The 71,590-nt window shown below is 38.6% G+C and overlaps 5 protein-coding genes across 10 annotated transcripts in view; 2 read left to right on the top strand and 3 right to left on the bottom strand.

The window, feature by feature from the left end:
• Nucleotides 1–16,964: 16,964 nt before the first annotated feature.
• On the bottom strand, nt 16,965–22,673 carry LOC147861728 (uncharacterized). The gene is made up of 9 exons (XM_087322991.1): nt 22,426–22,673; nt 21,476–21,700; nt 19,987–20,079; nt 19,747–19,899; nt 18,442–18,546; nt 18,254–18,362; nt 17,829–17,914; nt 17,644–17,727; nt 16,965–17,393 (listed from the first exon to the last, which is right to left on the bottom strand). The coding sequence occupies exons 1-9, from the start codon at nt 22,642–22,644 to the stop codon at nt 17,295–17,297; spliced, it is 1,173 nt and encodes a 390-aa protein (XP_087179117.1). The 5' UTR covers nt 22,645–22,673; the 3' UTR covers nt 16,965–17,294.
• An 8,322-nt stretch (nt 22,674–30,995) lies between these two features.
• On the top strand, nt 30,996–35,075 carry LOC147861727 (uncharacterized). Its single transcript, XM_087322251.1, has 8 exons — nt 30,996–31,307; nt 32,488–32,692; nt 32,816–32,906; nt 33,008–33,153; nt 33,252–33,495; nt 33,575–33,679; nt 33,773–34,160; nt 34,547–35,075. The coding sequence occupies exons 1-8, from the start codon at nt 31,106–31,108 to the stop codon at nt 35,035–35,037; spliced, it is 1,872 nt and encodes a 623-aa protein (XP_087178377.1). The 5' UTR covers nt 30,996–31,105; the 3' UTR covers nt 35,038–35,075.
• Nucleotides 35,076–38,095: 3,020 nt separating this feature from the next.
• On the top strand, nt 38,096–42,295 carry LOC147861726 (uncharacterized). The gene is made up of 6 exons (XM_087322259.1): nt 38,096–38,324; nt 40,150–40,336; nt 41,187–41,303; nt 41,464–41,613; nt 41,707–41,765; nt 41,945–42,295. Exons 1-6 carry the CDS (start codon nt 38,197–38,199, stop codon nt 42,078–42,080), a joined length of 777 nt encoding a protein of 258 aa, XP_087178385.1. The 5' UTR covers nt 38,096–38,196; the 3' UTR covers nt 42,081–42,295.
• Nucleotides 42,296–43,072: 777 nt separating this feature from the next.
• Nucleotides 43,073–47,073, bottom strand: LOC147861725 (uncharacterized). 6 transcript variants are annotated; one of them, XM_087322256.1, is made up of 4 exons: nt 46,792–47,072; nt 46,524–46,590; nt 44,533–44,588; nt 43,073–44,459 (listed from the first exon to the last, which is right to left on the bottom strand). In XM_087322256.1, the coding sequence occupies exons 2-4, from the start codon at nt 46,535–46,537 to the stop codon at nt 43,519–43,521; spliced, it is 1,011 nt and encodes a 336-aa protein (XP_087178382.1). In that variant the 5' UTR covers nt 46,538–46,590; nt 46,792–47,072; the 3' UTR covers nt 43,073–43,518. The 6 variants fall into 6 exon arrangements, with proteins under 6 accessions (XP_087178382.1, XP_087178383.1, XP_087178379.1 ...); XM_087322257.1 differs by having other exon boundaries at nt 44,533–44,582; XM_087322253.1 differs by having other exon boundaries at nt 43,073–44,582; nt 46,792–47,073.
• Nucleotides 47,074–59,821: 12,748 nt separating this feature from the next.
• LOC147861724 (ARM repeat superfamily protein) overlaps nt 59,822–71,590 on the bottom strand; it is a 16,742-nt gene continuing 4,973 nt past the window's right edge. The window contains exons 8-29 of the mRNA XM_087322131.1: nt 71,030–71,097; nt 70,856–70,942; nt 70,471–70,623; nt 70,297–70,392; nt 70,140–70,199; nt 69,944–70,065; nt 69,772–69,859; nt 69,586–69,690; nt 69,378–69,482; nt 69,248–69,300; nt 69,108–69,171; nt 66,828–66,962; nt 66,466–66,578; nt 66,289–66,382; nt 64,873–65,092; nt 64,596–64,726; nt 61,983–62,129; nt 61,779–61,907; nt 61,593–61,691; nt 61,394–61,432; nt 61,176–61,314; nt 59,822–60,835 (exon numbers count right to left, since the gene is read on the bottom strand). Of these exons, the coding sequence (XP_087178257.1) occupies nt 61,177–61,314; nt 61,394–61,432; nt 61,593–61,691; nt 61,779–61,907; nt 61,983–62,129; nt 64,596–64,726; nt 64,873–65,092; nt 66,289–66,382; nt 66,466–66,578; nt 66,828–66,962; nt 69,108–69,171; nt 69,248–69,300; nt 69,378–69,482; nt 69,586–69,690; nt 69,772–69,859; nt 69,944–70,065; nt 70,140–70,199; nt 70,297–70,392; nt 70,471–70,623; nt 70,856–70,942; nt 71,030–71,097 (2,246 nt within the window). The 3' untranslated portion in view covers nt 59,822–60,835; nt 61,176. The remainder of the gene's footprint in view (nt 60,836–61,175; nt 61,315–61,393; nt 61,433–61,592; nt 61,692–61,778; nt 61,908–61,982; nt 62,130–64,595; nt 64,727–64,872; nt 65,093–66,288; nt 66,383–66,465; nt 66,579–66,827; nt 66,963–69,107; nt 69,172–69,247; nt 69,301–69,377; nt 69,483–69,585; nt 69,691–69,771; nt 69,860–69,943; nt 70,066–70,139; nt 70,200–70,296; nt 70,393–70,470; nt 70,624–70,855; nt 70,943–71,029; nt 71,098–71,590) is intronic.

Raw genomic sequence — 71,590 nt, 5'->3', positions numbered from 1 at the left:
TAGGTTCGGCCGTCATCACCGACTGCACAGCATTCGGTTCTTCACTTCATCACGGCCTGCACAGTATTCGCGTCATTCGAAGAAAGAGAGAAGAAGAAGAAAAACCAGGTTTGCATCTCATCGCGTTAGATCATTCTTGCTTGGAGTAAGCCATCAGGTTGTACTCTGTTCCTTGTGATCGTAATCGCTCGAGGTGAAATCTCCTTGTGCAACTTTGACACGATCGTGCTCCATTCGGTTAAACGGCATCCGAAGAGGTCATCAAACGCTGCTCGCCGCTCATTGTAACCACTCGGTGCAGATCGGTCTCAAGACAACAACCCAAATTCGTGCTTCATCTGGCTGATCGACATTCGGGAGGATCAGTTGGATCCGTCTCTCTCGTCGCTGCAGTCAACCGAAGCAGAATCGGTCCAGATAATCGGTTTCAATAATCGGTATTCGAGCAAGTTCCGAAGCCGAACCGACTCGGGTTAAAATCCGACTACAACGATATCGGGTGAGCCAACCGGCTGCACTCCAACAAGGTTCGTGGTCAACTCCGAACCGAGCTTCGTCAACCAAAACCGAATTTGATGGCATCAACATCCGGCTCGTCAGAAATGAGTCTACGAAAGTTCGATGGATCGAACTTCAACTTCTGGAAGGAACAAATGCAGGACTATCTCATAGTCAAGGGGCAGATCGATCCCATCGAAAATGAAGAACCTCCAGAAGGATACAAACCAATTGAGTGGCAGAAGCTGGACAGAATTGTCCGCGCCACGATTCGGATGCACCTATCGGAATCGGTATACTTCACGGTGCAATCGTGTACGACAGCATTCGAACTGTGGAAAACACTGTCGGACACCTACGAAAAGAAGGTCGCTGCAACGAAGATGTTTCTGATCCGGCGCCTCTACAACTTGCGGATGAAAGAATCCGATTCGGTTCAAGCACACCTCAATGAGTACGAAAGCATAAGCTCCCAAATCTCGTCACAGGGGACGGCAATCGAGGATGAACTCAGAGCAATGATACTCATGAGCAGCCTTCCCTCATCATGGGAGACTTTTGTCACAACTGTGTGCAACGCGTCAACCACGGCTGTTAAATACTCCGAAGTCACGAGCGCAATCCTGACCGAAGCAGCTCGGAGAAAGTCTTTCGCCAAAGACTCAACAGACGACGCTTACGTAGTACAAGGTTCGACAGACCGATCGAACATACGAGGTAGAGATTCCTCACGGCCGCCGAACAATCAGCGAAGACGGAGCCAGTCACGGGATAACCGAATCTGCAACTATTGCAAGAAACCCGGACACATCAAAGCCGACTGCCGCGCACTCAAGAACAAGAACAACAAGAAGAGTGGCCGGCATGAGGAGATCAATTACGTCAGCTTCTCAGCTGATGTACTACCGGACGACCCGAATATACTATCAATCGAAAATCCAGTCGGATCAGAAGTTCTACTCACGACTGAAGAATCGAGCACATGGCTCTTAGATTCGGGCGCGTCATTTCACGTGACTCCTCATCGATCCCAATTTCGGCAATATACGATCCGTCACTCCGACTCAGTTCGAGTCGGCAACTCACAACACTGTGACATCATCGGAATCGGCACAGTAGAGCTCAACCTTGCAGGTGGCTCTACACTTGTACTCCACAATGTCCGACATGTACCCGAGCTCTCAAGGCCATTGATCTCAGTCGGACAACTAGATGAAGACGGCATTCGTGCCGGTTTTTCTTCGGGAGGGTGGACACTCCACAGGGGGAACCTCCTGCTTGCTAGAGGACCCAAGATACACTCACTGTATCCGTTACATGTTACGCTCAGAGAGGGTAACCTGTTTTTGGTGGATATTCCTGTGTCATCACTATGGCACAGAAGACTAGGACACCTCAGCAAGGCCGGCATTACGCACCTATCTAGAGCCGGATACATCCCTAAACTCTCCTTCTCGGACCATCAATTCTGCGAGCATTGCCAGTATGGCAAACAAGCAGCCGCCTCACACCCGACATCAGCACCAAGAGACACGAGACCTCTCGATTTAGTCCACTCGGACGTCTGTGGCCCAATGCCGCATCAGTCTCTCGGCGGTGCCTCTTACTTCGTCAGTTTTATTGACGATTCGACTCGAAAGGTGTGGGCTTATCCGATTCGCACCAAAGATCGGGTCTTCTCGATCTTCTCAGACTGGCTCGCTATGGTAGAAAATCAAACCGACCGAAAACTGAAATGCTTTCGGACAGACAATGGGGGAGAGTTCAAATCCGAAGAATTCGTCAAATTCTGCCGACAACGCGGCATCCGACGTGAATTTACGGCACCACACAGTCCGGAGCAAAACGGGATTGTAGAACGAATGAATAGGACAATCCAAGAAAGGATAGTTTCCATGCTCCAACACTCCGGACTGTCGGATGGCTTCTGGGCAGAGGCTCTACTCACGGCAGTACACATAATCAATATGTCGCCAAGTAGACCTCTAGGACTTCAAATTCCTCAGGAACTATGGATCGGCAGTAAGCCGAATTACGACAAGCTGAGGATCTTCGGATGCGAGGCGTACGCCCTTATTCCGAAAGATGATCGCCGAAAACTTGCACCTCGGTCCAGGAAATGCATTTTCCTTGGATATGGATCAGACGGCGAAATGGGATACCGACTCTGGGACCCCGAACGCAGACAAATCGTTCGAAGTTCGGACGTTGTGTTCAACGAGTCGGCTATGAATCCATCAGTCGAAAAACCGATTGAAGTCCGAAGGGTAACATTTTCCGATGTGCCGACCCTTCAAGAAGGCCCTGCTCTTAACACACGGTCAGCTTCACGGGTAGCTGAACCTTACACTCCCGACTCGGACAACTCCGACTCGGCACAGCCGAATGATTCGCTTTCGGACCATTCGACCTCGATACCCGATGCGACCAGTCCAGTCATACCCCGACGATCCGAGAGACTGTCGCAACCTCCGGAGAGGTATTCTCCTGGAATTTTCTTCACCGACGCCGGCGAACCGACGTCTTACGAGGAAGCATCGACATCTGTCGATTCAGCCACCTGGCATCTGGCGATGGAGTCGGAAATGCACTCCATTCGGGCAAACAAGACTTGGGATCTGGTCGAATTACCTAGGAACCGACGTGCTCTTCCTTGCAAATGGGTCTATCGACTAAAAGAGACGTCTGATTCGACCACCCCAAAGTACAAGGCCAGACTAGTTGCGAAGGGCTTCCGACAAGAATACGGCGTCGACTTCGACGAGATTTTTTCACCAGTGGTGAAAATGACAACCCTTCGTTTCCTACTCGGCGTAGTGGCAGCCGACAACTTGGAGCTGATTCAGCTAGATGTCAAAACAGCATTCCTCCATGGTGATCTTGACGAGGAAATTTATATGGAGCAGCCAAAAGGCTTCGTGGCAACTGGCCAAGAACATCTAGTCTGCCGACTCAGGAAGAGTCTATACGGCCTCAAACAGGCACCGCGACAATGGTACAAGAAGTTCGACGACTTCATCCAATCGATCGGCTTCTCAAAAAGCGATGAGGACCATTGTCTTTTCACCAACACAGCTCAAGATGGATCACCCATCTTCCTCATCATCTACGTGGACGACATGCTACTTTCTGGACGCCACGCGGGCGAACTTGCCGATCTCATTCGGCAACTGCGGTTGAAGTTTGCCATGAAGGACCTCGGTCCGGCACGACACATACTTGGCATGAAGATTAGTCGGCATCGCGATAAACGACATCTTTTTTTGTCTCAGACCGACTATATCGGACGTGTCTTGGAACGCTTCAACATGCAATCAGCCAAATCTGCTTCAACCCCGCTCCCCATGAATCTTCGGCTCTCTCAGCGAGACTGCCCGACATCCGGTCCGGAGGGGGAATATATGAAGTCGGTACCGTATGCACCGGCAGTCGGCTCCCTTATGTACCTGATGGTCGCGACACGGCCTGATATTTCTCATGCCGTAGGAGTCGTTAGCAGATTTATGCACAACCCTGGCCGATCGCATTGGAACGCAGTCAAGCATGTGTTTAGATATCTAGCTGACACAAAAGACCACGGCATTCTTTTCGGTCCGAACCGAACCTCAGGCGTAGTCGGTTACACTGACTCGGACTTCGCCGGCTGTATAGACAGTCGGAAATCAACAACCGGATACTGCTTCAAATTCGGCAATGGAGCAATCTCGTGGAAGTCGAAACTTCAGGAGTGCACAGCGACCTCAACGACCGAAGCAGAATATGTAGCTGCGTCCGACGCAGCAAAAGAAGCTTTGTGGCTCGGTCGGCTGGCGCACACGTTTCGACAAGTCGACCATGACTCGGCTCCAGTTGTCTACAGCGACAGTCAAGGTGCTGTTGCCTTGTCGAAAAATCCGGTTCACCACAACGCCTCCAAACATATCGACGTTCGATATCACTTCGTTCGGGACTGCGTCATTTCAGGGAAAATCGGTCTAGAGAAAATATCCACAACCAACAATGTCGCAGATGGAATGACCAAGTGTCTTTCGGCAGACCGCTTTCGGTCTCTTCGGCATCAGATGGGCGTAACGACAAACCAGTCCGGTTAGAGCCGGACACAGAGCAGGATGGTTCCCGACAACCGACATCAGTTCCTTAATGATCGGCTTCAACTGTTCCGACCCGACCAGTTCGGTCTTCTGCCTTCGGACCCTGCCGACTCGAACAAAGCTGATATGTCCGAGAACCTAAGTCTATACCTGTAATCTTAGATAACCCATGTATACGCCCATTACGGGGGAGTGTCGAATACAAGTGTATAATGGACGTATTCACACTATCCCGTTCTGGCTATTTATGTAATTAGCATAAAGGGCAGTTGCCCTAAGTCGGTCCCTATATATAGTGACCTTGTAACCTCTTTGTGAGGTTAGGCTTGTTGTATTCTTGTTTATGAATAAAGAACTCTTTTGTGTCTCTCTCTCTCTCTCACTCTCTCTCTGTGCAACGACATAGAAACAGTCATACGCAGGTATTCAGAAGAATCGAATGCTTCTAGATCTTCCGCATTGACGACATTGTCTCCAACAGCATCTTCACCAGATGGATGTGAAGAATGTGTTTCTTTAGGGTGATCTTGAAGAAGAAGTCTTTATGACTCCGCCCCTCGGTTTTCAATCAGAGACGAACAAGTCGGTGGTATGCCGGCTGAAGAAGTCGGTGTACGGCCTGAAGCAAGCCCCTCGAGCTTGGAATGCGAAGATCACACACCAGTTGCGTAAGATGGGGTTTGCGGCCTCCAAGTCCGACTCTTCGTTGTTCATCCGGCAAGGCTCAGCCGATCTGGTATGTATCCTACTATATGTTGATGATTTAGTCATCACTGGACCGAGTCTTCCAGAAGTTAACCGCGTCAAGTCCCAGTTGTCGGACGCATTTGAGATGAAGGACCTGGGGGACCTTCATTATTTTCTTGGGATCGAGGTGATCCGAACCCCCCACAACATATTGGTCTCACAACGACATTACGTCTTGAATATGTTGTACAAATTCGGCATGACAGAATGTCGACCTGTCTCCACACCCTTGGACCGGAAGCAGAAGCTTCGTCCCAACTCCGGACCAGCCTGCAACGACAAACAGTTCTGACAAATTGTCGGAAGCCTTATTTACTTGACTATCATGCGCCCGACATCAGCTATCCGGTCGGAATGATAAGTCAGTTCGTGCAGAAACCGACTGTGGAGCACCTTCAGTGCACGTAGCAGATACTGCGATATGTAAGCGGCACGAAGGACCGGGGCATGTTATACCAGCGCGGTATACCCGAAGAGCTGGTCAGTTACACAGATGCCGACTGGGCCGACGATGCATCAGATCGTCGATCAACCTCCGGTTACATGTTTTCCTTAGGTAGCGCGGTTGTTGCGTGGAGCAGCAAAAAGCAGCCAACAGTTGCTCTGTCGAGCAATAAGGCTAAGTATCGGGGCGCTACCATTGCCACCTGTGAAGCCATTTGGCTTCGGCGACTGCTGCAAGACCTACAAATCGAGGTACCGACCCCGATTCTGGTCTACTGCGACAACATAAGCAGCATGCAACTCGCCAAGAACCCCATATTCCTTGCTCGCACAAAACACATAGAAGTGCACTATCACTTCGTGCATGAGTGTGTGCTGAGTGGTGAGGTCGAACTTCGGTATGTTCACACGGATCGGCAAGTTGCCGACATCTTCACCAAACCACTCGGATCGGACAAGTTGCAACACTTCACCGAAATGCTTGGTGTTCAGCATCTCGATGTGCCACACTTGAGGGGGAGAACGGGCAAAGACACCAGAACGGGCAAAGGCAAAGAGACTGCCGATTGCGCCGATGAGGGAAGAACCGACGAAGGGAGAGTCAAGAAGAAGAAAGGAGCCGAGTCGACAAGGGAAGTCGACACGTCCGAACAAGTTGGAACAAGCGGCAGCGGCGGCAGAATCAAGAAGGACAGAGCCGACCGAAGGAAGAAGGTCAAGACCCGGACATGGTCCGATGTAGTGAAGGGCTTGGAACCAGAAGACGAATCGGGAGCAACCGATTCGGACAAGAGCTGGAACAAATCGGAGACAGTGGATTCGGTTCAATAGACTGATTCAAAAGAATCGGATCAATTCAAGGCCAAGAGGACGAGAAGGCAACGAAAGTCGACGCCAACACGAAGGAATCGGCGAACCGGAACGCACCGAAGTCACAGCAGCAAGGGAACTGAATTGGGCCTATTGAGCAAACAAGCCGATTGAGGAGGTCGAGGTGCGCAGAACAAGAAGGGTCGCGGCAAACAGAACCGGACCGGACGAGGAGCGCGAGCAAGGCAGAGCGACGCCAGGAGAAGTCGGTTGGAAGAACCGATTGCCACAGAGGCTGACACTAGGATCCAACCTCAAGTTGAGCTTGAGGGGGAGTGTTGAGCGGCAAGCTCAACTGGAGCCGGATTAGCTGGATAAGCCTGAGCCGGTGAGCGAGATGGATTGGTAAGTCGGTGAGCAACTGAGCCGGCAAGCAACTGAGCTAGTGAGTTGGGGAGCCGGTTAGCCGGATCCAATCGGTAACCGGAAGCCTAGTATTAGTTTAGACTACTAGGCAGTTATAGTCTCGTAGTAAGTGTCAAATGCTCGTGTGAGCATTGAAGTACGCGGTACTTCTATCAGTCCCACGAGGACTTGTATAAATAGTGCTACTGAGCACATTTGTAAATACGGAGTGTTTATATTGTTTTGAATATAACTTTTAAGTTCTGCTCTCTCTGTCTCTCCCGTGTACTTTGTGTATTCTCTGCTTTCTCTGTTTTCTAACGCTTCCGCAAGTAATCGTTTTCTCTTCATATATATCTCTATTTCACTAAATGCCACTACACAGTGGAATGTAGGGGTTGAACCCATGACCACCTGGTCTCCATTGGGCAACCTTACCAACTGAGCTACATCCATCTGGTCTCTCTCTCTCTCTCTCTCTCTCTCTCTCTCTCTCTCTCTCGTGAGTTCTACACCTTTTTCTCTCTCTTAGTACTAATTTGCATCTTTTAGTACTAATTCCCTCTTTGTCTTAGTATTGTTCCTGACAAATAGCTCCAAAATGAAGGTTATGCTTATGTAGATTCGAAATAAGGATTAACCATACATTGTGTACTCCTTGGTATTAATGTTGATATCATTGGTGGGCAATGAAACGTACAATAATAATTAAGAACACACCCAACCTAATGAATGCACACTCTGGGGAACACCTTGTTAGATGCCACTAGGCAATCCCTTGTTAGCTAAGTCAAGGAAAGTCAAAGGGGAAGAGTGGGGGCTAGGCAAGAGGTGGATATTATTAAAGGTGGGGATGGGGTGGATGGCATTGTTGATGGGAGGGGAAGATTGAAAATTATTTGGAGGGGTAAAAACGGGTGAGTAGGGAGATTGCAAGCGTTGGAGGCGTTGAATTTTGAGGTGGGGCAACTAGATGTCTTGCATGAATGTGGTGATTCCTTCATGTTACCCATTTGAACCATTGATTGAGGATATGACAAATGAACATGGTGGGTTGCATTTGTAACTAGAGTATGGTAAGAAAACCCATGTATTGGCCACAGTTTTGAAGTCTCGTTGATGGATGTTTTTTTGCATTCGAAGATTAACCATTTGGAACCTAGTTGGGGATTCATTGAGGTCAAAAGCAAGGTCCCAACTAGGGTGGTCATAATAGTAGATGCTCAAATGGAGGTGAGGTGAGGAAAAACTGTAGTAGCATCAATAGATGAAATTGCAATGTATTTTTTTATGAAGTTCTTCATAACCTGGAGCATTGCAACTTGGGTGGGTTTATTACAACAATTACAGGGGAAAGCTGGCCACATCCGCCTAGTTGTAAGGTAATCTAGCCACAACCAATATAGTGGGAGAAAGAAAACAAGTTTGTTTATATGCTTGATGGGTGGCTCATGGACCACTACCAAAAGTGGTGACAAATGTGCAAATCATCAAACACATGGTGACACCAAGGTTGTTGGGAGCTAATGGGTTTGGTGAGCAGATTTGGCACATCATGGAACCAACCCTTGGACTTGAGGGTCATAGTGGTAGATCATGTCTACATCTTGTTGTTATATAATTCGGGTCGGGAACATTATGTATGCAAAAATGGATAGTGTGTTTAAGATGTCATCTTTTCAGCCTTCTCAAATTAGTCTATTTTGGTATGATATGTTTTCATCCTTACATGTCTTGTTGGGGGTCATGGGTTATAAAAACTCTCATAAATGTCTTTATTTCGATGTTTTTCCTCTGGACGGCTTCATTCTCTCTTTATGGAAGACAAAGTTGTAACTCAAGGTAGTATGTTGCCTATTCATATATTGAGGAAGAACAATAAAAAATAGATGTTGAATCCACATCCAAATGATAAAAAAAGTTTATCTGAATTGTGGTCCAATGAGAATAAGCCCATTGATCACCTTTTGTGGAATCCCGGTGAGCGGAAATGGCAAACCATATCTGCGCAAGGAATGTTAGGTAAGAAAATCTCATTTTTTCAGTACTTGGTAAAAATGGGTAGAAAATTGCTAAGGAGGGGTGTGATTGTTATGTCAACAACTTGTAAATTTTGGAGATTTGGTAATGTACAAGACTCTTGGTTGGATGCTTATTGGAAATGACTATGGGCCATGCAAATTCCTAAAACAGTTGTATTGTTTAGATGGTTGTTGGTACATTAATGCATTCCTATGAACTCATGGATGTTGGGGCATTGCCATGATTTAAAATGTGATAGTTGTGGTTTCCCTATTGAATTGGTTCACCATGTTTTATGGGTATGTCCTATTGCTAGAGCAGTTTGGAAAAGGATGTTGAGAATTTTGTATCCTATCTATGGCAAACATGTGTACACGTGGGGTTTTGTGAGATGGGGAAGGTTGGCTAAAGAAATAAAGAATTATTAAAAGGAGTATATTGATTTTTTCCTCCTCTTCGATGGAAGACATGCATTGGAGGTCTCTTATCCTTCAACAATCTGTTGTTTGGAAGAGGATAATGTTTGCTCTATGACATTTTCCTTAGTAGTTTGGGTATTGTGGAAGGCAAGATGTAAATGTGTATTTTAGAAAGTCAAACAGAATGTTGTTGCGTTAGACAAGGACATATGATTGATGCTCCTACATACTCTATGAGGTCGATATGAGACAGTAATTGGTAAGCCTAAGGTTGTGTTTCGTAAGTAACAACATTTTTGAGAAATTGGGAAAAAGGCAAAGGTCTTCACCTCTTTTGGGATGAGAATAAAGTGGAGATATTCTCCACCAAGTTGGTTTTTCCCACACTCCATCTTGGAAGGACCATGAATAAGGCCTTTTGCTACTCAACATGTTGGTTGATGTGGGTATGAGGGTTATATTTTACTAAATGAGTTCTTTGTAGCCTTTGGGCATCTTTCCATTAATACCAAAATGACTCTTTATTAAAAGAAAAAAACACCATTGAACCAAGTAAGGTGGAGGGGCATGTTAGAGAAGTCAAAATGCCAAGGGATCACGAGCATGATTTGGTCATCAAGCCAATTGGTCAGCTTCTAAGCCCACTCGATCAAGTTGATTTCATCATGGAGAACGTGTTTGAGCTAATGATAGTTCACAAATTCTACATAAAAACTAGTGTTAAATTGTTTGTAAATGGTTGTTGTAGGGGAATAAACTTGTGTGACCAAAATTGGAAACTTGTGGTGAAGCATGAGGTACGCTAAAGGGTGATTGGGAAGGAGCGCTTTAGAAGAGGATAGTGTTGAGAATGTGCATGCCTCACAATGCAATCATAATGTGGTGGACAATGTCGAAATCTCGGCAGGGAGGTGAAAGGTGATGCAATTGAGAAATGATGGTTGAGGTGTTCGTGGAGGAGGGGGAGGGGGAGGGGGAGGGGGACACAATAAGGGGTGGTGAGGTGTGAAGTAGTATGCCAAAGGAATTCCAATGGTGGGGTGGTAACGGTGGGAGATTCAAAATCAATTGATGTGTCCAATCGGCATTAAGATGGCCAATTGTTATCAATATGATGCTACTTTAGTGCTAACAAGTGTATTGAGTTAAGCATAGTCAAATGTTAATGTATGGTGGTGTTTGCTTCTTTTTTATTTCATAATTATTCCTATTTAGTGTTACTTACGTAACAAGCTTGACTTAAGTCTTGTGTAAGTTCCTCCACTTTGTATTAATTAAGAGAGTTAAAGAGGATGGTAAGTTGATAGTTAACTAAAGTGAGGTAATCACGCTCAAATATGTTTGACAATTGTCTCATCAACATTAAGGTAAAAACTATTTGATCCCTTAGCAACAAACCAATAAGAAGGTAAACATTAGAATAGTTAAGTAAGACAATACATAGTAGATAACCTACAAGAGTCTCCAACATTGCAATATAGATCAAAGACAAGTATCTCTCATGGTGCTACAATTATAGTAGGGTACCAAGGTCATCTTTATGTGCCAAAGACAGAGCATTGTATTAAGGTGTTACTCAAACTCACAAACTTGTTGATAGCAAAATATACATAGATGATGAGTCTTCTCACCTATGCTAAAAGCCTCACTCATAGAGAAACCTATCTTGATTTGAAGAAATTTCAAAGAAAAACCCTTTAGAATATTTTCAAACTTTTTCTAAATTGTCTTGGGGATGTTTTCACCTTATTTTTCAATCACATAAAGCAGTAATGTCACAAAAGTGTTGAAGAGTATTTTCCCTTGAGTAGCCAACACTAATTTCTCCTTGGTTATAAATGTTCTAAAATGCCAAAGACAGAGCATTGTATTAAGGAGTTACTCAAACTCACAAACTTGTTGATAGCAAAATATACATAGATGATGAGTCTTCTCACCTATGCTAAAAGCCTCACTCATAGAGAAACCTATCTTGATTTGAAGAAATTTCAAAGAAAAACCCTTTAGAATATTTTCAAACTCTTTCTAAATTGTCTTGGGGATGTTTTCACCTTATTTTTCAATCACATAAAGCAGTAATGTCACAAAAGTGTTGAAGAGTATTTTCCCTTGAGTAGCCAACACTAATTTCTCCTTGGTTATAAATGTTCTAAAATGCCAAAGACAAAGCATTGTATTAAGGTGTTACTCAAACTCACAAACTTGTTGATAGCAAAATATACATAGATGATGAGTCTTCTCACCTATGCTAAAAGCCTCACTCATAGAGAAACCTATCTTGATTTGAAGAAATTTCAAAGAAAAACCCTTCAGAATATTTTCAAACTCTTTCTAAATTGTCTTGGGGATGTTTTCACCTTATTTTTCAATCACATAAAGCAGTAATGTCACAAAAGTGTTGAAGAGTATTTTCCCTTGAGTAGCCAACACTAATTTCTCCTTGGTTATAAATGTTCTAAAATGCCAAAGACAGAGCATTGTATTAAGGTGTTACTCAAACTCACAAACTTGTTGATAGCAAAATATACATAGATGATGAGTCTTCTCACCTATGCTAAAAGCCTCACTCATAGAGAAACCTATCTTGATTTGAAGAAATTTCAAAGAAAAACCCTTTAGAATATTTTCAAACTCTTTCTAAATTGTCTTGGGGATGTTTTCACCTTATTTTTCAATCACATAAAGCAGTAATTTCACAAAAGTGTTGAAGAGTATTTTCCCTTGAGTAGCCAACACTAATTTCTCCTTGGTTATAAATGTTCTAAAATGCATAGTAAGCCCTTTTTCACACTTCCAAAGAAACAAGTAACACATTCATTCTCTCTATGACCGGCGCCTCAAGCCCAACGTATTTCACGTTTTCTATCTTTTCAAGTGGCCCATTATTCCATAGACTACACATTATTGCATAGACTACACGGCTTGTCCTTGAGTTGAATCTTCACAAGAGTACTCTTCATTTTCGCACCATTGATAGTAGATACTACTCACCATGCATGCAAAAGTTCACCAACACACTCATTAGTTTTTGGACATCTTCTCAAGTATTTGCTAAAAGCGCTACATTGTGTGCACATAACTACATTCCAATTATAACTTCTTCAATGCCTTCTTGCATTCCAAACTCTTTATCAATGTATAAACCAAATAGAGAGTAGTTGAGATTTGATTGTCCAATGGCACCTTGTGTTCATACTCTGATCATAATAAGTTGATGTTAATAGTGATTAATTCTAAAGTGTGATTGATAGTGTTAAGGGTGTGGATTCCATCCTATGTGATTGAACAACATCTCTTGGCTCCCTCTACAACCTTGCAAATGTTTCTCAAATGATGCTCTATTACTTTTTTATGGGTTTAGGTTTAGTGAAGATATATCAATGCATAACATAGGAAATAAAGCAAAATTTATACCAACATAAATCAGAGGCTAAAGATATGTGCTACAGCACAAACTTTTCAGCTTATATTTTACCCTACATTATAAGACTCTTGAAACAATTACGTACATAATATATTTAGTGGTGGAGAGAAATTTCTCATCATTCCTGTTATGCGCTCATCATTCCTCTTACACGCTCACAAAGTTCCCCCAGTTCCTAACCAACCCATTATCACTCATTTATAGAATCCTTTTGCTTTATATATATTCAGCCTTGAAAAACAATTGAAGGCATTGTGAAAACGTTTTCTTCAGTCCATTTGAATAGAGAGATTTGGAAACAAAAGAGTGTACAAAGACTCTTATCACCATAGATTTGCAGAATCCTTTTGTTTCATAAACTTTGCATCTTTTAGTATAATGCAGAAAGCAAAGTGGGCATATCTAAATGCAGCCAGATTCTAGTAGCACAAGTGACAAAACCATTTTGCTTCCTGTGTCCACCCTGAAGTTAACTTACATTATAAGACATCTTGATCCAAGCTCTTCTCTTCGGTCAATTATAATATGAAAAACATGGAGAGTGCATACAAAGAGTCTCTATAATAACCTAATCAACATAATCACTTGAAGGTATCTCATAAACTGCATTATAATATGGAAAACAAAGAACATAGCAAAATGCGGATGAAAATATACCAGCTTATGAATTAAGGCAATGCATATAGAATACTCTCTTCAATCCATTGTAATGCCAAAAACAAAGAGATTTGAAATGCTACAGAAGATTCTTATGGATGAAAACAATATGTATGAATAAAGGCAATGAAAGGAATCGTGTAAAATCATTGTTTGACTATCCCAAACAAAGCAAAAATTTGAAAACAAAAGTTTATTTCTAGGTCATCAAGATTGCCATTGAACATGATAAAATACCCACTTAAGAATTAATACAAATAGCTACTTCTATAAAAAAAAACGAACCATTTATAAATCATAAAGTTAACTATTGAATAGGATTAAGATATGAACTTATTAAAGATCAATCGTAAAAGCCGTGCACATTCACGTGAAAACCAGTTCGGTATCCAATAAAAATGCCAAGTTTTGCTAACTAAAAGAAGTTAATCTCTAAATCAAAACATTGCTGATTGAAGAAGGAAATTTAGAGCTCTAACCTGATATTTTCTTTCAAAAGCCAATACAATGCTTCTTTTATCTGTGCTCCAAACTGAGATAAAACTCATGCTGGAATACCCTTTTTTTAGCAGCAAAAAAAATTCTACAGAGAGAAAGGTTAAACTCTTTCTCATTTCTTCGACTTTCGAGCCAAGCGACGAAGTTTCCGATGCTTATGTTTGTTCATCTTCTTCTTCCTTTTCCGTTTCACACTATCAGCCTCCATTGAGATGTCATCTGATCCGAGCACACCCGGCATATACACAAACCTTTTCAACTTGGAGCTTCCAACATGGATCGTGTTCAAGAAATCATGTAGGGAAGTCTCAAAATTAAGTGATGAGGCTCTGAACCCTAAATTTGACCCAAATCTATCCAATTTATTGTCAGATAATGGAAAGATTTCGTGGTTAGGAAACCCCAACTTGAAAACTCCCACACGATTCTTATTCAAAAAATCGTGTAAAGAAGACTCTAGGGCAAGAGAAGAACCTCCAAACCCTAATTTCGACCCAAATCTATGCTCTAAAAACCCGTCTTCCGACTTTTCTGTTGCAGAAATTAACCGGTCTCTAGATTCTGATATTGATGATGAAGAGGGAGAAGATTTCCATAGATAGTGAACATTTTCTTCTTCTTGTTGATTTCCTTCTCCATGGTAAACAGAACTCTGCCGAAGGAGAAGAACGTCTTTCTTCTGATCCTGGGATGCTTGAGAACTCCTGAGAAATGGAATGTTGAAAGAAGAGCGTTTACATCGACAAATGAGGGCTCGCCATAATGAGGATGCAGAAGAAGAAGAAGAAGAAGAAGCCATCATCACGCGCGCCTCCGACTTTTCCTCTCTTCTGCTTTTCTTTCTTCCTTTCTTCTTCAGAATGAAGAAGAAGAAGAAGAAGAAGAAGAAGAAGGGGGGCTAAATATGTAAATTCATAAAACGTTTCGATACAAATCAATTCTTCCATGAAGAAGAAGAAGAAGAAGAAGAAGAAGAAGAAGGAGGAGTGTTTTTGTTGTTATGTGTGAGAGGCTCCAAGGGAAGCCGAACCGGAAGAAAACACACGTGACACGCACACACACACGAAGCTCGTTAAAACAGGAGTCAAATTTGACCCAATAGGGTTTCCTGTCGCTCCACACGCAAACTGGGGCTGAAAAATCACGCCCCCCGAACACCTTGAACATAACCCACGGCCATGTCATGGGCTCCCATTTGTTACAGAAAGTCAAGAGGTAACGACAAGAATTTTCACATTGAATACATGCACCTCAATTCCTCACCCATGCAACGTGTTCTCATTTATTGCAAGAAGACTTAAGGGCAGAAGCAATCACATTGAAAACCCTAGAAAGACTTCCATGTTGTTGTGGGTTTTGAATGATTGTAAGAAAACTTTTATCGAATTGGTAAGTACCAAACAATCAATGCGAACTGTAGTCTCGTTGATGGAAAGAGAGAGGCACACAACCATGGGCCAGAGACACCCGACGAACGATTGTAGGAAAAACACCACAATTTCAAAGTTGGTCCCTCATTTCCTCGGATTTGGGGATGCGTATGGTCATGTTGAGTGTTTCAAGCAAATAAGTCAAGCATATGAACCAATCACTAAAGTCACAAAGGTGGCAACATTTGGCCTCACACTCAATGACCAAGTTGACATATGGTTCTGTACCCTCCCCAAAGACATTGTGACTGATTTTGATTACATCATCAAGGATTTCTTAACAAACTTCACTCAATGAGGGAGCAAATGGAACCCAATTGACCAACTATTCTCCCCTAAGCAAGAAGCTAGGCCCAAAACACAAGTTCTTCCCTTGTCAACCAACAAACCAATGAAACATCCCCAATCAAAAAGATAGGTTGAGAAAACAAAAGTACACACGATGGCGAAATCCAACCCCAACAACACAAAGATAGTGATGCCTCACTCCACCCGACAAATCTATTTTCCACACTACAATACCTAGACAACAATGGATACCCACTTCCGTGTTGTAGACATGATCTAAGGATTGCCACACAACCGCACCTAATGAAGAAACGAGAAGAGACCCAACAACGATATTGTGTAAAACACGCAGTAGATGGGTACACAAAGCCTAGCTTGAAGGCCCTCATACAATGAACTCGGATCCAGGCTTCAGTGGACAAGCTTCGTTAGTTAACACAACACATACATTTGTACATACACCCACCATCCCTCACTATGTCCCCATAGCCCCCACCCACCCACCCACCCACCACAACCAAGCCAGAACCTCGCCAGACTCACTCCACCCCACCCCCTTTTACTCCAATGCACCCCTGACAAACATTCTTACTCCCCTCATTCATCGTCGCCTCACTTCATGCCTTCCCCACCTCTATAGTTACCTCTATCCATTCGTTACCCCCGACACATAACCATCCATCATGGGGACTAATGTTCAACTTAAATAAAGGACCAACCAGGCAGCAACTCGTTGGTCTGTGAACCCGTGTCAACATCCTCCCTACATCCTACACACGAGATTTTGAAACCATGCTTGACTTGTGGTTCATGCCCGCTTAAGTTAGTTTAAGTGGAACATCACCTTTTCCCTCTTCATCAAGTACATTAGCTCCATCTAGCTCATTGGAAAATTTAAGGAGTTCTTCACAAACAACCACAAACCAAATGCAAGATCTCTGACTCCCCCCATCAACATCCAACACCTCTGACCCTACCCCAAGAGTTTGTTATTGATAAAGATATACAATAGAGAAAACCCAAACTATTCGCTGCCCAGTTTTTCAGCCAAAAAATTACAATAAAGATAGAAGTGCTTTTTAAGTTATTGATAATAGATAAAACATGTGGTACTTGGTAATAATAATTAGTAAGTTATTGATAATAATTAATTACATCATGTGCACATCTGTTTGGATTCGATTGTTTCATTAAAATTAAGTCATTGACAATTCCTCACTCAACCAAGATATTAACACCAACACAATCATCAAGTATTCATCATATATGGTATTTTAAGCATTGGATGTCATCGGGAAAACCTTCAAGTTAAACTGCATACAATTCAATCATACTAGTTTAAAATTTCTTATCCAGACCTTCAGATGGGATTATACTTTGGTATAATCCAATGCTTCGAAATCAGGATATCTTCCCTGTGGTATGGATAGACCCAGATATGGGATGTGATTGGCTGACAAATAGGGCATGTGCTTAAACTGAAGGGCTAAAAAAAATCAAATAATTGGATTTGACTTTATACTCAAATATTTGAACAATCTTTGGGTCAAATACTGCTGATCTAATGTACATTTTCATGGATCAAGTCTCGTTCTTGGACAGCAAGCGTTACAAGTAGCAGACTGGTCTTTTGCATCGCTTTTGGGAGTTCTTCCATCACCTGAGAATAGTTGAAGGAACATACCATTTTCTTATATAATATCCAGTTAGGGGAAAAACATCAAAATATGACTGGCATCAACTAATATCCAGCTATGGGAAAACACCCCTACCTTGTTTCTCCATTTACGTCAAAACCACTTGGTTTTTAGACATTTTACCACTACAAGGGTGTCCCAGTACTTGTTTGTTAAATACAGTCAAAAAGTAGGGATTTTTGGTATTTTTCTATTATAATTCTTCAGACATACCTGCTCTTGGTCTTCTTTTAAAGAAACGAAATCTGTGATCTTATTGATTGAAGCAATGAAGATCTTTAACGGGTCTTTCACATGCTGATAACAAAGAAAAAACCTATGTCAGGATCATCCAGGTTCTGATCTTCTTCTTGAGTCATGATCAACTCTAACACTAGATTACAGTCACTCATACTGACCTCAGGATAGTCTCGATAAAAATTGACTCCTTTTGCCTGCTTCAGAACTGGAAGACAATCCAAAGCTTTCGCACCTATCCGCATTCCTAAAGATCAAACAAATATTTTAGATATGCTGTGGTGCGAATTCAATATTTCACAATAATGCAAATGTGAAAATCGGACACAAAATATGTGTTAACTTCGTTTTATTTTAACTTTGATCTGGTAGAATTCTTGCAATTGGGCAAGGAGCATTGCATGGCTGGTGCGAAACGGCCATTACCAGACTCTCTTTTCTGGAAGAAGTGCTCAACTAGAGGTTAATACAATGTTTCAAATGTAGGCATTCTAATGTTTATAACCTGTGGACATATTATTACGGGTGTTAGACAACACTACTTTTTCTTTCTTTCTTTATATTTTTCTGTAAGATTGTTACACACCTGTAGTCAGATGAGTCACATAGATTGTAAAGATATGAGCCAATATACTCAGGCATGCTTGCTTTCCATCATTCTCATTGCTTGCAGCTCTAGCAAGTTGATTTAAATACTGCAAATCAAATTAAAATGATTATATTCAGTCCTTAATCCTATAATTATTCAATTATTCAATATGTCTTCAGGCCAACCTTCACATAAGCAACTGTCTGAGTGGTCGGTTTTGGCAGCTCCAAATCTTTAGTACTTCCAGCACTCATGGCCATAGATAAAGACTTGATATCATTGCTCAAAGCCTGCATTAGAATGAAAAGGAGTTCAAAGTTACAAAGATTATGAAGAGATAAAGTTCTGTAGCACTGGTCTGCTTTCAAGATTGGCAAAAATTAACAAAATATGACCAGCAATGTTTGCTTTCAAAATATGACTATTACAGGACGTTGCATGATTTATGAAAGAACTTGAAATTTTCTTTTTTGTAACAAAGGCAAACGTGTGCTAAGCATTATTATGGTAATGGAAACCACTTTCATTTTCAGAAAGTAAGTTTTGAACAAATGCAATAGCATTATTTACTTGACACCACTTCATACCTACCTTGCACAATTTCTGTTTCATCTTGGTGCAGCCCTCTACTTGTAGAGGCCTAGTATTAACCTTCTTTTTCTTTTTCTTTTTTCGTAAAGTATAGTGTCAAAATATCACTTTCAAACATCATATACAGCGTGCTAACAATTATTATGGTAATGGAAAACCCCTTTCATTTCAGAAAGCACGAAAATAATGGCATGGTCTCTCCTTCAGAGCCACTCCATACACTCTACTCATAGTTTCCCTAGTCTTAACCTTCTGTTTCTTTTCTATTTTCTTTTTTTTCGCAAATACTATAGTATCAAGGTAGTAGTTTAAAACATCGTACACAGGCTCCTAATCATTATTACAGGAATGGAGAACCTCTTTCATTTCAGAAAGTAAGTTCTGGATGAAAGCAATAACATGGTCTCCTTCATAGCCACTTCATACCTACCTTCCACAGTTTCTCTGCCATTTTGATGCAGCCCTCTACAAGTAGTTTCCCTAGGCTTCACCTTTTGTTTCTTTTCCTTTTTCTTTTATTTCTAAAGAGTATGGTTTCAAAATGTCGATAAAAATTGAAATGTCACTTTCAAACATCACAGACATTGCTTCGGTTATACATCAAGGGGCTATTTTGTATCCCCCTTAAATTTTCTCTCTCTTTCTCATATTCAGCATTTTCATAAAAGGACTAATCATTATTCTTTCACCTTAAAAGATACAGATTGTGGTGTTGTTGATGACCATATTCATCAACAAGGATAGCATTTATATTCTACTCAATTTCTCAAAGTTTTGGAAAACCTTGGCATCCAATCAAATCAGACAATTTGGAGCATAGGTCTTTCATTCTGAGGTCACAAACTAAGGAATTAAAATGCTTAGATTGAATATCAAAATTGAAAGGAAAGCAATTCAACCTCACATCTATCAAGGCCTAGGGCCTCATTAAACAATCCCACTGCCATAGCTGATTTCTTGGTTTCTGCATCTTGACATGACAGACCAGCATCAGTACTGATTGAATTTTGTAGACTTGATATGCTGAATCTCAAAGCATCAAAAACTGCATGCTACAAAACATCAGATAATTTAGAGGCTTCAAATTTCAAGTCAGATTCATCGCATGTGCTCAGAAGGCATTGATTGAGATATATCACCTGATCAATGAGGTATTGGAGATATCGATTTTCTCCAAAAGCCCAGTTCTGGAATTGTGGTAGAGATTGTGCCTGCACTACTGATATATCACCCTACAAAAGAACCAAAATATTGTGTCAAATGTTGTCAAAATTGAAGACAAATGTATCGAGCCAGTTTTCTTCATTAGCATTTGAGCTCATTTAGCTTGTTCATAAGTTTTTTTTGTCCATGGTCCTTTTGATCATAATCAGATAATCTCAAAATATCTGTCATCCAGTTACTTCAGAATTTTCTTCACAAGCATTGGAGACACTCATTTAGGTTTTTCTTTAGTGATTTTAATAATCTTTTGTCCATTGCATTATTGAACATGATCCACCCATCTGAAGAAATCTATGCTCCCGTTCCACTCCCACTTCTTTAATTATTGCATCCGTTCACTGTGCAACCCCTACTATGGCAGCTTCTCAATCGTGAGATCCATGATGCTATCTTAACTTCTGCGTTCAAGTTTTCCATCAAACTCAAGCTGCATGAGATTTCTGGATAGCTAAATGCATAATTCTAAACTACTTGTAAGCTAGACCCTTCTTAATTTCTAGTGTAATCTCATTAGGTGTCCCCTCTATTTTTCATCATGGCTATAATTTTATAAACAACTTCTAAGTTCCACATCCTTCATAGCTCAAGTTTAGTCATCACCATAGTTCTGCTTCTCTTGTTACATCAATGCCGATAAACAACTTCTAAATTAATTTCTAGTTTAGTCAAGTTTAGTCATCGCCATAGTTCTGCTTCTCTTGTTACATCAATGCATAATTCTAAACTACTTCTGAGCTAGACCCTTCTTAATTTCTAGTGTAATCTCATTAGGTGTCCCCTCTATTTTTCATCATGGCTATAAACAACTTCTAAATTCCGCATCCTTCATTGCTCAAGTTTAGTCATCGCCATAGTTCTGCTTCTCTTGTTACATCAATGCTGATAACCTAAGAATTAGCAATTAAGCTTTTCCATACATTGGTAAGCCTAGTACCTCAATATGGCAAATGCTAAATGGTAGGATTGAGGTCTGGCTGATAATGCTTCTTTAATCGACCTCCATTGCTCAATGTTAATGCATAGCATTCATCAACCTCGACATAAAAATGTCCATGGTCCAAGTAAAGAGTTGGCTGGAATGAGTTGTCAAGTCTTTTATGTGACAACCAAATATAACCACTGTAGAACAATTCCAGATCAGCGTTTGAGGATCTCCAACTCATGAAATTATTTTTCATAAAGGTTTTATCAGAGCATGGAGTATATTTTACTGAGGCATAAAGAAAATTTGCCATTTATCTCAGAAAACTATTTTTTAAATGAAGCCTAGAGGCTAGAATACAAAGCTTAATATCACCTTACACAAGTCAAAGCCATGACAAAATTCATGTAAATAATGGCATCGAGGGAGGAGCTATTGTTTTCAAAAAAACACTTCTAGTAAGCATAAAGTAGAAAGTGCACCTTACTCTCCAACAATTGAAGATGGTAAACAAGTCTTTCATAGAAGGGAGCATCCATATCAGTTGAAGTAAAAGCTGGACTGAAAGCTTTTACTTTCAGATTATCAAGATCACCTTGACTACTGCTAGCATCTCCCCATGATTCAACTTTCACAAAATCTACTTTTCCCTTTGCTGCAATGTCGTTGTCTATGTTCAGTTTACTATTACGTCCTTTAGCATGATCCTGCATTTAGATTACATACAAATTATGATACTAAATGAAAAACTAAAGTGCAGGGAAGATAATATTATATAAGGTGGAACCATATCAGCATAGCAAATAGGATCTATGGAAGCTTGAGCACTTCTCTTTATCCAATAACGATAGTTTTCCAGTCTGCTGAAGGTGATATTCCAAATTGGTTAAAAAAACTCCAGAAAATCTACTGCTATAAATTTTCATTCCCTTGCTGAAACTTAGTATAAGAACCAAGCATTTGCGATGACGCTATGAAGCTCTTACAGGACTTCACGGAGGATACTTGTTTTCTTGTATTTAAGAAGGAAACCTAAGCCTGGTTTTGATTTTAAATACTATCTGCTGCTGAAGCTTTCCATTCCCTTCAGAATTAACACAAAAGTGATATCAAAGAGAAACCTTGTTCCACAGATTTTTGTGGCACTTTGAGTTTCTTACATTTAAAAACGATCTACTGCTACAATTTGTCATTCCTCTCCTGAGTTATTAAACACAAAAAATAACTGAGTTTTTCTGTAAGAAACGACCTTTTCATAGATTTGGTGACTCTTTGAAGCCATGAAGGCAACTTCTTTCTTGCAGTGATTGGGAAATAAATTAATCATTTATTTAAATTTCCTGATGATTAACAGCTAGAAATTGTTACACACATACAGGGAGACAGGGAGAGAGAAAGAAGGAAAGAATAGAAATTTGGTATGAGAAACAACCTTTTCCACGGATTTGAGAACACCATGAAGCTCTTGAGACCCTTCTCTGAGGACAACTGCTTTCTTCTGCTTCTTCTCATCAGAGGAAGAAGTTGGAAGGACTCCATTTCCTTTCTGTGGGGATGGTGCTTGCTTCTTCTTCTTGTTCGAAGATCCTGCTCCAAAGCCCTTCTGAGAGACAGGGACCACGAATAAGCTCCCACAGGCGGCAACAGGCATAGTTTGCGTTTGCGTTTGCGTTTGCGTTTCAGGGGAGTTAAAAAGAAGTAGCCACTCTTTTGTGTTGCAGGATTTGCACTATGTACATGGAGAGCATGTAAAAAGCGAGTGATACTCATCCTCTAGTAGTCCTGAGTTGGACCATAGTAAGAAGCATACGTGCCATTCGCATTCTCGTATATTCTTATCATTCGCGTACGAAAAAACACCCTCGAAGTATGGTAAATACTAAATACCATACTTTTGCACTCATTATTTATTATAAGATAATTTGCTTTTTTTAGGTAAGAAAGTTAAGGTAAAAAGTGTTTAAAAAAAACACACACACAAACACACGAATGTTTTAATATTATACGCATTCGTTTTCATACGTATGAAAACGAATGTTTGGGCTAACGAACACGAATATTACGTACTATGGCCGACTGTTGACTTAGAAACTTGACATGCCTTTATATTTGGCTGATTTTGATTCAATACCTAGGTTGTGTGATTGAGTGTCAAGTAGTGTTAGGGCTCTACGAGAATTAATACTCAAGTTAAATAATGAGGTAAGATTGAATACGATCAATAGGCCATGCCTTCTTGCCTTATGTAGAACCCAACATTCACGATTGATGTTTGCAATGTAATCTTCTCATATTTGTCCTTTTAGCACCTTTCCACTTCTTCCTTAGTGGGTTCGTTAATCTTTCCTCGATAACTACATATTTTTCATAGCATCACTTAGAAGCTCTAGGAGATCTTCCATATCCCATCTTTTGAACCATCTTTTGATATCAACTACTCAACCAAATGAGAGAATTTTGCTCTTTGTGATTCTTTTGTAGTTTACATCCAACATTCCAATCAATATGTGGCGATCTATGATTTGGCATATTCTTGACTTTTGTAATATATCTATATACTCTCTATAGCGTTAATATCTCTATAGGTTGAACACTTGTTTCCAAGAGCATACCTTAATAGGATCCAACGGATTTAACTCCCAATTATCTCATTCCATGCATTAAGAGATATATTGCATCCCCACAATTCTACTCCATAAAGCAAAACTTATGTTACCATGGCATTAAATAACAATAGTATTGTTGAGATATCAAGCTCAACTAGGTTTAATTATTTTGTCACTTATGTAACTTCGTAGTTACATAAATAGAATCTAATTAGTGTGTTGAATTCAAACCCTTAAATAGGATTTTGTACTTGAATGGGATACATTCAAAATCTCCCACTCCCGAGTTCATTTAATATAGGACTTACATCCTTGTACCTATATTCTCATTGCACATGTGCACCCTTGCACATGAGATGTACATATATATATACCACATTGTGGGTATCTGTGGATTTGATGTTTTTTAATATAGAGAAAAGTTGTTAAGCTATACTCTCATTAATCATCCCTTATTGTGTATGTTCATTAGTGTAACTTCCTCTTTCTCTCTCACACATACACCACATATCACACAACCTTTCGTTGCTTAATCACATGTGTGATTAACTACTAACATAATTAGACACTAATTAACCCTTAGTTAATTGCCTAGTTCTTAACAAGTTTCACTTCCCATCCATGAGTATCATTGTGGTTGCATTTATTTTCCAACACTTAATAACTTTTCCAACCAACTTGAAGTCTAGACTCAAAGCATACGCTCCATTTATTTGTGGTAGGTATTGGTGAGACTAGATGGTTTGCACTACAGAGAGCAAGAGGCACACTATGTAACAATTTTATTTACGGCAATTTCCCTTTGACATATTTACAAAGATGTCATAAAACTATACTGTCCAAAGGGACGGTGTGAATACGGCCATTAGAGACCCGTATTCAACACTACCATCATTTTTGTTTTATCCATAATTACAGTTAGTCCACTGCTTTGGCAAAATGCTTCTAATGCTCCAAATAAACGTTGCATACCATCAATATCATATAAAAAGATAACCATGTCATCTACATATAAAATCAATACGATAACTTGTTGTATAAGTTTCAGGGCATCTAATCCTTCCTCTTTTTCAACCTTATTCACCACTTCTTCCAATTTCTCAATGCATAAACTAAAGAGTGTAGGTCATAATGGCCATCCTTGCTTAACCCCCGTGTTACTTGAAAAGTGTTTTGATAAACCATTCTTAGTTTTTAGTTAGCATCTAACTTGCTCGTATAATCGTGTAATGACAACTCGATACTCTAATGGAATGCCAATTTCCACCATTCTATTCCAAAGCTCACTTCATGGTATTGTATCAAATGCTTTTTGAAATCAACAAAGCAACAAGAGGGTGTCTTTCCTCGTAGTCAACTTTCTTTTCTTTTCTTTTTCCCCCAAAATTGTAGTCAACTCTCTTCCATAATTACTCTTAATGTAACAAGATGATCTATTGTGGAGTGTTTTGGTCTAACCTGTTTGCCCAAGTACTCATTTGTTTTGACTATCAACCCATGCACTTACCTTTTGCTCCATGATATTGTTATACAATTTAGCAATAGCTAAGCTCACCATGATTGTACAATAATTTGATACTTTATTTTTATCTCGTGCTTTAAATTTTGGCTTAATCCAATTCTTGAGCCAATCATTTGACAAACCTGGTTTAATAGCTTGATCTATGATAGCCATGTTCCAATAATGCGTAATTAGCATTGTCCATTTTAAGACCTCACTTGTAATGAGAGTTACATCGGTTGTTTTTCCCTTAGCCATCTTCTTTATTCCCTTAATGTCATCTTCAAGATCAATGCATGTATTACAAAAGTGTTTCAATGTTCTCAACCATAAGAGTCACTCCCTCATGCTCATATAGGCTTTGTACATATTCTAACATCTCTTCATTTGTAAATTCACCATTGATAACTTCCTTCTTTTTCTTTTATTGCATTTGGATGTATTGGCTTTTCTTTCTCCTCACCACCTTTTTATATTGGTGTCATGCTATGACTCATTCACTTTCTCCCATAGAACGTAATATTCGTGTTCGTGCAAGCATTCAAACGTTTGAAAACGAACACGTTTGAAAAGGGAAAAATACATGTTCCTTTTTTGTTCTTCTTTTTCATGTTTTTATCACAAATCCAAGTCATTCTAGTGGTAACGAGACATGCTATTGTTGTTTGTGTCTTGGGTTTGAGTCCCAATTTTCTCATCTCTCCCTTGTTAGTACCATGGCAAAATTTTATATTAGTTTTTTGGTTATTTTTTTCATATTTTGTTATTAGAATTGAGCTTAACCTAGTGGTAAGTTGCTATGCTATTGTTGCTCGTGTCTTGAGTTAAATTCTCAACTTTCTCATATCCTCTTGTTATTGTCATGTTACTTTTTTTTTTCTTCCTTTGTTATTAGAAAGTAGCTCACCCTAATGGTAAATTTTTATTCTACTACTGCCTATGTCATGTTTTCTTCATATTCTCGAATATATGTTTTATGAGTTTTTTATCGTTTCTTTTTTCTTCTTTTTCTTTCTTTCTTTGTTATTAGAAATCAGCTCACCCTAGTGATAAGTTGTTATGTTACTATTGCCTATGTCATATTTTCTTCATATTCTCGAATGTATGTTTTATGAGTTTTTGAACATTTGATTATAATTTATAATGACATATTTGATTCAATCTCTATAGTTCATACTCATTTTTTTGTAAAGTTCTAAAGTGAGGATGATAGAGATGTCTTGATTCTTAAGAAGCATCCCAAAAGTATGCATGTGATACAATGCAAATATTGCAACCATACTTATGTTGGTGGTTCACAATGGATTAGAGTCCACTTATTGGGATTGAGAGTGAATCAATATATAATATAGACCATAGTCAATCCAATCCAACTTGTCAATCCAATCCGATCCAACATTGAGATGATTTACCATACACGTTTGATTGAATCATTCTCGAATGCGAACACACGTATGATACACATGGTTCATTCAAGTTTCTCCTTTTGCAAACTTGTATAGTTTGAGATATAGCTTACATTCCTCATCAAACCAATAATTACATGGGAATCTAGATCTTTTATGTCCACCAACACACATTCGAAAGTGTTGATATCCTACTTCAAGGATGAGATCTTTTAAGTGTTTCTAGTTTTCTTTAACATCATTACTTGGGGGGGGGGGGGGGGGTTGAAACTCAATGACAGTCTCAATCTCCTCTAGAAGGTGCTAGAAGCAGTGCCATGTTTTGTGTTCGAGAACCCTGGTCAAGTGGCTAGGTTTTGTTTGATTTTATCAACTCTTGGTCGATTGATTGGGATCATATTCAATTTGTCAATTAATTACCTCATCCATTAAAGCAAGTCAGCCCAATTGACTCACAATCATGAACTCTTCGTTCAGTTCAAACTCAAGTGTTGTTTAATGAATTAGAATTGTCCAAAATCAAGCATGAATTTTGTCACTTAGTATGTGGATTGAGTGTCTTGCATATGATAAAATGTTTGTAATCAAAGATTAAACCTACAAGATTCGTAGAAATTCTGTTAACGATTATCTTTGGATTCAAAAATATTGTCATTGTCATAGTACTAAACATATGGATGGGCCTTGCATTGTCAAAGAACTTATAGAATGCTTGAAATTGAGATTGGATATTGTCACCTTTACATGGAGGATAGTTTTTAACTCAACTCAATGTGAATCCTACCCTAATTAATTACGTAAATCATCACATCATCATACATTTGGATGGGGCATGTGCAATGCATGTCCTTGTGTGAAATACATGTCGTGAAAGATAGATCCTCCAAAGGTTGAATAACCTTGTTTGGAAGAGATACATATTCCAACTACGTTAATACCATACACATCTCTATGGTCTCATGTATTATACAACTAGAACGAGATTCAACCTTCTCCTCTCAACCACCATTACTTTGAGAGAATTCAAAATCTATGCCAATGCAAATTGTCTAAATGTTCACAATGAGAGAGATCCATCTCCATCTCCATTTTTTAGTTTTTTAATCACATTGTATGCCATTAAGTTTCAACTTAAGTCTCTAAAGACTAAACTCTTATGTCAATTTAGCAACTAGCATTGCAACAAGGGTACTGCAAACTGGCTTCCAATAATACAAATCTAATCATTTCACAATTTCCACGAAACAAGAGCAAATATTCCTATGTCACTTTCTGGAGGGGATGGATTACGAACAAGTAGTTACCAATTTGTGCGGTCCCAAGTAATCACAAGGGTTAGGGTCTTGATGAATTTGCAATCAATTCCAACTCTTTATATATGTACATACACATTGCTTCAATTTCATTGAGCATCTTGAAAATATATCAGGTGGACCCAGTCATCAAGGAACATCTAAAATATACCTACACATAATGCATAAGGGGTGGAAACTCTAAAAAATCTGAAAAGGACGAGTGAGACTTGAAAGTTAAATGAGTATATTATGATAGTGATAGCCATTGATTTTTCAGACAACCAAAATGTGGAATAAGAAACGAGTTCAACAAGAGGAGGAATATGAAAATAAGTTGAAATGCAAGACGAAGAGCAAAAAGATGGACAAACTTTGATTACATTAAATGCTTCAACATGGGGACGCTCGACCACATATGGTTCATTGATAAAACATCTTCGACTATTCGTTACCTCTGAGTAGTCATTCTATTGAAAGTTGTCGATATAGTGACACATGGAATGCATTCCAAGAGTAAACGGTTCTTTTAATCAATAACAATTAAATAAATGCATGTGCCAAATGTAGAGAGGGCAAAGCATAAATAATTATCCCTCCAAGTACCCATGAATATATTAAATTACAGGAGTGACGTCATTAGTACGCTTTCATGACATTCTAATTTATGGCTGAAACAATGGATGGTTGTTCCTAGTGTCGAGGCCAAATCAATTCTAAGTCAAAGCCAAATGTAATATCGACATACTTCTAAGCATGATGTACTAGAAGCGTATGCTTACTACGAGTTTCCACATGGTTCAAAAAGTAAAGGTTACACTTTCATGAGAATGCGAGTCCAATTTTGTTGATGGAACTCGAAACCCAAGCACATAAAGATATCAATGCTCCTCTACGTATATCAAAGTGATGGAGTTGAGTGGTGGAATAGAAAATGGATTGTGCCGTAGAGCAAAAGATAAAGAAAATGACAAAAGTGCATTCACTTTGTGAGGATCTCTGAGTAGTTCAAGCAATTGTGTTAACATTGGTATTGCAAATAACCCTCAAACTTTGCTAGTCTAGTGAATCGTGAGATCTCCTCTAGTGCAAACAATTATGAAAACTCGGGTAGTTCAATTGATCGTGAAATCATTGTCATCCCTATCAATTAGTGCAAACATTGCTAGCGGAATCCATAGAGAAAACTATAATAATGCAAGCAATCGTAATAATTGCAATAAAATAATCGCATTGGAAGTTGCAATGTGTTGCGCGATAGTGAGTGCGGGTAGGTTTAGGATATGTATATCTTATATTTATTTATCATCTCGATGGAAATGGTATATACAATGGAGCCAATGAATTCACATACCCTTTTGCTCTTTTTTTATTACTCTAGTAACTTTAACGTAAAGCTCTTTATGACGGTGTATTAAAAACATCGGGTTGGCACTCGAAATTTTTTTTTTTCCGACACATGTGAGAGAGCAGCTTTACACTTGCAAAAAGCTACCCTAAGTTTCTAAAAAAAGCTCGGGGGGTAATGGAGGGCACGAGACGGTGACAAAAATCATGGTTTCAGGTGACAAAAGATGAGAGGCAGGCATTTTTACTACGAGGAGTGTGAAAGCTAGCTAGCTAGCTGCCCTTTTATGATCCACGGACATGATAGTGTTGTGTCGGCCGAGGTCTTTTTGTTTGGGCAGGAGGAGGCTTGTACGAGTGGGGAAGGGATATGAAAAAGAAGAAGAAGAAGAAGAAGAAGAGAATGTGTTATATCTTCTTCTTCTTTTTGTTGGATAGAAGGGACAGTAACAGCATCAAACTTTGCACACTAATAACTATACAATATATGTATATGTACATAAAAGGAAAATATAATAAAAAGTGTAAAGAGATCCGTTGAGGAGGAATGTGTGGAAAGAAAGAAGAACCCAAAAGAAAATGAAAGAGAGAGGGAGAGAAGAAAGAGAATCGGACGGTGGAGATCGAGGGGAGGGGGAGGACCGTTGGAGGAGCCATTACTCGACACGTCAGCGAGCGCGCGCCAGCTGGATGCCACGTGCCCGCAGCTCCGCCCCCCCGGACGTTGCTACATTTGGTTCTTATTTATTTTATTTTAATTTTATTGATTTTGGCTCATCCGACCGATCGACTTTGCAGAGGCGCGAGAAGGAGAAACCAAAAATTTGTGGGGATTCCATAAATGTATGTATGTATGTATGTATGTATGTATGAGAGAGTATGTATGTATGTATGTATGTATGTGTGCGTCAGAAAAGAGAAGAAGAAACGCCTTGAAAAGAAAACAACAAACCGAAGATGCGAGGAAAACAAACGGAAAGAGAAAGAAACACATGTATGTATGTATGTATGTATGTATGTATGTGTGTATGCGTGATTGGGGCAATAAAGAATCGGAGTAAATGCATCTTTAATTGATATTAAAAAAAAACCATTTATTATTTTGTTTATTTAATATATTTCTTTTTCCCTCTCTCTCTCTCTCTCTAACGTACACGCAGTCTCTCTCTAGATTCTCGCTCTAAGATCTGCCCCTCCACTCCACACACACAGACACACTCTCTCCCTCTCCAAACCGTACTTCTCTCTCTAGAACGTATCTCTCTTTTTATTTATTTATATTTTATTTATTTATTCTCTCTCTCCTTTTGCAGCTTTCTCCCTTGGGAACTTCCGTTTGCAAAGAAGACGACCATATTATATATATATATATACAAGCCAAACCGATGTATGTATACAAACCAAACCGATATTCATCTACCAAACCGACATTGGCCCCCCCCCTTCTTTCTTCTTTCAGAGACCTTACCTACATAAAAGACAATATAAAACACACACATCTTCTTTCTCGATTATTATTATTATTTTTAGATCACCGAGGATCTAATTAATTAATTAATTAACACAAATACCCTTTCATCAAATTACCCAAATACCCCTTTCCGTTCTGTACCATTTTCATCTCTCTCTCTCTCTCCTCTCTCTCTCTCATGGTGCAGAGATTCTTCTGCAGAAAGAATGGCTATATAAAACCACAGCACGCATTCTTCTCTTTCGAAGCTTACAGTCCTACCATAGCCCTCTTCTTCCCTTCAACTCCACCAAAAACCTGCAGACCTTTGCATCTTCCTCTGCTCCCATGACTCCTCTTGATTCCCAGCCGTTTCTGCTGAAGAAAACCATAGCTTCATTATCATCATCGTCATCTTCTTCTTCTTTTCGTTCCCCTTCTCTTTCTTCCCCGCAAGCTCGATACTCCTACACTGTCTTCCTCTTCTTCCTCTTGCAATCCCTAGCGTTCATGGCTTCCTTCAGTTCTCTGCTAGATGTTGCTTCTGCAGACGACGCCTCTCTGTTGTTGTACAAGGATCCATCGAAGTCTGTGGATGAGCGAGTGGAGGATTTACTCTCTCGCATGACTCTGGCTGAGAAAATAGGTCAAATGACTCAAATTGAGCGCACGGTGGAGAATGCCAATTCTGTCGTCCAGAACTTCTTCATAGGTAATAATAGATACATTAACGCTTGCTACAGCTAGGATAGTACAATCTCTATGCCGTTAAAGATTCTATAATTATTCGTGTTGCTTCTTGTGATTTTTTTAAAATTTTCTTTTCGAATTTTTATAATAATTATAAGGACACCGCATTCGCGTATTCATTCACTCAGATGTGTTTTGTTTCGAAAACAATGCGCACTTTCTTCATATGTAAGGAACCTTAGCGTTTTGATTATGGTGTTTTTCGATATTAGGCCGTAATGCCTTCATCTGTGCTTGAAATCGTATAGTCCATGGATAATGGTTGATTCATATGGAGCATGATTCATTTTTAATGTCATCATTTAAAAGGTTGATTCTCGCGTCCATGGTACATTTCTTCCTGGAACTGAGTATATACTTTCTTTGCGTCATAGTGCATGTTTAAAAGGATCGTCCAGCTTCACTTGTTATAAAATCTTGAGAGTTTTTGGCTCGTGTACCTCAATTAACGCCTGATTCATCTGCTAGGTAGTGATAGTTATGCTTACAAGAAACGAGTTCTTTCCATCTCTTGATGAAATCGTGCTTCATTTTCGACCCGAACTATTTCGTCATATGTGTGCATATTAATGATTCTATGAGCGTATTGCATTTATTTTGCTTGAATTGAAAACATTCCACTCTGAACTGAAGGCGTGATTATTTGATGCTATTTCTGTTGTTTAGAATTGCTTAATCATAGTTGGACATAAACATTTCCATGGAGTAAGCTTAACCCCTGAACTACTTAATCCGAGTGAATTATGCTCGCCTGAGGAACATCACTACGTATCTCCTGGTTAAACACTTATTTAATACACAGTTTGCATGTCAAAGAACAGATCTCACCTTGGGCCACAGTTTTTGTTATAGCCCAAGAGATCCTCATATATGGTTGATTCCTGATCCATGCATTGTTGATGCCATGATCAATCTTGGCGAACTGTACATCAATCAACGTTTACGATAATGTCATTATTATCACATTCTTCATGCAGACCTGGAGAACCATATTTCTTTTCTTGATTGAGATAGCATAATTCATTATTAATACACCATTCGTCTTCATTAACGCATGATGCATCTCAAACATGGTTTGATTCTTGCCTGCATTGTCATTTTGTTTCATCCATGGGTTTCTAACCCTTTTAATGAATAAGCAGGTAGTGTGTTGAGTGGTGGAGGAAGTGCACCATTCCCAAATGCACCCCCAAGTGCTTGGGCAGACATGGTGGATGGATTTCAGAACGCCGCCTTAAGTACTCGATTAGGAATCCCTATAATCTATGGCATTGATGCTGTTCATGGTCATAACAATGTGTACGGAGCCACTATCTTCCCACATAACATTGGCCTTGGAGCCACTAGGTGAGTGATCATTATATATAGGGAAACCATATGAAATAACTGAGGAAGTAAAGAAAAAAAACTCAATGATGTTCACCTTGGAATTCCTTTGGATTGCTGTCTAATCATTGTATCCATCCTCAGAGACCCTGAGCTGGTTCAAAGAATTGGTGCCGCTACTGCCTTGGAAGTCAGGGCTACTGGAATACCTTATGCTTTCGCACCTTGTATAGCGGTGAGTGAATTTCTTGATTTTGAAGATCTCTATATCACCCGACAAGGAGGTGCTGGCTGATGTTTTCTCACAAAATATCATGGCTGATGATTTTTGAATAGGTTGCTAGGGATCCAAGGTGGGGCAGATGCTATGAGAGTTACAGTGAAGATCCTAAACTTGTCCAACAAATGGCGCAGATTATTCTTGGCCTTCAAGGAACACCCCCTCAAGGGTATCCCAAAGGATTGCCTTATGTTGGAGGAGGGTATGAATCCTAATATCCCTTACCGATAAAATAAGTTATATTTCATGTATCCTAGTGTTGTAAGTGCAGTTTTTGATCTGTGTTGGTTTCTTCCTCAGATCCAATGTTGTTTCTTGTGCTAAGCATTTTGTTGGTGATGGTGGAACAACTGGTGGTATTGATGAAAGTAACACGGTTGCCTCGTATAAATCACTTCGAAGCATCCATTTGCGCCCTTACTATGATGCCATTGCATATGGTGTATCCACCATTATGATCTCTTATTCAAGCTGGAATGGCGTGAAGATGAGTGCAAATCAGTACCTGATTAACCACATATTGAAGCAAAGAATGGGCTTTCAGGTAATAACAATATTCAATTCAAATATTTCCAGGTTTTCTTTTGTGATCTCTATAGCTGCTCCTTTGTTGATCTCGATAGGGTTTCACAATATCGGATTGGGAGGCAGTCGACCGGATTGCCACTCCAGCGAATACAAACTACAGCAACAGTGTGAATCTGGCGCTCAATGCTGGGTTGGATATGGTAAGAAGATTCCTGATTGGACGCAATTAATTTTGTTGAATTCACTTAGCTTGGCATATGACGTTGATAGTTTTCTTGCCATTTTAAATTTAGGTGATGGTTCCATTCAATTATCAAGAATTCATCAACATTGTCATGGAGCAAGTGAACTCAGGAAGTATAAGCCATGACCGGATCGATGATGCTGTGCGAAGAATTCTACGAGTTAAATTTGGAGCTGGATTATTTGAGAAGCCCTATGCAGATAGAAGTTTGTTGGGAATGGTTGGGAACCAAGAGCACAGGAATGTTGCTCGAGAAGCTGTAAGGAAGTCATTGGTTCTATTGAAGAATGGTAATAATGGTGCAACTGATCGTGTGTTGCCTTTAAGCAAGACAGCATCCAAAATACTTGTGGCTGGTAGCCATGCCAATGACATAGGCTTGCAATGTGGAGGGTGGACGATTGGTTGGCAAGGGAGCCCCGGAGCCATTACTGTTGGTAAGTACAATGTTCGTTTATTCACCATCTCTGTATTAGTAGTATGTTATTATTGTATTGTGTATGCAGTGAATTTACAAGGTTTATATTTATCAGAACCTTTTGAATATGTATGATAAGGTTGGTGATTTACAGTTAATTGAGAAATTGAGGATTATATCTGTTTGCCATTGTATGTATATACAATAAAGGATTTTCCAAGTTATAAGTAGATGCAAAAAAAGTCTGGTTTCTGAAACATTATGTATGTAAAAAACCCATCAAGGTTGTAAACTAATTTATTGTTTGCCTAGACTTTGAGCATCATACATTTGAGTAGCCAACAGATTGATGATATACAAAAAACATTGCTGCTGATTCTAGTAATCACTCCTTTTATCTAATAGGGACTACTATCCTCGATGGTATCAAGAGTGCAGTGAGCTCAACGACTCAAGTGGTGTACCAAGTCTCGCCTGACCCGGGCTTCGTGGGGAGCAATGGATTCTCGTATGCGGTGGTAGTTGTGGGTGAGCCAACATACACCGAGATGTTCGGGGACAGCGACAATTTGACGATACCACAAGATGGCCTCGACACGATAAAGAATGTGTGCGGCGCATTGAAGTGTGTGGTGGTGTTGATATCGGGAAGGCCATTGGTGATAGAACCTTATTTGCCGACAATGAATGCTCTCGTGGCCGCATGGCTTCCGGGTACCGAAGGAGCGGGTGTTGCTGATGTGTTGTTCGGAGACTATGATTTCCAAGGGAAGTCCCCTAGGACGTGGTTCAAGCGAGTGGATCAACTTCCTATGAATTGGGGTGACGAAAACTACGACCCTTTGTTTCCTTATGGCTTTGGATTGACAACTGGGGTTGGCAACAAATCGGGCTGAATCTATTTTTTGTTCTTAGATTTTGTTAGCATTGCTTAGGCATATATATTCATTCATTTGAAAGCCCATCTTTCGTTAATTGGTAGATAGATATATCATGTAGGGAGGGTGGAGGCTGGTGTACATAAATATATTACCCAAATTTTGTTTTGATAGCTGTGAATTGGCATTGCCAAGAAGTGAACAAAATATAATCAAGAGGATTTTGTGACATGCAGCACTTAGGAGCTTGAAATTAAAATGTCGTTCGTGTATGAACTTACTGTCATTCCTACCACCCCCATCTTCTCTCATTTCACTCACATAATGGCATCATTAATGGTGCCATCTTTCTGTATTTTGTTTTGCCAAAAGGGAAATGTAACGGACTCAAGCTTATAATGTTTGTTAAACCATGTCTTGATTTACTTGGCAAGCACTTGAGCTTATAATGTTTTGTTAAACCATGTCTTACAATGGCGAAAAATTCCCGTGCTGGTGCATAGGGTGTGCACATAATATATAAGTGATGGTATATTTATTTGAACTTTACAAAAGCAAAGCCTATCCTCCAAAGTCTTCTCTTTCTATGGGCAGTGATGAGCAATCATACTCTATCTATTGGATTCGTACTTCACTTTCAAAATGTGGATCCAAGTTTACATGAAATGGGGACCGAAAGGCACTTTGGCTCAATGTGGCAAAAGGAGATTTGTTAACAAATTGGAATATGCATGATGGGAAAAACACATGACACAATCATATATGCACATGTGTTATTTGGGTCATATATGCACATATGATAGTCTTGATACATCCAAATGATCAGAATACATGATAGAATAATATGCACACATTGTGTTGTTTGACTTGAAAAACACTCTCGAGCCAATATGGTCAAGTGTAGATTCATTAACAAACAGGATGGTAACCCCCGATCGTTTAATATTTTCCCACTTCTTGATAAGAGGAAAAATATTGAAACGCCCACATGGGTCAATAAATACTTAAATCTAGTCATTGAGGGTTACTCCGTGTGAGTGGTGTATGTGTGAGAGAGTGAATGTTATCTTTGAATGGTCAAGTGATAGGTTTATGTATTGTGGGAGATGGTATCCTCCAATGCCAATAGTATAAGAGTGTGGAGGAGAGATTGGTTAAGCCTTGGTTGCCAACCATACATAGAAGCCTTGTTGGACCAATGCCCCTTCACATGTTGATGGCTTATTGTTTGTTAGTTCTAGCAGCCCAAATTATGTGTCTAGCAAGATGGGTTGCATGAGAGGAGTGGGAAGTTAGGCTAAAACAAAAACATTATAAGGGATGGTGGTTCCCATAGACCAAGAACATACAAGCATATAATATAACCACATACAAAGAGCAAATGATAATAATTACAAGGCCATGCATGTATATCTAATGGTAAGAGAGATACAACTTACAAGCTCATCATGTAGCCAAGTTTTAACAAGAGGTCCAATGCAAAATATAGTTAAGGTGATGTCTTCATGACTATATGCACCCCCATCAAGAAAGTATTGTAGATTTACAATAAAGGCATTCAAGCAAATCAAGCATTATGTTAGAACAACAAAAATTATGGAATTTAGGCAAGGCTATCCTTGCCTCTGCACCCATGAGGATATCATTTGAGTTGTGCTTGTATTCCCTAGGCAAAACTACTCATTTAGGTAGTTGCATTCATTATCAAAGCAATGTTCTTTAACATTTAGCTTCAGTTGGTTGAGCGGTAAAGTTAGTGCTCAACCTTTCATTTCTAGTACAATGCCATCCGTGTTGATTGTGTTACTTTCATGCTTAACAAAACATGAACTATAAGCAGTCAATAACATGCTAGGATGTCATATGACATAGTCACACATAATATTCATGTATCGATATCCCTCTATATGTCAAGATGCAACATGGAAATGATTTAGAAGTGCCTAATTTTTTATTCAATGAAAGATTCTTTTCATCTTTATTTGAACAAATGTCACCACCTATAATACGTGTTGATCTCCAAATTTCCCAATCTAAATCAAGAAATAGTTCCATATAAAAATGAAGTCTTTGTTTTGCAATCAACAATCAATTATTTTTAAGCAGATAAATTGTTTAGAAAATAAAAGATGTCATTCTGGCAAATGAGAACATAAAATCGATCCTTTTCACACTTACTGCAAACGTACATAAAAGATATCATTCTCCTATCAAATGTTAACTTTCAACAAAGTGTGTTGTTGACTCAAATACCTCTTTGGTCATTTGTCTTTGGTTGGGTTCCCACTTATGTGACAAAAGTGATTGAGAGGTCAGAAAAGTGGGGTGGAGTCTATAGTGTTTAAGGATGCTAACAAGGATTCAAACTCATACCAACCAATATTCCATAAATCACAAAGGTTGTGCGGATAGAGAAGAAAATGCACGTTTCCCTTGGTGTGGCAAATAACACCTTCAATGACCGAGTTGGATATGAATTGTCAATTGTCTTCGTCTATTCATGATAAAGACCAAAGCACATTCACTTGATTCTTCCCGAAAGATACATTCTTTCACATGCATGTTCCCATCTTTGGGTTACCTCTCCAAACGCTCATCACCACATGTTGTATGCTCACTTCTCATTTTGTGAGCTCGCCTAAAGCTATTTCAGGCCTACTAATCAGAGATGTCATGACTTGTGAATGCACCTCTAGTTGTTCAACATAAGGGTTCTCAAAGTCTTCTAGCATCTCGAATGGACACGAAATGTGAAAACAAAGGGCCATCGAGGTCCAAGCGAAGACGTTTTTGCGACTTGTCAAGTCTTCATACGAAGGAAGGAAGCTTTCAAGATCCTCTTTTTATTTGTATTTTATTAGAGCTCTGGCCGGAGCCATGTCACTGATCTGAACAAATACATTCAATTGCATCGGCACACACAAAGAGTGTAAATGGGAGCCAGAGCCGGAGCTTGAGCCTAAAGCTTGAGCCTAAGCCTGAGCCGGAGCCGGAGCTTGAGCCGGAGCCTGAGCCGAATAGTAAGATGTGAATTTCTCTCCAACATTTTCTATATGCTCTCTCTCTCTCTCTCTCTCTCTCTCTCTCTCTCTGTGTTTTGGGTTGCTTTTCAAGTTTGAACCTGAAACAAACAGAAGATATTTTATATATTGTGTCTTCACTGACGAAGCTGTGGCGATGATGGTTTCTCCTCCTCTGTGCGCGCAGCACTCTGCTTACCTATCCGATTTCTTCTTCATGAGTTCTGCTGCCCATGTTTCAGCTTCTTCTCCTTTCCATAGAATAGATGTCATCCCCCATCACAGGTTGGTTCATTGGTTTTCTGTTTCATCAAATGTTCACGTTACACCTACGGTTTCTCGAAGTTTTTCTTTCTTTTTTCTTCTTCTTATTATACAGTTGAGATGAGACCTGGTTTCGGCTATGGCATTTTTTCCTTTTTTCTTTTGTATGTTTAGTGTGCAGTTGCAAAATTAAAATATTTCAACTTTAAATCTTTAAATCTCAAGATGCTTTAAAGTAAAAACCTTCAAATATTGGGAATACTCTTTAGGAACGGTTTTTTTCCTCCAATAAATCCAGACGAATGTTTATAACCTTTTGGTGAAGTCCCTTATTGCAAAATATGCATACTTTTAGATAACTTGGGAAAAACTTACTAATTTGGGAATGATATGGATGCCATATTTTCTAACATATCTCGATATATCATGCTTTTATATAAGTTGTGAAAAATTCACTAATTTGGGAATGATGTTGATGCCATATTTTTTAACATATCTTGAGTATATCATGCCTTTAGATAACTTGAGAAATCCTTACTAATTTGGGAAAAATGATGTTGATTCTGTATCTTCTAACATGGCTTGAATATATGACCCTGAAGAACTACCAGCAAAAGATTTTTCGACTGCTATCTAATATGGTATTGAAATGGGAAACTTTCTTCCTTTTGCAATAGCAAATGGAAAACCCGGAAAAGGTTTTCCGCAAGAGGATTTCAAAGGATGAAATACACCTTTGATGGTAAAATAAGAGATGATTTGAGAAACGTAAATTGCATGGTGTTTACACTTATACTTTTGTGTCTTGTTCTGCTCAATTAAATCTACTTATGCACCATTTCAGCCACCATGAGATTATTCCACGAAGAAACTGGGTCAGTTCACTCTTAACATCTTCAAATGTTTCAATGGTAAAATGAGAGACTTATAGCTCCATATCCACCTCTGCATTCAAATGTTCCATAACCTACATAATTGCAAGAATTGTCAATGCTTTTGGGCATGCTTGTACCACCATTACATGTTATCAAAAACTATGTTAGGTCTTGTAATAGATTTTTAATTGCAAGTTATGCATCTCTATTCATGATGAAGTGTGATGGCCATGACTATTGGTAATATCTTATAACTAGTAATGAAATTAAATCAGCGTGGATACAGTATCTTTGTAGCATCATTGCTAATATTTCATTAGGTTATTCCTTCACATACTGGAAAAAAGACCAAAGACAGGAATATCATAGCTAACGGAATGACCTAGGGTTTTAAGCTTCAACATAAGGATGGATATCTGGATTACAATCAAGTAGACGTCTAAAGTTTTGGAATTCATTAATTCATAACATTTTAATGAATTGTCTAGGTGACGTCATCATTACAAAACCACTTTTCATTGTTGAGTTGGTTTTACTCCGAAACCCTTGTGAATACAAGTAGCCAGAGCCATTAGTGTTAGTGATTGATTATGTCTATGTCATGAAAGGATACATAATGAATACAAATTGTTTTTGGGACATGCACATTATCTTCAGGTATAGAAATTCTGTCTATGAGAGAAATTCCCTCTTCACTATGATGGTAACACAACATCATATGCAAATATCTCTAGCCAAAGATGTTTCCATAGAAAACTGTGTTTTAATATACCGAAGCAATGTAGCTCAAGTAATTAGATTTTAAGAAGTGCCAAACTATTTCTATGATATTTATTTTATTTCTTGCTTTTATTTCTTGATAATGGTTTTGACCCTACACTTATCTCTTATTTGTGAGTTGACATTTTACTGTTCTAATGTTAAGCCATATGAATACTTGAGCAACATCTTATGACAACAATTTAGTGCAGTGTAGGTAGTCTGGAGAGGAGCAGCCGGAAAAAACTATATGCGATTGAGAAAGAGAGTTCTCAAAATGGAAGATGGAGGTTGCATGCTTATGGAGATGAACTCATTTCTCAAACTGAAGCTGTTGTTCTTGGTACAGCTACAGCAGAACCAGAGTTTAGGGTTATACCAGATTTGGATTACTTGCAGGTAGGAGAACTGCATATTTTGTTGATATTTTCATTTTGTAAGATTGGCATGTCAAGGAAGACTTAACAAATTTGCAACATTTTGTCTTTATCCGGCCTCACTCTCATCAGTCAAACAACCATCTGTAAGATGTTTATGAACATATGGATAACTAGGTAATTAGGACTTGGGAATTTGAAGACTAGAGTAGGTCCATTGGTGTGTGGGTGATTATTTTCCTTAAGACACTCTGGATGACTGGTTTGGACGTAAACCTGAGGGTTGTGGCAATTAATCCTTGTGGTTGGCCCTGTTCGCTGTTTCATGATTCATCTGATGGCCCTGTTCACTGTTTGGACGTAGACACTCAGCTTGGGGAATTATGATTGGGTGCCTGGTCAAATTGTAGCAATCTTCATGTTTGTTAGGTTAATTAATTGATTTGGGGAGTGTGGTTGTAACATTAGGAATATAGGACATTGGATTTTTAATATATTGAAATCACAATAATATACATCACAAGGTTTCAAACTGCCTGAAACAAGCACAAAGGTATACATGCATAAATGTAGTTCCAGGAAGATTAGGTTGACACTATTCTAAATGTACCCTTAAATGCTATTTCTCATTGTTTGACTTTTTTGTTGCATATTAATATTTTATTATGCTGGTTGGTGGAGCAGAGTGTTAGTGAACTAGGTTTTCTGATTGTGCCTTACTATATTTTTGTCAAATATTCTAGCCAGAATATAGAAGATTAGAATTATGTAAGCAATTGATATAAATACAATGAAAAAGATTGTGGAAATTTTAAATTGTGGCATGTGTGTGTAGACATTATAATAATGGTTTGTTATCATTCTATGAACAGGAACTCTTGGCAATACAACAACAAGGACCTACTGCCATTGGATTCTTTGGAACAAGAAATATGGGTTTTACACATCAACAACTCATTGAAGTGCTCAGTTATGCGATGGTGATCACGGTATGTATGCAATAATTCGGTCTGAATATGGTAACCCTATTATTACACCCTAACTTTTGGGCATCTCACACTACAAATATATAGGATTTTAGCTTAGATGGAGTCTTATTAACTTTAATATTACACCCTAACTTTAATGTCTCTGCTTTTATGCATGTAGAAAAATCATGTTTTCACCTCAGGAGCTTCAGGCACAAATGCTGCAGTTATTCGTGGTGCATTGAGAGCTGAAAGGCCAGATTTATTGACAGTTATTTTGCCTCATAGTCTAAAGAAACAACCTCCGGAAAGCCAGGAATTGCTATTGAAAGTAAGAACTTTGAGATAATTTCTGGTATTCTCTGAAATAAGATATTTAATACTTTAGAATACTTCTGAAAAATGTACATTTTCTTTATGTAAGGTTCAAAACGTTATAGAGATGCCTCATAATGATAGTCTTCCTCTCGTCGAAGCAAGCAGGTATCCTGTTTTGACTGATATAATAATGTTAATCACAAAACATCAACAAATTGGGATTGCTTCAATCAATAAACTTGAGTTCTCTTGCACATCGTTTCTTAACTCTGATAGGATATATCTTTCTATAATCTCTCCAGTATGACTTGGTGTATTTCTTGATTCCTTTTGTTTGTCTTCAGGATTTGCAATATGGACATTCTATCACATGTTCAGCAGGTGATATGCTTTGCTTTTCATGACAGTAAACTCTTATTGGAGACATGCTGGGAAGCGAAAAATCTTCGGAAGATAGTAACACTCTTTTATTTGGATTAAGAAGTTAGATTTACTGGGTTTTGCTGCAGGGGTGGCAATTTATTGACACAAGATCATTCTTAATATTATATGTGCATGATGATATTCTTTTTCTAAGCTATTATGTTTTATCCTCTTATCATACATGAATCAAATCCATGAACCAAGAGGTCCCCGTAGAGGATTAATGTTCTATTTGATCTCCAATATGTCCAATATGTGATAGTTATTCAATCTTATTAATTTTCTTACAATCTCCTTTGTAACCATTGCTCATATGAGGGCAAATATCCTATTCAAAAAAGTTAATGAGGGAATTGGTAACATTATGTTAGACAACCTTGGAGCGTAATGTACTGCAGAGGGTAGAGTCTCTTGTTAAATGAATGGTGAACACTGAATACAGTTCTGAAAACCCCTGTAAGCATGGCATTGACTCAAGATTTGTATACATAGTTTAGCATTATTTTGCCATGGTTAAGAGGAAGCATTCCATTTACTTGTTAACCCTCAAATCACTATCAATCTCAACCCATACACATTATAATCATTTTGTTTTGTATTATTAACCTGTTTACTCTCAAAATCTCAAACATCTTTGCACCTTAAAAACAATGTAAACAAATGACCATTTGTTTGAAAAATTTGTTTGTAAATGAGTTCTAAATTATTAAAGAAATGTAAAATATGATGGATATGCTTCCCTCAGCAACTCTTGAGTGAACCCTAAAATGTGCCATTAGCTCGAATTGGTAGTAAATGCTCTGATGGTTTTGAGTTAAGTATAACCATGAGACCATGAACACGCCCTAAAATGTTCAACATGTGTCATTACCTTGAATTGGTATTAAATGCTGTGATGGTTTTGAGCTTAAATATAACCATGAGATCAGGACAAAAAACATATAATCAAATTCACATATAAAACGATCGCAGTATCTCAACATTTCCATCTATGCCTGATTTCAAAGCTTGATTTGCCATAGAAAATGCTCACAATGTTCTACAACACATTCACAACAAAATATAACCTGCTATTACACTTCAAATGTATGGTCCAAAGGTACTAGAAAATACATATTCCAAACACTACAAGCTTGATTTGATTGTTCTGGTTTCAATCTCTTTATGACCGAAAACTCATTCTTGTTTAAGACAACCTGTCTAAAAAATATAAGAACGAGAACAATCCCATATACCCCAAGAATCTCTCCTATATACATCTTTGAGTCTACACAATCAACTGAGATATAAGGCCATGTACATAGCAAAACAAAGGATGTCAATTAGGTTCCATTTGCAATATAAATGACTAGAGAAACAAATTATGGATCATAATTATGGCATATACATTCATTAGGCAAAATCTACAATATACCTACATGACTATTAGTCTGAAGATTCCTACATTATAACATTAGTTCAACCAGATGAGCCTATGCGAAACCATAGCAACCTTTTAGCCTCTTATACCATTACGAGCAGCAACTGGTTTTGCAACATAAAATTTCCTACACCCAGGGCACCTACCATCATCACAGGCAATTCTATGATGACAAAAGAGGCAGAGTTGGAATCCACAAGAACAAGGTTCAAATGAAGAGTCGGTTTGGTCAAGCTCTTCTGCACATATTGGACATAGAGAAGGCACCGACTTATTATAAAGTAATTCTTGAGATACCTCATCACCATCATGATTATTGAATAGTAGGTGTTCTTTCCATGGTGTTTGTGGAGGAAAGCTGTTCTGTTTGCTAAGGCTAGGAAGAGAACTAGGTCGGCATTCATCATCGGGTCTCCATGCCCTAGGTTGAGATTGTGTTCTTGGCAGAGGCCTGTTATTCGTAGTATAACTAATATACTCTGGTGTTTCCATAACATTTTGTATAGTAAGTGTTCTGATTTGAGTTTCTTCATCAGCATGGTCTTGAATACAATTCAACTCCAACGCATCAGCTGCTGCTTCCCAATCATCATCCACTGATTCAATACCTTCTTCTTCATCCTTATATGAAGAATCCACATAAGAATGTAAATTAGACTTAGTTCCAGACATTATCATTTGACTACCATCTGGCTCGAGTTCAGCAATGTTGGCATTGTGTAAGTTCCTCGAATGGAGGTTGTCTTCTTTTTTGTATGATTCTTCACCAAATTCACCACCAAACCTTCCAATGTCTTCTTCCTTGGCCCATCTAGTGATCTTGCTCTTAGGGCTCTGTGAGCCACATGATTTAGGTGAAGAACCGACCTCAGAACATTCTGACATGCAGCTTCTAACTTCAAGATTCTCTTTACCTGAATTCTCCTCCCCATGATGGCGATCTTGCCGTTCGATAACTAAATGAGATGGTATTGAAACTCCTTCGGACTTTCCCATACTCTGATGTTCTAAGGCTCCTATAAGTGAAGAATTCTCATGGTCAGTGGGGTTTACAAGCTCACCAGGATCATTTGGGTTCTGGCTATCTACCAGAGAAATGGTGTGATGCTGATCCCGATCCTCTGCTTTTCCATGCTTCCCTGTCACTAAAACCCACTCCCAATAAGAAACAATACATGGTCCATTCTCCATCTAAGAAACAACAACGAATCTTGCCTGTACAAAGGTATCCTTTCAATCATTTGTAAAATCGAAATGATCTACTCATACGACACGTGGATCGACATCTCTCTCACACTCTCAGGCCTGTCACTAAAATCTCGAAATATGAAAAACCACATAATATTGCCTTTACAAAGGCATATTTCCAATCACTCCAAATAAGAAATAGGTCATATAGTAGCCTTTACAAAGGCATGCTTTGAATCACTTGTAGAATTCAAATGTTCAACTCCAACCTAAGGTTTTCTATAAATCCACAATATTCTAGGAGTCAAGTACATTATGGAATATTTTAGAGTTTTCTAAAGAGCTCCAAGATGTTCCAGCCAAGACCTCCAAGTCCATCATGACATTTAAAGACCATATGACTTTCTAGAATATTTTGGGAATGTTGTCCATAAGGCTAGTTTGGGATGTCCTAGTATTAAAACACTTCTGATTGGTTGTATGTTGTATTACAAAGCTCCTTTGATACTCTCAGTCAATAGCTTTTAGCATTTGTTTCCTAGATTATACTGTAGTTTAACTTCAGCACACAGATCTTCATAAGATACTATCTTATCATAAAGTCAACATTTTTGTGGGTCCCACGGGCCATTATGGCCTCTACAGTGACATTCTTTTCTTTCTTTTTCTTAAACATGCTGATAAAAGCTCCAACAAATAGAAAAACAAAAAAGTATGGATAAAAGCACACTGACAATCATCTGCAAGCTCCAACCAAAATATGCCGATGGAAATTCTAAGCTCCAAATGGTCAACAGAAATATACATGAATAGAAATCCTTAACTAAAACCACACTGGAGGTCCTTGGATACAACCACAGTGAGTAAGAGTTGGATCATAAACTAGTCTAAACAAGACAGACTGTGGCTTCTCGCAGATGTCACTATCAACTGTATAGGGATTGAAATCTCTCACTCACTAAAACCTCTTCCAAGAAAGAAACAATACACAGTTTTGCTTGTAAAATGGCATGCTTTCAATTGTTTGTGGAATTTGTGTATGAAAATCCCTTTTTTAATATCTACTGGTGATTGTCATGCTCATCCACAAGGAGAAAAGATTCCATTCTAGGAAATACTGAAATCTGTGCATAAAATTTTGAGTATGAGATATGGAATTGGGATGAACGGGACAGATGCCTCAGTAACTCCATTATAACCAAACTATGATATCCTGTACATTCATGCACATGATGGAGTCAAGTTTGAACTGTGCCAAGATGTATCACCTTGAGTATTTTTTAACTAAGCATACCTCCAGGGGGAGAAAAGACTTCGTTAAAAGTCAGGTATGATATCCTATTTGTTGCATGCATCAAACAAAGGTCAAACTATGCAAAGATGAATAATCTTGAGCAAATTCATAAGCACATATACATGAAGAAAACACCTCTAGTATATCTTCTAAAGCATGCAAAACAGGGAGAAAAATATTCCATTAGAGGCTAAGCTACAATATTCTTTCTGTTTGAATTCAAAACTTTCCAAAGACAGTTCACTTTGGACAAGTTCATAAGCACATAGGGGAAAAGGAAAGATACCATTATAAGATAAGTTATGATATGCCTGTGCAATCATGCACTTTGCAAAACAAACTGCACTCAACTAGTGAAGCACATTTACACGGAGACAAGACTACGATATTTATTCTACGTTATCTGGTACAAACTGTAGAAACATGCTTCACCTTGAGAAAGCCATCATAGTTTCCCTGTGGCGTTCATTCACGGGAAAGAAAAAAAAGTTCAATCTTTTCGAAGACAACCTCACCTCATGGGAAATCTTATTCAGCACATCCTTATTAGCTTAAAATCGAAGGTAGTTTGGTACAAATTTGTCCACAGATGCCTCACCTTGGGAAAGCCATTGCTCCCTCCGAGCGTCAAGCTTACATTGCTTCAGTTTAGCATTTCGGTTCACCTGGTTCACAGCCCCAATGGAGATCAAATCAGTTTTACAGTTCTTTCTTTCCGAAAATTCTATACTAAACAAAGCTGCATGAAATGAAAAAGGAAAAGGAGAAAAAGGAGTGAACAGAGAAAGAAAAGAAAATGACAGAGAAGGAGAGGAGAGAAGAGAAAATGGATAGGAAAAAGAACATGCGAAGAGGAGTTTACTTACCCGTTTCCTTTTGCTAGCATCCTTGACCTGCACAGACACGGGCGAAGAAACCATGTCTTGGATCAACGAGCTCGCCGTTTGACAGAAAGGAGCATCCATCACAGTACGAGAAGCCATGGAGATCTTGCCGCGGTCTCTTTCTCTTCCGATCTGTGACAATATAGCAAAGACGACGAACACGAGAAATGAAGTCTGTTTCACGAAATGCGCGTCGGCAAAAAAAAAAAAACACGTTTACGAAGCTTGCTATTCCCTTCAGGTGGAAGTTGGAACTAGAGTTTTAAAAAAAAAGGTTCGCCTGTCTCTGAAGAAACGAAAATTAGGGTTAGAAAAACACTCACTACCCGGGGATATCAAAATTGGTGTTAAGAAAACTGACCTATCGCTGCGGAAAGGGAAGGAACGAAGGGTTTCTCTGCAGAAAGCAAAATTAGGGATGTGTGCGGGGTATCGAAGTTCTCTGCGGAATTGAAGTATGATGAGGGGTGTAGAAGCTCGAATTGGATGAGGATATTAGGGTTTCTGTGCAGGAAGTTTGAAAGAATTAGGGTTTGAGTGCGTCTGTGTGAAGAGAGAGAGAGAGAGAGAGAGATATTCTTTCTCAACGGAGAAGAAGACGACGCGACGCGACGCGGCCTGGCAAATTCTCCTCTCCTCCACCGTTGTCCCATCTCAGCCGTTGGGTTCCTCTCCATCCGACGGCCCACAATCTCCCTCGGCCTATCTTAGATCCGACCATGGCTGAGCTCCACGTGGCTTGTTTTGGTCCGTCCGATTCCTTCTTTTCATCTGGACCGTCCAGGCTACCCCCCCCCCAAACCTTGCCAAATTCCACTCATATGCTCTTTTTCGTTTTTTCGATTTTTGTTATATTTTTTTCTTTTTTTTTTTGGGGGGGGGGGGAGGGCGTCCTTTCGTTTTGTGGCCCAAGATATTTTTTGCGAACAAACTCTTGTGTCTGTGTCCTATGTTTTTGGCCGCCTTCTTGTATCGACCAACAAAAACTCGGCTCGCCAAAGTTTCCTTGGGACACATGCGCCATGCTCTTATGCCACTTCTCGGAAAACAACTCAAGACTTGAGCATTTCTGAAATTATGTGAGGTTCTTGTGATCATTCATTTAGTGGGGAGAACCCTCTAAGAGATGTCATTACTACTCAAATGAGTCCACAATGGTCGGAAGATATTTGTCATCAATCTAGTCATTGGTTTCTACAACTTCAAATTTATGTGAATGAAAGATCATTGTATGTATCTTTCCATTATATAGCTTAATAAAGAGATACTTCCAATGCAAAATTAGATGTATTTGCTTCAACGATGAAAAACTTGGTACCAAATTTAGGATATGTAAATACTTCAGTTGTTCTTGAACACCACCATGTAAATGATTATTTGTTCAATGTAAGCTCTATGAGAGGTAACACGATCCCACTAAGGTCTTGATTGGTGTTATACCTTCCCACTAAGGTTGTGATGTGAAACTTGGCATCATTCCATATATTTTATTGGACATATTCACGTATTGTAACCTTGTCCATAATATTGGACTCATAAGTAGCATGCACGATCATACACTATATATAAAAGCGGCATTGTGTTTATTCAATATTTCCTATTCAATGTTAGGGTTTAGTGCATCCTTGTAAATCATGTCCATCTTGTTTATATACACTTTCCTTTCTCCTAGTTTCTTCTTAGTCTCTTTTCCATGGAAGTTGTTAGTATGCACCATAATTTACATTTTGAGGCATTGTGTTGTCTAAATAATTCCAGGTTCAATGCTAGGGTTTAGTGCATCCTTGTAAATCATGTCCATCTTGTTCATAATACAATTTCCTTTCTCCTTGTTCCATGTTCCTTCTCAAGTCTCTTCCATGGAAGTTGTTAGCATGCACAAGTACATGTTTGTTCTATCTAGCTTGGAGTGAATCACGAATCAATCCATAGCTCGAGAGAAGTGCAACCAAAGACTACTAGGAGATTTACAATAAGTGTTGGAAAGGCATAGCAACAAACAAGTCTATCAACTTGAAGTGACATTGCAATCTTTATGACAATAATCTTCAATAGAAGAGACATCCTTGAAAGAGATAAAGATTAGTCTCAAGAATTTTTGATGGTACTCGATCCTAATTTCAAGGATTCCCAAATCAAGCGCGTCCAACTAATATAGCTATGCTAGTTGGATTTTTGTTGATATGAACGACAGTAATATGGTTTGCACTATTGCTACCTTTACTCAAAGAATTTGACGGTTATATTAAGAATTTTCATGGAGAGCTTTCGATATACACATAGTATGAGAATGATGATCAACAAAATTCGATGGTTGTGATAAGGTGATTGCCTTGTCTCGGCTTACTAGGAATTTTTCATCTTCTATCCTGCAATATTCCTTGGGATGAAGCAAAATTAATGGACCAATTCCAACTTGATACCTCCCTTGGATTAATGTGTGATGGGCCAAAACTATGAACAATATTGAATTGGAAAACGGAAGAAAAGAAATGGAAAAAAGAGAATTTGTACGAATAAGAGACAAGATTACAAGAGTTTGTTGAAGATTGAAATTGAACTGGAATGGTAAAATAATGAAAATATCTTACATATATATAGTAATAGTGAATCAATGCAAGGTCATCATCTTGCTCTCATGCATGCTCGCCACTTGGCAATCAACATTAAAGTGAGAATGTATCAGATTATATTAAAAATGTTACAAATTCTGGTATATAAAAAAAGATAGACATTGTCGTTAGTTCAAAGCTCTAAAAGGTAATGCCATTTTCTATTTATGTTCATGACTTTATCCCCTCTTCTTTAAACAAGAAGTTATAATGGTCACAACTCATGAATTGGGACTTGGCTCGTGAAGCTAACTATGATTTTTCTATAAAAGTTGTGGCATTAGTGAGATTCTCTACGATTATTGGGCGTATAGCTTAACCAATCCACCAAATAATTGATTTTGTTACCCAACAATGGCTTAAACCTTGTATAAGAGCAACAAATGGGGGAATAATGCAATATGGGACAGAGAACGAAGTATAAGGTTCGAAAAATGATATATGGAAAGCAAATGAAGACATATATCAAAAGAAAAATCTAGACAAAATGGAACATCATTGATCTGGTCAGAGATCAAGAATGAATTAAGGTGTTGATAACACAACTTGTTATATAGTTTGCATAGTGTTGTAATAGCAAAAAATGATCACCAACTTGGAACTTAGACTCTTCTAGCGAAGAGTGTAGATAATGTTGATCTTCAATGAGTTTGTGTTAGGCCATTACATTATGTAATTTAGTTGTAAGCTTAGTTTGGACCACTTGGAGTTGAAGTAGATGTTTCTCAATAGTTATAAATTGTGAATCTTCAAAGAATGAAGTATACCTAGTGGAAAATCCACTAAAGTATTGCAAGAAAACTCCACAAAACATAAGAAATCAACCCAATAATTTTTTTGTATTTGATGAAGATGAATCAACAAATATATTGCTTCAAGGTTTAATTTCTGCGTTCGGTTGATTCTCACTATGTAAATGATTATTGGAAGAGAGCTTGCAACAGATACCAAGCAACTTGAGGAAATGCTTTCAAAACTTTGAAACAAATTGTGCCTTGTGATAGTTGATAACGTAATTTGGAAAACCATGATGCATGAATACTTCTCATATAACCAAATCAACTGTCTAATGACTCCTTGGAGCCTTGTACATGGAAAGAAATGTGGCATCTTACTAAATTTATAAATTAATGTAAGAATGACATCGAAACCATTTAAAGGCACGAGGTTGATAATGGAATCCAAGGAAATGGATTTCTAGGGACTCTTTGGGATCAACAATAGTTGTAACAATCCATGTTGATGATGTCTTGATATTTTGGATTGACAACATACATCACGAGTACAAATATAGTCTTTGACAAAATTATGTAGTTGAGGCTAACAATCATTCTGAATACCACTTCCAAAGTCATTTGGAGTCTAAAATGTCCAACCATTGATCTATCACGACAATATTGCAATATGCAGAATCAAGAAGAGCTTTGAAAAACATATCAAAGATTATTTTGAAAGAGTAAGGCATTAATGTCTATTAACTTATCACAATCTTTACAAGATATATTGGAGCTCGAGCAAGAAGTGTGAATTGAAACAATATGATTTAATACATATTGGATGAGTCTATGGATGCTTCCATGTCATCAATTGCCAACACCTTTAGCCAATGAGGATCCAATAGTATTTGCTTTTGGTGGTCAAATGTAGGTTCTCGTAGCCAAGGTGCCATATAGGATCATAAAAATAATAATCATAGGACTTGCCATATTGCCTCTTCGAGTTGATTAGGAAATCAAAACGTGCTAGAAATGATGCATAATGAGCTCAGCATCGACTCAAGACTTGAGCATTCTGAAATTATGTGAGGTTCTTGTGATAATTCATTTGGTGGGTAGAACCCTCTAAGAGATGCCATTACTAGTAAAATGAGTCCAAAATGGTTGGAAGATATTTGTCATCAATCTAGTCATTGGTTTCTACAACTTCAAATTTATGTGAATGAAAGATCACTATATGTATCTTTCCATCATATAGCTTAATAAAAAAATACTTCCAATGCAAAATTAGATGTATTTGCTTCAATGATGAAAAACTTGGTAGGTCAACATGAACCAAATTTAGGATACGTAAACACTTGCTTTAAGTGGATAAATACTTCACTTGTTCTTGAACACCATGTAAATGATTAATTGTTCAATGTAAGCTCTATGAGAGGTAATACGATCCTTGAGTAATTCTTGATGAAGTTGCACTAGAAATATGCAAATCCCAAAATGCATTGAACCCTTCACCTTGTTAAAGACATATTTGAATTCTCAATATTTGGTACAAAGCAAAATCTCTAACTTATGTGCGTTGGGGGATGGAGTTGCTAACATTGCAAATATAAGTATTACTTGTGTTGGTACCTATTGGTATACTCTTTGTAGTGAGATAATCAAGATCTTATGGGATTTTGAAATTGCGCTTTGTAACTAGTGTATTACTAATAATGTTGAAGGAGATTACACATGTCAGATTATGATGTACTACAAAAACGAGTTCAAAATTGTCAACTATATGCGAAGGCAAGGCAACATCCATCAATGATTACTATTGAGGTTAGTCATGTAGGATGCTCCAGAGGAATTGTTGTGTCAAGGAAAACTCTACATCCATGAAATAGGAGTTGGCTCATGAATCTAAGAGAGCAAAGGCAAGGGCTTGTTGACACCGAGGTGTACTAAACTCCACTGGAGTGCAACAAAGACTCTACTAAGTCAATTGAATGAAATGGAACTCTTATTAGGGACTAACTCTACAAGTTCACAATTGTCTAACCAAATTACTTCCAATTTTTGGACATTGAAAATATTGGATGGTGTTGGGTTACGAGGCCTATATTGGATTGCTAAAAATAACGAGACAACTAGAAATAAATTTATCCTAGGCACTTACTAGAAATAAATTAGACTTGGGGAGCCAAGAGTTAAAAAGTGACCAAATACATTAAACTAGGCAACATGCATGATAAGAATAGCAAACACCAACTTGGGAAAAGGGGGGAAACGCCTATGGAACCACAAAAAAAAGACTAGGCTAATGTTTTAGGGTTGCCTTCTTTCATGGAGGGTCTATAATCTATTTGAATATGCCCAAGCTTCAACAACAAGGATAATATTTTTTGGGAAGCAAATGAGGAGGATGCGTGGGAGCCTATGACAACCAAGGCATAAAAAATCAATTACTTACAATTTGCCACGAAAAACTCAAAGACCTCCATTTGCTCCTTTCTTTGTTTCATTTCTATCTATCACATTTATTTCTTCATTGCACAAAACTCCCTTGAACCAATAGTAACCATGTGAGTCCATGACCACTTTTCTATATTTTGTATTCGATCAATTTAAACGATTTATAAGAATTTACATAAGAGTGTAATTTTGGTTGTTTATTCCTTACTTTTTTTTATCTATCACTTCCCACTCTTTATTGTATGGAACTATTTTGAACCAAATGTAGTCTCAAGAATCTATTAGCACTTTTCTACAATCTTTCTTCTTGTTTTGGATTGAATTGAGTTTTCCCAAAAGTTTCAATACACATACCTTGGAGTGTCGTATTTCCCATGGTCACTACCAAGCGATTGAGGGACGTCATTCCTAGCCAATGGCAAAGATCATGTCATACTTCAACAAAGCACTTACTTCTCGATTCCATGCAACCATGGAAACCTCGAGAACTTCTCAAGTTAAACTAAAACTAACACACACCTTATCATTATAGAAACTTAAAAAATGGTATTTGTCATCGCCACATAATAAAAGCTAGATTCCATAAATTACAATATGACCATGTTTTCTGTATACATTTCTTGTAGGTTATGACCAATATTCTACTTTAGAAATATTCAGCTATGTGGTGTTGTTAAAAGTAAATAATATGACATTATTTCCATTAACATGGATCAATTTAAAACATTTGCAATATTTTATGTGAGAGTGCGAATTTGGACCTTCAAGTGCATGGTTTTACTCCTCTTTTAGACCTTCTATTGCACAGAATCTTCAAGTCTAAATGTCGTGGAGGATGCCATCACCCATTTGTGAGCCTAGAACATGATATTTGCAACATGAAGTGCAACTTCTTGTCCATATTAATGCAAATCACTTTGAAAAAATTATTCAAAGATAGTTTGAAACACTTTGTTTGTTGATTTAGCCAATATATGGGCTTGAATACAGGTAATTGTAAAAACTACTTGTTGACCATGATATATTTGTGCATGAGGTCTCAAATTATTTGGTTTATGATGTTACTACCTTGATAACTAACCAACCCGATTGAACAACCAAACTTGCACCAAATGTTCTTGTAAAGAAGGCACACCACCCAAAGTTTGTGCATTGCATGGAGTGGTTTGGTTTTGACCCATTTTGTATAGTAGTTTTTTGCAACAAGGATGTAGTGTTTGCTTATGTGAAAGGACTAAGACTATTGCAATTTGTCTGATGGCCTACATAATGGCCCTTCACAATTCGACGAGGAGCCTCATGGATGATCCCTTGTCACACATGGTGCCATATGCCATGTTGCAAACTATTTTCAACCCCCTTGTTGCAATTTGTTGTTGAGGATGAAGTATTTTCAACAAATTGTGAGGTGCTGAAATGTTTATCTTTGTTCATGTCAAGCAAGGGGATACCAAGTCACGAAAGGACAACATCTCCACTATCCATTGGTTAGGGTCCCCATAATTTCAAAGCAACCCATCATCATTGTTGATGTGTTGGACGACCTCATTTCGAAAATCATTATTGATGCCAATGCGATACTCATCAAACTTGAGTCTTGAGACCAAGTTGTACCATTTTGTATTATAGAGTTCCAACATCACACTTTCGATGACTAAGTCATACATATCTAGGAGACATGAAATTTCTGACTCCAACCCGTGTTGAGAACTAAATCCCGCCAATGTGGAAACAACACCTTGAGATGAAGATCACTGAGTTAGCATATGTAAGCAAGATACAACAGAGAATCTGAGAGAGAGGGAGACAGAGATGCACACAATGTAATAGTATTATTCAGAGAATGGTTACAATACAATGGAGGCGGCGGTACTCTCACAATGGCAACAACAACAAACTAGGTTACAAAGCCCCTTATATACTAACTGGGCTAGGGCAACTGCCATTTGACATATTTACATAAATGGCCTAAACCTAAATTGTCTAAGGGAACAATGTGAATATGACCATTATAGACCAATATTCGACACTCCCTCGTAATGGGCGTATACAATGAAAATTTGTAATATAGAAAGCAAGTAGACAATACAAATTTTTACAAAGTCGCTAAACAAATCAGATTTCTGTTTGAGTCGGCAAACTCCGAAAAACAGGAGGCTGAATCGGCCCAGGGTATGAGGAGCTGAGACCGAACCTCGAACTGTTGATGATGATTGTTCGAAACCATCCTGAGTGTCCGAATCAATTCAACTAATTCTTCATCACACACATATGGTGCCGAAGGGATCGAAATCGATCCGCCGAAAGACACTTGGTCATCTCATCTACGACATTATCGGCTGTAGGTATCTTCTCAAGGCCAAGTTTCCCTGAAATGACACAATCCCGAACAAAGTGATATCCAACGTCGATATGTTGGGAGGCGTTGTGATGAACCAGATTTTTCGATAGAACGACATCACTCTGATTGTCGCTATAGACAACTGGAGCTGAACCGAATTCGGCTTGTTGAAACGTGCAAGCCAGCCAACCGAGCCATAAGGCCTCTTTCGCCGCATCAGATGAGGCTACATATTCAGCCTCAGTCGTTGATGTGGTAGTGCACTCCTGAAGTTTCGATTTCCAGGAAATTGCTCTATTGCTGAATTTGAAGCAGTATCCAGTTGTTGATTTTCAATTGTCCACACAACCAACAAAATCTGAGTCAATGTAACCAACTACACCTTAATTTTTGTTCGGACTGTAGAGGATGCCAAGGTCTTGTGTGCCCACCAGGTATCTGAATACATGCTTAACTGCATTCCAATGTGATTGGATGGGGTTGTGCATGAATCTGCTGATGACTCCGACGAATGAGCAATGTCCAACCATGTCACGACCATGGCGTACATCAAGGAGCTAACTACCGGTGCATACGGCATCAACTTTATATCTTCCCCCTCTGGACTGGATGTCGGGTAGTCTCACTACGATAGCCGAAGGTTAATGAGGAGCGGGGTCGAAGCAGATTTGGCTGATTGCTTGTTGAAGCGCTCTAAGACACGTCTAATGTAGTCGGCTTGAGACAAGAATAGTTGTCGTCGATTCTAGAGCCGACTAATCTTCATACCGAGAATGTGTCGAACAAGACCTAAGTCCTTCATTGCAAACTTCAACTGCAGTTTCCGAACAAGATCGGCAAGCCCTCCAACATGTCTGCCCGAGAGTAGCATGTCATCCACGTATAAGATGAGGAAGATGGGAGATCCATCTTGAGTTGTTTTAGTGAAGAGACAATGGTCCTCGTTGCTCTTAGAGAAGTCGATCGACTGGATAAAGTCATCAAACTTCTTATACCACTGCCACAGTGCCTATTTAAGGCCGTAAAGACTCTTCCTGAGTTGACAGACTAGATGCTCTTGGCCATGGAGGAAGGCCTTCTTTACATGTAAATTTCCTCCTCTAAGTCGCCATGGAGGAAGGTCGTCTTTACATATAACTGTATAAGCTCCAAATCCTTGGCGTCCATGACACCGAGTAGAAATCGAAGAGTGGTCATTTTCACCACTAGTGAAAACATTTCGTCGAAGTCGACACCATATTGTTGTCAGAAACCCTTTGCGACTAACCTGGCCTTGTACTTTGGGGCGACTGAATTAGACGTCTCGTTGATTTGATAGACCCATTTGCATGGAAGAGCACATCGATTCTTCGGTAATTCAACCAAGTCCCAAGTCTTGTTTGCCTGAATGGAGTTCATTTCTGACTCCATCGCCAAATGCCATGGGACCGAATCGGCTGATGTCGATGCTTCTTCGTATGACGTTGGTTCGTCGACGTTTGTAACGAAGATTCCAGGAGAGTACCTCTCTGGGGCCTGCGACAGTCTCTTGGATCTTCAAGGTATGACTGAACTGATCGCATTGAGTGTTAGAGTCGGATGGTCCAAAGTAGAATCATCCGGCTACGCCGAGTCGGTGCTCGAGGATTCGGCTACCCGTGAAGCCGACCTTGTGTCATGGGTTGGGCCTTCCTGAAGGGTTGGCATGTCTGAGAAAACTACCCTTCAGACTTCAATAGTTCGACCGTCTTATGCATAGCCGAATCATTGAACACTACGTCCGAACTTCGGACGATCTATTTGTGCTCGGGGGTCCCGGAGTCGGTATCCAAACTTGTCGTCTGGTCCATAATTGATAAAAATGCATTTCCTGGTCCTTGGTGCAAGTTTGCGGTGGTCGTCTTTCGGTATGAGGGTGTATGCCTTGCATTCGAAAATCCTTAGCTTGTCATAATGCGGCTTACTACCGGTCCATCATTCCTGAGGTATTCGAAGTCCTAAAGGCCTACTCGATGACATATTGATTATGTGTACTGCCGTAAGTAGGGCATCTGCCCAGAAGCATTCGACAATCCAGAGTGTTGGAGCATGGTCACTATGCGTTCTTGAATTTTCTGATTCATCCGTTCGACAATTTCGTTTTGCTCCGGACTATGTGGTGTCGTGTATTCACGTCTGATGCCGCGTTGTCAGCAAAATCTGATGATTTCTTTAGACTTGAACTCTCCTCCATTGTCAGTCCGAAGGCATTTCAACTTTTGACCAGCTTGGTTCTCTACCATAGCGAGCCATTCAAAAACGATTGAGAACACTTGATCTTTGGTTTTGATCGAATAAGCCCACACCTTCCGAGTCGACTCATCGATGAAACTGACGAAGTATAAGGCACCGCCGAGAGGCTGATGTGGCATAGGACCATAGATGTCCGAGAGGACCAAATCGAGTGGAATCGATTCTCTCGGTGCTGATGTCAGGTGTGATGCGGCTATCTGTTTACGACATTTGCAATGCTCACAGAATTGATGATCAAAGAAGGAGAGTTTGGGGATATATCCAACTTTGGATAGATGCGTAATGCCGGCCTTGCTGAGGTGTCCGAGGCATCCATGCCATAATGATGACACAAGAATATCAACCAGGAACAAGTCACCCTCTCTGAGTGTGACATATAATGGGTACAATGAATGTACTTCTAGTCCTCGAGCAAGCAGGAGGTTCCCCCTGTGGAGTGTCCACCCTCCTGATAAGAAGCCGACACAAATGTCGTCTTTGTCCAATTGTCTGATTGAGATCAAAGGTCTTGAGAGCTCAAGTACATGTCGGAGATTGTGTAGTACTAATGTAGAACCACCTAGAAGGTTGGGCTCTACTGTGCCAATTCCAATTATGGCGCAATATTGCAAATTACCGACTTGTACCAAGTCAGAGTGTCATATCGAATATTGCTGAAACTGGGATTTGTGAGGGGTCACATGGTAAGACGCACCCAAATCCAAGAGCCATGTGTTCGATTCCTCAGTTGTAAGCAAAACTTCTGGTTCAACTAGGTGTTCGATGCATAGTATGTTCGGGTCGTTTGACAATACTTCAGCTAAAGAGTTGATGTAATTGACCTCCTCATGCCGGCCACTCTTTTGATCAACTCACTAAGCCTTATCATTCTTGGCTTTGAATGCATGACAATCAGGTTTGATATGGCTGGGTTTATTGCAGTAGTTGTAGATTCAATTGTCCTAGGACTTGTTGTCGAGGTTTAAGGGTGCTAGGTCCTTGGTGATTAGCATGGGTTGGGCCTTGGTTGTTAGATATAATCAATTATCAGCCCCAAGTTGTAAATCTATCCCCATATGTGCTCTTAGAGTGTACATTTTGTGATAGCGCCCCAAATGAGGAGCAGCTAGTGTGCAACTCGACCATATGGGTCGACCCTAAACTATAGATGCGTAGGACACAATGTGTTTAGGAAAGAGTGAAATAGGATAATAGGATTAGCTAATCAAGTCAACTAGAATATTTTGTGGGCAAGTTACGATATACTTAGTCTTGAAGTATGTGCCATTGACTTCAAGATAAGTACTATCTAGCACTAGCGTGTATCTAGGTAGTTGGGTCATATAAAGGAATATCTCCACTACTATCAACTGACTTGCACATTTAATGTTATACTCAGACCAAACATAGAATATAATCCACTTTCTTACACAATGGTTGGATTGATCATTTGTCCCCACTAATTTTGTACCGATCTGGTCTAGATCCCATCTAAGCTCTAAGGTGTGAGAGCATGGGTGAACTACCATTGTGAGCTACTCTCGTATGTAATAGAAGTTTTGTTTTCATATATCCATCTCTATGGTTGTAACTCTATATACCTATCTAATCGATTCTCAATATTTCTAACATTGGTGTCACTCTCAAGGTTAAGCCTGTCAAGGATGATCGTCAGCACGCATTGGGATATTTACTTTTCTCATTCTTCCATTGTTTACAATTCACTTAATTCATGCCTTATTTTTCAATCACGCAACTATAGATGAAAATGTCTCCATCCCATGTCAAGTTATATGAACAAATGCTTGAACCAAAATACATAGTTATAGCTTGGAAAAATTAATTCCTAAAGATATTTATTTGTTACATTGTCGACCTAGACCCAATCATGTTATTGATGTTGTAAATCCAATCATCACAGAGGTTTCTCAAATGACTTGGTAACCATCGAGGTGCTGTGGAAATCCACAGAAGAGAAATAATCGTACCAAATAAAGCGAGGGGAACCAACTTTCCTTAAGGATTGTAGATGGCACGTGCTAACATATTCAAGACTATGTAGGGATCCAAATCAATGACAATGCTTGACATATATATATATATAGTATTCTTTATTTTTATAATCTTTTATTACTCTCTTTTCTATGGCCTCTTTTTAAACCTTGTTTTTCCCTTCGATAACTTTACACAAAATGCATGGGATCAAGCGCACACTAGAACTAATCTCTTACTACTACTCCGAAGAAAGACTTTCATGAACTTAGAACCATTCTCTACAGCTTTCCCATATCAATTTAGAACAAATCACAAGTTGCTAACCTAGCTAGTAGTCTTGGTATATGTGAAAATCGGGTGAATTCCTTAAGTCCTTAGGAAGAAGCATGAGCCAACCATGCTTCCAATTATGATAGTCACCATCTAGAGTGTAGCACTTAACTACTTCACATAGCGAGACAAGGTTATCATCACTCACCCACAACCCTATTCTCACCATTTAGGTTATTCCCATTAATTTCACCATTACTAGGGGTTGCCTTTTGCTTTTTAGACAGAATCAATTTAGATTTGTTATGTCTTCTGAAATCAATGGTCCAAATTTGGCAAATTTAGTTTTTCCTTTTTTAATCAAAAGAACATTAATAAAATTTGTTTTATTAGTTTCATTTAAACAATTTGTTCTAGGTTGGTGATTAAATCAAGATTACAATGATCAATTCTATGAGACTTATTTGTTCAGGCAATATAATCTGAACTTAAATGTTTAGTGGACTTCAAATGTTATAGAATTGTCACTAAAGAGGTGGATTTGCATCAATAGTGTGACAGATTTCATAAAATTGTGCCATTATGTAACTTACATAGAGATGTTGTACAAAGTTGTTGCATGTGGCAATTGATGGTGGCACACATTGTTTGATGGTTTAGGGAAACGTCATTCTGAATCTCAATATCTGACTACAAGAAAAGGGGGGGAGGGACACAAACAGTGATTTGGAGACAGCCTGCCAATATGTAACTGATACTATGGTAACATTATGGTTCAGTAATGTGGAGACACCTCATTTTCTTCTGATCAGAATGCTTAGGATCAAAACTTTGTACAGATCAATATCAGATTGAAAAGCTCAAATGGTTCTACACAAGACAGATCACGTACATTCTTCCAAAAGATGCAGATTATTAAAAGTGGAAATGCCTTTCAAGTTAGGCCGAGTCCCGAGTCTTTGAACAATTATTGTACACACTATCAATGATGCTAAATTGTGCTATATTTCCCACGAGGGGAATTCTGGTTGAAGAATGATGATAGCAAAAGGTTATAACTCCAGGAAATCTCATAACTCAGAAGCTCGTTCACAGACTGAGACTTTCATATGCATCTTCCACAAAAAACTGAATTGAAAAGGAAGATTACCATTTGATTGGATGTGTAATGTATATGTGCTACTTGTTTCCAAACACCCTTGGTGCATGCTTCCAAATCATTACTTTAGTATCCACGGCATGATGCAGACTGACTTCAGCACCCTTACGCTAGGTGATTTCCCTCTTTGCAGATGAGCTTCTGCTCAACTAGACAATAGCCTAATCATACCTCAAAAATGTGTCCTACAACAGTCTCCCCGAGGTCATACTGCAACTGGCTGCACCTGAAGGACATCAGAGACAAGTGAGTGTTTCAGAAGGCATGAAGAAACGTCATAACATGTAGTCAAGTTGCATCAAATATATTCATTGTGCTTGCAATGCTTCAGGTATGTGCAAAGCAGAAAATCTTAATAATAGTCCTTCCCAGAAACAGTTTCACTGCCAATGATGCAGAATGCAGAATATTCCTAAAGGTGAGAAGTGAGTTTTGTTAATTGTGATGTGTAAATTGTTATGAATTAAAAGCTTAAATTCTGAACCCGTGATTCTGAGCAGGAGTAGCTTTGAAGAAAATACATCATATATGACTATTAACTGATGGATATCTGCGTGAATATATACCCTATTTTGAACGGAAGTCATGCCGAAATATTGTTAAATTTTGAGTAAACTTGTCGCGATTTTTGGGTTCAAGTGTTCTTGTAACATCATTCATCAATTTATCAAAGCATCCGGATAGACGCTGTTGTTGGTCAAGAGGCTGGAATCAAAATTTAAAAAAGTCCTCTGAGCCAGAGCCTGACATAAATATTTAGTTTGATAAAAGGCGTATATCATACCTGCGAGGACAAGATCTGGGCTTTCAAGTCATTAAATAGCTGCAATTGCAAGAAGTTAGTGATCATGCAAAAATCTTACTGTGCACCAATGATAAACATATGTCATCCGTCTCAAATTCCAGAAACTAGTCACTATAAATGAAGATCCAGGAAGAAAACAGCCAGGGGAGGATGACATTTATTTAGGCATATAACTCACCTGTTCATTTACCAAAATCAGACTAAGCATCGGTCTACTCAAGCTCCATTGGTTAGCACAGTCTTCAAATAGCACAATTTCAAAGAGTGTTTTTAGTATCTGCAGGATCCAAAACAGAACTAAATTATAATGCTGAGCAATGGTGACTGCAAAGAATATCCTGACTGTAAAGAATTTTACAAAGACCTCAGGAAAAAGTGTTGGGCATTCCGCAATGTGTCGGGCCATATTCACAGCAGCAGGGGAAGATGGATTTTCTCCTGATGTAATGTTGTTGAAATAGAATGCTGCAAGATTATCAACAGCAGACGCACACTGCAAAGATGCAGGGAGACATTAAAGGGAACCCAGATTTAAGTGGTTCGGAAACAAGGACAGACATAAACTGACCTGCGTAGAAATGCTAACATCAAGGCATTTCAACCCTGCCTCCAATGACCCAACAATGCGTGCAAAGGTTGCAGTCTCCAATAATATAATTACACTTGTGTGATTATGGCATAAGACCTCTAAAAGAGCAAAATATGCTCTGCCAAGCTGCGAATAAACACAGGTGCATGTGTTAAACTAGATAAATATGGTCATAAAAAACTCTAAACTTTAATATAATCTGTAAAATATGTCTTCAAATCTGCAGAAGGTTCCTGGCTACACCCTGGAAGAGACCACACGAATATACACATTTGTAGAAGAAAATTCAGATAGAATTTCAATCATGAATACTATTTCCAAAGTGAGGTTACTACAAGCATGAAGATCAGGATAACAGTTCAATCTGACAATGCAGAAAAAAGAGACTGCAATTTTATCCTTCATTTTAAACTCAGTGAGTAACTGGCCTAGGACTTGGCTAGTAAAGAAAGCAAAAGCTGCTTAACTGACTATAAAAGAAATATTGTCAGCAGTTTAAGGACATGATGTATTGGAAGGGCATAATATGATGGATAAGCACAGGAAATCAACATGCTTCTCAGTGCTGCCACGCATTGTCAGTGTCTTCAACCTGAAACGCATTTCTTGATGTAGGTATTTATATGTGACTCAAACTTCAGCATCTTACTACGATAGTGGGTGCAAAACAGCAATCAATGCACATATTATTATAATTTGCCTATGAAGAGGTCATTTCCGCTGGGTAGATTGAGCTATTCCAGTCTTTGTGACATAATTGCTTTGTCCAGCGGAAATCCTTCTCAACATAGCCTCCAATAGATCTACCAAAGGCAGCAATTGCATTTATAATATTATTGCAAATCCAGGTGGTAAACATAGTTCTCTAGAATTGTTTAATTACGTTATGACTATATTTTGCTGAGATCATTACATCATCAACTATCCTAGTACACTAAAAACAACAATGTAATTTAGTGAACACAAACACTCTACGTCTGTTCCAAGTTCTCTTTCAGTCTAATAGGAAAATACTGTTCCTGATTGCACAAATAATCTGATGTGGTACAACAAGGTGATTTTCTTCAAAAAATATCATAAAAAAGTCCCCCAAAATAATGGAAACCCAGTGCACTGAACCGAGTATGTCTAAAATGCAGCAGAAACTTATAAGGTTAAGTTTGCCCTTAAAAAGACTCAAACAAAGCAAAAAAATCAGATGACCATCACCATCATGAACTCGTGTTTACACTCATCGATTTATAATTGTTCTCTGAGAAGACAAAGGCAAGGAAAATGGAAGGCAAGGAAATTTGCTTCCAAACTTTCCATTTTAGAATTGAAAAAGTAAGTGATGTCCTAAGTAGACATGTCTATCTATAAGTGGGGGAAAGAATGCATAATGCATTCTTCCATGTGCTTTTTTGAAGGCATTATACCAGAGGATATACCAGATGAGAAACCCGAAGTTGAAGAATTGGATTAAATTCTTGTTCCCAAACACGTTTTATTACATAAAAGGAAGGGAATTGAAGGGAAATTTAATAGACATTACTCAGTGAAGTTTGAGAGCAATTCACCAATGGATAAAAAGTGGATTTAAAAGCCAAATTTAGTTGATCTATCTGAGCTCTTACAGCGGTAATTAGAGGTCTTTTATTTAGAATTAAAGTTGCAGTACACTTGTCCTTCAAAAACATGTTTCAGTGTCTCTTGATTCTGGCAAGAACAGTTCAAAACATTGCTGGTCTTTGATGCCATTACATTGCGAAGTGAATCAAAGCCTTGATCAGAGGGGCAGTGGTTTGTCCCCCTTATTTCTCTGACTCCACATCCCGATGGGACAAGTGGCAGATATGTTATTCCACAGTTTCAGAAGCATTTCTGTCCCTCTACAAGAAAATATTTCGTGCTCCCCTATCACACTATGTAGCATATGAGAAAGATGTGTATCCATATAAGAGTACAGAGACTGCCTGATACTGGGAATCCTTGTTTTACTGCAAGCGTGTTACCCACTACTGGCAACCCATTCGGATCATGCATTTGTCTTGACACTCAGTCATATCACATATCTATTGGGCTTCTTGAAGAGATTTTGCTTCTTTGTTTATACAACATTTCTCCAGGGAAAAATTTCTGTTGAATTGGTAGTTGAATTGGGGTTCTATCATGCTCCTGAAGTTCTACAGGACCATTCATGGTTCCATGACAAGAATTTATTACTTTTTCCTCAAAAAAGCGGTGCTTGATTAAAATATAAAATATTTAAAACAAAATGAAAATGATTATTCACAAATGTCAATAAATAACAGAAGACTCCCTGGTACTAAAAGACTATAACCCTATATTTCTATTCTGTGAACAAAACATACTGCAAACATTTAGTTCCCAAAGGAGAAGGTAATAACAATCTACTCTCAGAAATGTTCGAGGGGAACCAACAATTGCTACAAAGCACTCTCCCAAGTCATGTAGCTGGGGGATTTTTTTAAATGGTAGAATTTGGTTTGAGACATAAAACTCATAAAACCAAATAAGAATATAAAATTCACATATTAAAAACCCATATGAAATTCACAGTAACATTAGTTCTTTAGGGTGATAACTAACCTTGCGAAAACCCATGATGTCGTCCAATGGTATCCACAATGAAATTTTAAGACCAATATCCAATGCATCTGCAAGCGCTCGATCTCCATAGAGCTCAAATACACCAAAGTTTACATAATTTCCTGCCAGTGCTGTTGTATAGAGCTCAAAGTTAGAAATCTTCGATTTCTTTGTCAAATAAACAAATTAACCAGATTTAAAGCATTAAATATTTAAAGCCATTTCAAAAGAAAGTATACAATTAGTTTTCTATTCATCAATATTTTCCTAAAATCACCTCTCGTAAGGATGGTCAGCATTATCCAGATTCCCTTGTACTTAAAGGTGTATGAATCACTTGGAGTCGGGAGTGCCATTATCCTTGTGCCATATGCCACAATCAATTTGCTCACTTCGCGAAAAAGCAAAATCCCATTGGGCGACGAGGAATCAAAGGTCAGCCGTTGGCTTTTATTAAAAACAAACTCTGCCATCAGCTTTAACAAAGGAGTGGTAACCTGTAAGCAAAAGTCCAGGAAATTTATAAGGTATCAACTATCATTTCTTTCATTCAAAAGTAGCAAGATGCATTAGTAATCCTGCCTTTTACACTTCTACTTTGAAAACCTAGAACATATTTACATAGATTTATGTCAAAAAACATCACATTTAAATTTTGTGATTATAAATTCCCCAGAGCTTCTACAACAAGCTGTGTAGTAACATTTAAATTTCCACGTTCATACTGTGTTCTTTTTATTCTAGATTGATGACACTTATTTCCTTGTTTTGCACATGACACTTCATGAGTTTTTGAATTCGAAAAGATCTTTCTTATCAATGATAAAAAAACAAGTAGACGAGGCAAGAAAGGAAGTAAAAAAATGATGCGTTAACTTCCATGTAAGATCAGAACTGTCGAATGTATTAATAGAACTAACTACCAGTGAGTCTAAAGGGATGGTATGGACAATAGCCAGCCAAGGCATACCCTATGACTGGGCCTTGGTCACAGAGCAATGCTACTATATGAGATGTATATACAAACATAATAGGCATATCTTTCTGGTTGTATCTACCCGCCACTACGACTGGGAATATAATGGCAATATTGGGATTTGGTAGGCATGCTCTAAAGGATTCTCATAGTGCTGAATCACAGCACAATTGGAGTACTCTCTCAAATAGATAATTCACAGTGGCTCCAAATGTCTCAAATGTCTCTAGTATGGACTGGGTGTTCATTCGCATGCACAGAAGCTCCATCTTCAGCAAGCAGCAACCAGTTCTATCCATGGCATGCAATAACATTTCCAGGATATGCCCAGTAGTTTGTCAACAAAATTTATATCCATATGAACCCCTAAAAATATCCAACTTCCATCGGCCAGTCCAAGTCACTCAGCCTAATTCATCTTGTGACATGATTGGTTGGTCTGACATCTTGTGACATCTTGTGACAACTTTGAGTTGGGAGGTACTGGAACCTGGACTAAATATTTCATGAACCTTATTTTAATGCACTCTTTCTCCCATGCCAATCTTCCTCGATCCCTCTATGACAGCCAGATTTGTTGAGGTTTCACTGTGAGATTGAAGTCTTTTTATGTTTTCATATAGACAATGAACAGATGAAGAACACCATTAAACATATAATTATACTTTCATTTAAGCATTATATTCATGTTTGGATCATGTGTGTTCTTTATCTCACCTCTGGAGTATCAGTCCAGTGCCCAATAGCTCGTAGAAGCAACGGCATATGAGCAGGGTACAACCAATCAAAAAGCAGACCGTGAGTTCTCCGGCTGCAGGTAAGACCAAAAACAAACATTGGTAAAAAATATTACTATTTGTACAAATATTACAGTGCAGTGTGAATGAACCATACCTATTTGTAGCCATAGCAATGCCTCTTAGATCACGCATCAGCCCAATCAAGGTAAACTTTACTGCATCTGACCTAAATCTTGCATCAGGTGTTGCTTCCAATGTTACCAAAACCTACTAAAATTAGCGGATTAGCATTCAAATAAATTTCCTTTTGATTAATGCATATCAATGTAACACATGAAGTAAATGAAATACTTTCAAAAACGTCAATCATAAGGCATCCAAAAATGAAGGCAAGCATCATAAAGTCAAATAAACACAGCACCAAGAAAAACACTGGATCAGGAGAAAAAGGAACTGAACCTATGTCAACGTAAACATGAGCAACATCAGCAATTGGAAATGTATCCATACACGTACCTGTTGAATTGATTCCATGGAAACTTTGAACTTTACAGGACTATCCTCCATGAAAAGTAATCTCCCTAAAGTGAAGTAGAATGTTGTCCGGTTTTGTGAGTGACTGAAGTCATCTAGAAAAGGAAAGTACTCCCTCTGCCATACCAGCAGATGTAGACAAACGAAATTAAATAAACACTGAGACTTTATATATGCACGCTAAAAGTCATGAGTAAAACCGTTTATCTGATTTAAGTTTTGAGCAACCACAGTGATAAGATATAGAAAACATAACAATCCATGTGATTTTGGTTTTGATTATCCTGAATTTTAGGTGAGACACTGATTTGATATTAAAGCAGTTTTGTTGATTCAATTTAATCATGTCTGGAAAGGCTACATATATAATATTATTATTACATCTAACTGTGCCAGCAGGGTCAGTAGTAGTAATAATAATAAGACATAAGTCACTTTTACATTCATGAGTCAACAAAGTTGATTTAAGTCTACTTTGATTCAGTCTTAGAGCAGTTTAATTGATTTTGACTTCGATTATCATGCAAGTGGTTAAGCAAAATAAAATTAGCATGACTCACTTTGGTTTTGATAATCATGAAGCGTAATAAAATTAGAGCAGTCTTATAGTTCTTGATAACAATGTTGATGACAGCACAAAAAATTCCATTCATTGCTTGAATCATTGTGTGCAGTGATCAAGAAGAGAATTCTGATTCCTATGAATGTGATTGTAAAGCGATGCAAACCTTGACCAGTCTCTTAGCTACAAGACCCCTAATGGAAATGGACGCCAAAAGAACTTCTCAGCATACCCACAGTCCTATTACTCTCCCATGGTGGAGCCAGCATTTTAGGACAATGTATAGCACATGCAAGACTGTGTGCCTCATACCACCTAGTGTCACCCACTCGGAATGAGCTTGAGCTATCATGGATAGGTTGCTACCTAGTGGTGACTGTCATACAAGGCTGCTTTTACAAGGGCCCAGCAACACTGAATATGTCCACAAGAACATTGGACACCCATCCCAATTATGCTTCTAGCTACATCCCTCCTCTGCAACATGGAATTGGCTATACTAAGTCCCCTGATGTACAATGATGGTTATTGATTTCACTGATTTCCAATGACAAGTTACAAGTATGAGTGGAGAGGACTGATTTCACTGGAATAACCAAAAGGAATTATGAATGTGATATACTTCATCTTTCTGGTTTTTCACCCACTTGTAATGCTTAACATATGTCATGCAGACCACAATATTGAAGGCAGACCTCAGTATGTGCCTCATGTTTCAAAGTTGTAAATATTATCATATACATTACATTAAAATACCTAAAATATATACACTATTCATTTCTTTTTCCAGGTTCATTTCTCCATCCCCAAAAAAAGGCCCTGGGAGGGGTGCTCCATCTAAATTTGTATTGTTCCATTTCTGCATTTCCATGTGATCTCAAGAAAACCTCTATGACTGATTCAGCTGGGAAACGCCATAAAGCAAACGCCAAGTTTGCTAAGGTCATTTAGTGTGTTTTGTGAAGAGAGGCCAGGCTCCACATCTATCTCACATAGATTAATGGAAAGCAAAACTTTCCTGGCTCTTGAAGAACTGGAATAGATGAAAAATCTGTCGAAAAGGAAAATGACTGGATGAATGAATGTGAACACTAATTTGAATGGTTGCTTCAGTGAGCTTCTGATGACAGTGGTGGATACTGAGATGCGGAGAATAGGACAATAAATTCCTGGAGTGGTGTGAAAAGAAAACAAATATAAAAAGTTCACAACTGGTTGAGAATATCAACAACGAGACAATATACTCAAAGGAATATTACTGTCCTTGGCTGATCAAAGTTCAAACAGGATGAACTTACATTCAAAGTTCAAATCAAAGAGGCTTAATATGTGTTGTATAATTTAGTTGGTTTTATGGTTATAATAGTAGGACAATACAGTCTGATACGCAAAACTAATAGTGGTAAGACCTCATTTATTTTCTCTTCCTCTTTTAAACTGTGCGAACAGATCTTCTTATGTAAGACAGTTAAATCCTGTAGGCTATATGTGACCTCATGCAGATCTCATCAAACATAAATAATATTATAATTAACAAAATTTTCAAATATCCATATTCATGACAGTTGAAGGATTGCATCTATCAAAATGAGCTCAGTTAAATGTACCTATCAACCTTTCCTACATGCAGCCAATTCATTTGAAATAAAGACACCATGCCCATTGTGGCATAGCCAATATGAATGAATCTTGCATATTACCGTATGATGTCCAAGAATATAATTCACTGCATCCAACTTGAGCAGCAACTTCCCACTCATATATCTGCTCAACACATTAGCATACATATGATTCTGACATTGCATTGCATTGAAAAAATCTTTAGTCTCCTAATCCTTACCCGGAAGCAAGCTCTTGAAACAAGTTCAGAGTTTGTTCGATCACATCACTAACCTACACATTAGGTCCACAAGATGAGTCACATATTCGAAATTCCTTTGTACAAGGAATGAAAAAGATCGGACATTTACCTGACTATAGCATTTTAGATTGGTGGCAATCTTTCCCACAATAACATTTAAGACCAGTAAGTGATCTTGTAACCCTAGAAGCTCAGATAATCGCGCATAAAGTTGCTGCAATGCCAGAACATACACTGAGTTCATTTTCTAAGAAAAATTGGGCATGTAATAGTACCTAAATATTACAAAAAATATTAATATGGTTTACTCATTATACCTTAGAGGAGTGCATTGCCTGATCACCAACATAAACCTTACGAAAATTTTGAAAAAAACACAAGATAGCAAGGTCCAACCTCTGCTTGCTTCTCTGAGCATAACGCTGTTAATAACATAATGGAAACTCAGTTACAAGAAATTCTGATCAAAGAGTAATAACCACCATGAAAAACATCAAACTCACATGGACATGTGAGCCTGTATCTGTTATTTGGATAAGTTGGAAGACACGAGCTGCAAGCTCTCCATCAATAACTTCTTGAGTTTCTGCACTGTAAGACAATTCCAGAAGCAAAACTGACAGAGTTATCTAGGGTTATTAGAAAAAAAGACAAAGCTTGGACATCTGTACATACCTGCTATTGGAACTCTGTCTTCCCTTAATTATGGCCCCAATTATATGTACAAGCCAAGTTAAACGTCCTTCCATCAAACACAAGTCCTCATTTGCCAAGTTTGGGCTGAGTTTGGCTGCTTCCTGCATAAAAGTGTGTTCTCCAGTGTTATAAATAATGAAGGGAACATGGAACCAAACAAAGCCTTAATTCTTACCGTATATGATTGCAAAATAGGTTCCATAAGTTTGATAACATACATACTGGTTTTCTCATACTGCAACAACATAATTTAAAAGACAGGTTTGTATATTAACCAAACGGTACATCTCCACACATGTATTACATTCTCAATTTCACCCAGAAAATCAAACCTGGAAGCGGCACAGATATGGAAGACTATCTAACTGATCTTGCAAGAGTTCTTCATTATCCAAGGGATCCTCAGATATATTGTTCTGCAAAATAACCTGAAATTTGAATGGAGGAATTTCTTTTAGAACATATAATCAAATTCCCAAGTGACCAGAATACTCACTCAACCTTACCTGTACTGAATCAAACCTTGATGTGATATAAGCTTCAGTAATTTTTGGAACATAAGAATCAAGCAAGGTAGGGGAATCACTCTTCAAGAAAGGCACAGAAGACACGAGTCTTGACCACAGACCCAAAAGATAATACACACTACTGCTAGCCCACTGCATCAAAGAATATAAACATAAATGAAGTAACACAATTCTATACATCACAAAGCTTGTCAAAAGATTTGAAATATAACTGATATTTGAAAGTCTTGAGCAAAAGAATATGAGCACAAATAACATAACAGGTTCATCAACCAATATTACAGGTGTGCTCATTGACAGCCAAGTAATATAAAGCTCTATAAAAACTATTAATACCAGATGGAAATGGAAGACTAGTACAGACCTGCCATGACTGCAATGACTGAATTGTGAATTCAGCAACAAGTTGAATCCAGTCGCTATAGCTTTCCACACTTACAAGCTCAGACAACTGTCATATTTTCTCGTGCATCAAATTAATAGTAGCATAGCTTGACCTACAGAAATGACTTACAAATTCCATGTGGATAATAGTTACCTGATAATTTATTTTGAGCCTGTCAAGAAGACGGCAATACTCATGATAATTGTCGTGATCAGAAAGGCCTGTTGAAAGAAGAAAGTTAGTGATCAGAAAGTCAACTGGTCAGATATAGAAAATGACAAAAACCTAACAGGATATTTTGTGGCTTCTTAATTGGAATTTCAGCCAAGACCAGGTATATTATAGAATTAAGTCCCAAATGGGCTCTCCACCAGGACATAGCAAAGGGGTTACAATAGATCAGGCAATAGCAATTTGTCCATGCATGTAGGCCTTGGCCTCATAGACCATGATCTTGCCACCCTTGTCATTGACAGATAAAGGCCATTATCTCCCACGTCGCAGTTGCATCCCTCACTTGGGAGAACTCTCCATTCTGGATAGGCCTATCCTAGAGATATTTCAAAGACAAAATTTACACTATCTGATTTGAGAATCTTAAATTTTTTATCTTTTTTACTTTTTTACTTCGTAGCATTTATTTTCATTTGTTGTTCTCATACACAAGACAACACTTGAGATTTAATCTCTTGTTTGGTCTTATAGGCCATTTTG

The sequence above is a fragment of the Azolla caroliniana genome, unplaced genomic scaffold (genome assembly GCF_043228905.1).
Source record: "Azolla caroliniana isolate FFs.n. ecotype wild unplaced genomic scaffold, voAzoCaro1.0.p SCAF_7, whole genome shotgun sequence".
Taxonomy (NCBI): Eukaryota; Viridiplantae; Streptophyta; class Polypodiopsida; order Salviniales; family Salviniaceae; genus Azolla; species Azolla caroliniana.
This window is presented reverse-complemented; position numbering and strand designations above follow the sequence as displayed.

Excerpts from the sequence above, each read along its gene's own strand:
- LOC147861728 (XM_087322991.1), bottom strand. The coding sequence starts at position 22,644 with ATGCCTGTTGCCGCCTGTGGGAGCTTATTCGTGGTCCCTGTCTCTCAG. Across the intron at positions 18,547-19,746 it reads TAGGCCTTGATAGATGTGAG|GCTTTGAGCAATGATATCAA; the intron begins GTTGAATTGCTT and ends ATTCTAATGCAG. Across the intron at positions 18,363-18,441 it reads AGACAGTTGCTTATGTGAAG|TATTTAAATCAACTTGCTAG; the intron begins GTTGGCCTGAAG and ends TTTGATTTGCAG.
- LOC147861727 (XM_087322251.1), top strand. The coding sequence starts at position 31,106 with ATGGCTTCCTTCAGTTCTCTGCTAGATGTTGCTTCTGCAGACGACGCC. Across the intron at positions 32,693-32,815 it reads ATTGGCCTTGGAGCCACTAG|AGACCCTGAGCTGGTTCAAA; the intron begins GTGAGTGATCAT and ends ATCCATCCTCAG. Across the intron at positions 32,907-33,007 it reads CTTTCGCACCTTGTATAGCG|GTTGCTAGGGATCCAAGGTG; the intron begins GTGAGTGAATTT and ends ATTTTTGAATAG.
- LOC147861726 (XM_087322259.1), top strand. The coding sequence starts at position 38,197 with ATGATGGTTTCTCCTCCTCTGTGCGCGCAGCACTCTGCTTACCTATCC. Across the intron at positions 38,325-40,149 it reads GATGTCATCCCCCATCACAG|TGTAGGTAGTCTGGAGAGGA; the intron begins GTTGGTTCATTG and ends AATTTAGTGCAG. Across the intron at positions 41,614-41,706 it reads GCCAGGAATTGCTATTGAAA|GTTCAAAACGTTATAGAGAT; the intron begins GTAAGAACTTTG and ends TCTTTATGTAAG.
- LOC147861725 (XM_087322252.1), bottom strand. The coding sequence starts at position 46,908 with ATGGCTTCTCGTACTGTGATGGATGCTCCTTTCTGTCAAACGGCGAGC. Across the intron at positions 46,591-46,791 it reads ATGCTAGCAAAAGGAAACGG|GTGAACCGAAATGCTAAACT; the intron begins GTAAGTAAACTC and ends GCTGTGAACCAG. Across the intron at positions 44,589-46,523 it reads GGAGCAATGGCTTTCCCAAG|TGACAGGGAAGCATGGAAAA; the intron begins GTGAGGCATCTG and ends AGTGGGTTTTAG.